At 34.0% G+C, this 62,546-nt stretch overlaps 4 protein-coding genes across 4 annotated transcripts; 1 reads left to right on the top strand and 3 right to left on the bottom strand.

Moving 5' to 3' along the window:
* Positions 1-5,907: 5,907 nt before the first annotated feature.
* LOC134254785 (uncharacterized) lies at positions 5,908-7,605 on the bottom strand. Its single transcript, XM_062737308.1, has one exon. The coding sequence runs from the start codon at positions 7,603-7,605 to the stop codon at positions 5,908-5,910; it is 1,698 nt and encodes a 565-aa protein (XP_062593292.1).
* A 6,823-nt stretch (positions 7,606-14,428) lies between these two features.
* Positions 14,429-14,965, bottom strand: LOC134254783 (uncharacterized). The gene has a single exon (XM_062737307.1). The coding sequence runs from the start codon at positions 14,963-14,965 to the stop codon at positions 14,429-14,431; it is 537 nt and encodes a 178-aa protein (XP_062593291.1).
* Positions 14,966-33,684: 18,719 nt separating this feature from the next.
* LOC134254782 (uncharacterized) lies at positions 33,685-34,386 on the bottom strand. Its single transcript, XM_062737306.1, has one exon. The coding sequence runs from the start codon at positions 34,384-34,386 to the stop codon at positions 33,685-33,687; it is 702 nt and encodes a 233-aa protein (XP_062593290.1).
* An 11,438-nt stretch (positions 34,387-45,824) lies between these two features.
* Positions 45,825-47,528, top strand: LOC134254781 (uncharacterized). Its single transcript, XM_062737305.1, has one exon. The coding sequence runs from the start codon at positions 45,825-45,827 to the stop codon at positions 47,526-47,528; it is 1,704 nt and encodes a 567-aa protein (XP_062593289.1).
* Positions 47,529-62,546: the final 15,018 nt, after the last annotated feature.

The raw sequence follows: 62,546 nt of genomic DNA, 5'->3' as shown, positions 1-62,546 counted from the left end.
CCCGTCAGCCATTTGTATTGAATGGCGTAATATACAGTTTGTATGCAAATGTATGAGGGCATTTTAAATCCGGGCACAATCGATATTTCCACAGGTGCAGATCTTCACGAGAGAAGAATGAGGCTAGATAATTCATATAGAGCACAATAACTAAATACGAGATAAGGGTTGCATGAAAATAAAGTATAATGCTACATAATATTAGTTGGCTCTCTGGATTTTTTTTTCTGTCGAATGTTTACATCTGAACACATATAATAAAATGACGCCTTTCCCGGACCCTACATGTAGAACATCATCTAATTCACTCAAAACGTAATTATTCTTTACCTTACCTTATTTTGTTATCTGCAGTACATTACATGCAATAAAATTATATAAAAATCAAGTAGGGTGTAATATAAATTCGAAGCTGCTATTATTAGTTATTCGTTCCGAAAAAATTAAAAATTCGTTCGGACGATTTAGTTATTTGTTTCTGATACATATGTTGCCGATATATTTGTAGCAACCACTATTGAAATAACGACCACTATTGAAATAATTATATCAATAGTGGTTGAGAGTACATTTCAATAGCAAACATATTAAGTAACCACTATTGAAATACGACCACTATTGAAATAATTATTTCAATAGTGGGTGAGATTCACATTAGTTGCAACCACTATTGAAATAATGTTTACTTTTGAAATTAAGATTTCAATATGGATTAAAATATGATTTTAGTTTTGAAGCATTATCAGCAACTATCAACTTGAAAATAATTATTTAAATCACTTTTGAAATCACTATTTCAATAACTATCTAAATCTTCATTTAAGGACAGATTAAACAAACAAAATATGGATGCCTGGATTGGTATCTATATTTTGGTCTGATTTCATTAAAAATGCTGCAAACAATAAATTTCTACAACATAAATAAATTTTGTCTCACTAAAACAACCCTAATTATTTTATGCACTTAAATTATTAATCTATATATTTTTCACCCCAAATCCAATTTTTGTGAAATTTTGGATAAAAAATAAAAAAAGCGTTGAAACTTTACTTTCTATACTGACCGTATTTCAAAAGTGGTTGAAACCTATGGTCATCATATTGAAATGTACTCTCACCCACCATTGAAGTAATTTTTTTCAATAGCGGTCGTATTTCAATAGTGGTTATTACCTATGTTTGTTATTGATATACACGCTCACCCACTACTGTAATAATTATTTCAATTGTAGTCGTATTTCAATAGTGGTTACACACTACGTTTGCTATTGAAATGCACTCTCAACCACTATTGATATAATTATTTCAATAGAGGTCGTTATTTCAATAGTGGTTGCAACATATATTGCTGAAATATTGCTGACTCGGCGTAAAACATTCAATGAATCAATCTGGTACATATGCGGTGTATAAAATGAAAAAAAAAAGATCCTCATTGACTTTTTGATTAAATATTCCTGTTTGTGAATTGAGAAGACTTACCAAAAACGATCCAGTCTGTATTGATCCCAGGTTGTTTCTATGATTTGCGAGTCGGTAAATTTAGATGTCATCCGAACGAATTTCTAATATGTCCGAACGAATAACTAATTCGTCCAAACCAATAACTAATTTGTCCCAACGAATAACTAATTCGTCCGAACAAATAACTAATTTGTCCAAACAAATTTCTAATACGTCCGGACAGATAGCTAATTTATCCGAACAGCTGTCCGAACAAATATCCTATTTTTCCGAACAAATTCCTAATACGTCAGAACGAATATTTTATTCGTCTGAACGAATTTCTAATTCATCCTTACGAATTTTTAATTTGTCCGAACGAGTATCTAATTCGTCCAAACAAATAACTAATTTGTCCGAACAAATAACTAATTCGTCCGAACAAATAAAAATGTTATTTTTTACCTGGCCCGCCCGCGGTGCCGTACATGTACAATGTAAATATTGCATTGAGAAACTTTATTTCTACGTCGTATAAACAATTTTCTAAAACGAGGTAAAGTATAAACAAACTGATGAAACAGGAATATCTGCAGGCTCTTTTTAAGTCGTTGTTTTACAAGTTCTACAGTCTATACAATGGCCGTGTCAGCAAACACAATTTATCATTGAGTCAAATGCACTGATTTCCGTTATTTACCGATCACAATGTAGACCACAAGGTAGGTGTGACCTGTCAGCAGAGGATGTTCACTCCTCTATGGCACCTGATCTCAAATTCTTAAATTACTAAGAACGTGATATCGACCCGTAACAGCCCCGCAGATCCGTATCAGCGCATGTGTAAAAATATCCTATCATTGCATACAATACCCGGACTCGGGAGTTCTTGAATGGGTTGTGTTTGAATGAAGTGCGATTTATGTTTTAGTCAACATGATAAGTAAAGTGATGTTTCACTGCGCTGAGCTTTCAAAAGAGCTTTCATTCAATAACAATCACAATTTATTTCAAATCAGAATTTATTGATAAACAAAGTAGACTTCTACGTATTATTACTAGATAGTAACAAAAAAGCAGAAAGCTTTAAAGTAAAACAACAAAATGAGAACACTATTCAGATAATTCTTCAGTGCTTCCAAATAAAACAGTTACTGTATTTGTATACTCCATCAAGTAACTCAACTTTAAATGCCATATGTATACTTAATCAATAACTTAGCCATGTTCTGTACATAAAAAAAGATTTGATGAACTCATAATATGTACAATGCATAATTATCACATTAAAGCGGTGATTTTCTTCGATCTTTCTATGGTGATATATTCCATATCACATATGCGATAATACTTTCCACGCCCCTTCATATAGCACTGCAGGAGGCTAGAGAGATATTAGGTAAATATTTATTTTAATCTAATTTTGACACTCACAATAAAATTAACATCATCAGACATACGACAAGTTGCTTTCATAATAGACTGCCTTGTACTAATTAAATGCATAAAACAAACTGCATACATATTATCCTCCCCCAATTTCTAAAGGTCAATTTAATAACAGGTACGGTATGGGTTTTTTTTCCCATTTATTCAAAAATATAAGTTAAATTGCAAAGCAAAAATGCCATTAAAAAGCCTGTGCTATTTATGTCCATCGTCAAGGAAATTGACCAGAGAAGACCTAGCCATATTCTAGACATAGAAAAAGTTAAATGAATTCGACTGTTTTCTCTTTAGTAAACTCCCCATTGAAACCCTGTTGTTATTGTCCCCACGAAAATCACCAAGTATCAGTGCATAGTGGTACTCATATAGCTCAGGTTCTTCACTCAAAATAGTTGGGATTTACTTTGATGAAAGACACTGGTTTCTATGTTGAACGTATTCAGATGAAGCATAATTACATTATATTAAAACAAATTCAAAGAAAAATCACAAAATAAAGTGCATTAATTACCGGTAAACAAATTATCAATTAAAGTAAGGATATGGAAATAACGAACAGTATTCAATCTCAACGTCCATTAAACAAATATACAAAACAAGAGCAGAGCAAACACGGACCTCCGAAACATCAGAGGTGGGATCAGGTGCCATGGAGGAGTGAGCATCCCCTGCTGACCGGTCACACCCGCCGTGTGCTCATTGTCATAATCAGGAAATAACGGAAAAAATCCGTAGTCAATTCAGTGTATAAATAATGGACTAACAATTGGTATGAAAAACGTCAGTCAGCATTTCATTCAATGATAAATTGTATTTGCTGACAAGGTCATTGTATCGACCATAGAATTTACGAAATGATGACTTTAAACGAGACTGTTGATATTCTTGTTTCATCAACTTGCTTGTCAATAATTTACCTCGTTTAAGAAATTGTTCATACGTAGAGCATGCTCTTGCGTATCGAATCAACTGAGATATAAATACTCCGTATGCTGGTGATGAAGGTATATTGCTGCATAAGTAAGGGAAGTTGACGATAGAAAAGTTAAAGTCATCACGTTTATCATATAGCTTGGTTGTTAGATTACCATTTGTGTCTTTTTCAAGTAAAATATCCAAGTATGAAGGTCAAATAATTAACTGTATAGAATTGGTGAAAAAATCTCAAATTCTGACATAAACCATTGGGCTACTGTAAACTGCATGTACGGAGTAAAATCGCCTTTGTAATGAGGTAAGAGAGATAAAAATCTAAAGTATCTTTTATTTAAAAACAGCAATCCAAATAATGTTTATGTAAATATATTATAAATACACACACATGTAACAATTCATGCATATTCAAAATGAATCGCATCTCTTTGTGGACATTTCGACCTGTGTATTTATTATGAATGTTTTTATATAGATCCTGAAATTCATTATGTCGAAATTAAGCTTTATACTTCATCGGATAAGATGAAATCGATGTACATTTAAAGAAAAGCATGAAATATGATATATAAATAAGGAAGTACATATTGATACCTATTGATACATATTGATACCTTGGGTTTTATTAATAATTCTGAAGCAACTCACTAATATGACTTCAAAATCATCTTAATCATCTATTAACTTTTTCCCCTTTAAACAAAAGTGATTGATATGCCAAATAACGTAGTGTATAACAGTCATACTTGCTCTAACAAAAAAATACTATAGTTAACTATAATTTACTATAGTTAACTATATTGATAACTTTGACACTTTGAAAACTTTGATTTACTATAGTGATAACTTTGACACTTTGAAAAACTATGGCGAAAACTTTGACACTTTGAAAAACTTTGGCGAAAACTTTGACACTTTGAAAAACTTTGGCGAAAACTTTGACACTTTGAAAAACTTTGGCGAAAATTTTGACACTTTGAAAAACTTTGGCGAAAACTATGACACTTTGAAAAACTTTGACGAAAACTTTGATATATACTTTGAAAAACTTTGGCGAAAACTTTGACACTTTGAAAAACTTTGGCGAAAACTTGGACACATTGAAAAACTTTTACGAAAACTTTGATACTTTCGAAAACTTTGGCGAAAACTTTGACACTTTGAAAAACTTTGGCGAAACTTTGACACTTTGAAAAACTTTGGCGAAAACTTTGACACTTTGAAAAACTTTGGCGAAAACTATGATACTTCGAAAAACGTAATCGAAATTTTGGATAATTCGAAAAACTTAATCGAACATGGATTCTTCGAAAAATTTTATCAAAATCGTGGATGCTTTAAAACTTTGAAAAAGTTTATTAAAAACTTTGACAATTTAAAAAACTTTATCAAAAACTTTTATTCTTTGCAAAATTTTGTCGAAAACTTTGACTCTTTGAAACACATTATCGCAGTCTCTAATACTTTGTAAAACTTAATCGAAAACTTGGATACTTTGAAAAATTCAGATACAGTACTTTGAAGAACTTTGGCGAAAACTTTGGCGAAAACTTTGACACTTTGAAAAATTTTGGTGAAAACTTTGACACTTTGAAAAACTTTGACGAAAACCTTGACAGTTTGAAAAACTTTGGCGAAAACTTTGAGACTTTGAAAAACTTTGACGAAAATTTTGAAAAACTTTGGCGAACACTTTGATACTTTGAAAAACTTTGACGAAAACTTTGACACTTTGAAAAACTTTGACGAAAACTTTGACACTTTGAAAAACTTTGGCGAAAACTTTGACACTTAGAAAAACTTTGGTGAAAACTATGACACTTTGAAAAACTTTGGCGAAAACTTTGACACTTTGAAAAACTTTGGCAAAAACTTTGACACTTTGATTTACTATAGTTAACTATAGTAAACTATAGTTAACTATAGTTAACCATAGTTAACTATAGTATTTTTTGTTAGGGTGGGTAAACAAATCAGTAACAGAAATACAATCGTTTTATTGCTGTGTTTGAAATGAGTTCAAGCCAGCAAGTGTTGTAACATAAACTGATCAAACATGACCAATTCAATAGATAACATATCATTTTTCCATATTTTGCAAATACTTATACACATAGACAGAAGAACTATCTCTTCCCCCAACCAAGAAATTGTGTTTGTCGTCAATACAAAGAGCGCAGGACAATAAAGGACAATTTTCCGGTTCGAGCAATAGAGTTATGAACTCTCCATTACTATCCAGCAAGTGGACACTTGAGTAACTTTTATCAAGTCTATAATAGCTACTACACACCAAAATATGCCCAAGAACATCTGTACAGACGCCATAGGGACAGAATTCGAACTGAGGGTCGTGACCAGAGTAAGAGAACTTAAAATGACCTGATCTGGTCACCCCTACCACCTTTTTGGCTTTAAAGTCAGATACACAAATGTCGCCATTCATGTTCTCTGTGATGAAGTAAACGCTTTGATAAAGAGTCTGTCTTTTATCATCTCTTTGGTAGAGAGTTTGTACTTTTTTATCCTCTTGAACATGTTGTATTTCCAATAATTTCCTTCCTTCGCTGTTGTACCTGGTTATTTTCCAGTCAGAATTTAGCTCCATCCCAACTAAAAGGTGTCCATTGATGGGAGAAGAGTAGATCGCTCCAGGACCCCAGGTCCATGTGTCAATTAGTTTGTTGATGGTCTTCTCACCAGTTACCCTATAGACGGAGTTTTTACCATAATCAGTGTAAAGAAGCTTTCCCTCTCTTGTGACTGTGTGGTTCCCTATGATATACATGTACCATAAGCTTGTCGAAATCCCCCTTGATAAGATTTTTCCTTTCATGTCAGACTGAGTTAGATTTCCAAAGCCATCGATGACCCAAAATTTATCTGGGGGCGAGGGGGACAAATGGTAAATTCTATATGCCGCGGTTGGTACTTCATGTATCTTTTTGACAGACGAAGGGTCAAACAACTTTTCAGACGAATCTACGTCTTTTTTTCCTATTTCTAGTTGTTTGACTATTTCTTCTTTATTTAGTGTGCATAGTGTGAACAACTGTAGTTTTGGTTCAGTTTCGCTAGGTCTTTTTAGGGTGGCTAGAGAAATATCTTTATGGAGATCCATGAGTTCAGTGGGTTTGATTGAAAACATTTTACTCTCGCAATCTGTAATCAATTTTTCCAGGTAATTTATATATTCCTTTGTTTCCTTCAATTGTTCTACTGTATCAGATATCATAGAGTTCTCTATTTCAGTCAGTTCTTTATTTTTATCAATTAGTGTACTGTCAATAGCACTCTTTAGTTCATCTGCTCTTTCCTTCATGGAAACTCTAAACTTAGCAATTTCTTTCTTAACATTTTCTTTCTTTTTCTCAAGTAAGGCAGCATAATCTCTAGCTCTAGGGATTTCTCTTTCCCAAATATGAGTAACTTCCTTCTGACATTGCTGTAGAATGTCATTGTAAATTGATTCAAGGTCACTGAAATCATGATCACTGTGATGTTGGGCAAAGCACATATAACAAAGGGGATCCTGGCACACGTCACAGTGTACATTAATGTCATTTGTGGGGTGGATCATACATTTTTCTAAAGGAAGTTTTCTTTTTTTCTCATGATAATGGACAATATCGTGTCCATTGTTTTGATCTAAATGAAACTGTTCGCATTGACAGCAGATTTTCTGATAACAGGTATTACAATAAAACGCAGAAAAATCCCTACATGATTCTGTGTCACACTCGATAAAGTGCTGGGCTGTATCCGGTACTTGGTCCATTATTGGTAATCAAAACAAACTTGAAAATAAAGTTTTAACATAAACCATAGTGTAAGGAAGACATTTATAAGCGGAAATACTTTCTAGTATACACTAAAATCAAAATTTAAAAGAAATGCATTGAAGCCATTACCTTCTTCTCCGATTAATAAATCTTATCACAATGCCATTCCAGTCATGATTAGTACCAGCCACAAATAATGTATGTTTCTTCAGGTTTTATGCAGTTTACATCTGCTACCTCTGCCAACAAAACATTTAAATGTTAATTCTTTGTATATTGAACAGAATTTAAAGAGAATAAAAGAACCATAATATTATGGAATAAAGATAAACTGTTTTCAAATAATGGAAAGATAGGCGTACAAAAGGTTCATTATTTACCAAAAACAATAATTTTTGTATTTAAATATGTTTATCTTCTAAAGATCTGTGTTCTATAAGTTATTGTTTCAATGATAAAATACACATCACATACGCATATATATATCTGTCACTTGTAATCTCAGACATCTTAGATATTTTGATAATTAAATACGTTGATTGTTTCTCCTCACCATCGACCTTTGGCCTTTCAGATCATCAATTTTAGTGCAGCGCATCTCATAAGAAACGATCGATCTGGCATTGGCGTTTGTACCGACAAAACACTTTTTGGTTTGGCGCACACCATCAGGATTCAGCGAGACCACAAGAAAATGATAGATTGTGCTATTTCTGGTGAGATAAGGGATAGCAAATATCTCATCTCCCCATCAGTCAATTTTACATGGCATGTCAAGGTAATTATAAATAAAAGATAGGACAAATCCAACAATGCCTTTTTTACAATATAAGGTTTCCAAGAGTACCTATCAGAAGGATATGGAAATAACGAACAGTATTCAATCTCAACGTCCATTAAACAAATATACAAAATAAGTGCAGAGCAAACACGGACCTCCGAAACATCAGAGGTGGGATCAGGTGCCATGGAGGAGTGAGCATCCCCTGCCGACCGGTCACACCCGCCGTGTGCTCGTTGTCATAATCAGGACATAACGGAAAAAATCCGTGGTCAATTCAGTGTATAAATAATGGACTAACAATTGGTATTGGGTTATGGACAATGAATCATAAAACATTAACAAACGACGACTTCCGAAAAACATTTGTTGAATTCTGGGAAAATTACAAGAAAAGCTTAGTTAACTGTCAGGATATTCTATACTGGTGGGACTTAACTAAATATAAGATAAAAACGTTGTGTATTGAGATGTCAAAAAAATTAAATGTTAATAAACAAAAACTAGAGAAATTAGAAAAAGAATTAGAAGAAATTAAAAACAATCCTATGACAAATAAAAAGTATCAAAATGACCTTGAGCAAAAAATAAAAGAAATTTATATAGATAAGACAGAAGCGGCAATAATACGATCAAAATGTAGATGGTTTAAAGAAGGAGAAGCTCCTTCGAAATATTTCTTTCAATTAGAAAAGAGTAATGGAGAGAAAAAATTGTGGAATAGAATAAAAACAGAAAATGGTACCTATAAAACTGACATTGATTCAATCATCGAAGAGCAAATTAATTTTTATTACAAATTACTAAATACGGAAGGTTGGGATAGTGAAAGTGGGGAACTATTATTAGCGGAAGTACAATGTAAATTAGACGATTATGATGTAAACATGCTCGATAGTGATATAAGCGATCAAGAAATATATCTAGCAGTGATGTCATTAAAGCCAAATAAATCTCCCGGTGAAGACGGGATTTTATCAACTTTTTATCAGATATACTGGGATATAATTAAAACTGAATTTTCAAAAGTTATAAAACACATTTTTCATAAGGCTACACTTTGTGACTCGCAAACAAAAGGAGTCATCTCATTAATACATAAAGGGAATGAAAGAGAAGATATAAAAAACTGGAGACCTTTAACAATGCTGAACAATGATTATAAAATTATAGCTAAAATACTCGCCGAGAGATTAAAAAAAGTTCTACCGAAATTAATTCACCCAGACCAAAAAGGATTTGTTAAAGGCAGAAACATAAGTGATGCAAATAGACTGATTCAAGATATTATTGATTATGCTGATAATGAAGATTTAGAAGGAGCAATTATATTTCTAGATCAACAAAAAGCGTTCGATAGAATTGAATGGGGTTGGGTAGAAGCAACATTAAAAAGATTTAACTTTGGTAAAAAATATTGCGATTGGATAAAAATGCTTCTTATTAATAAAAAAACATGCATTAAAACTAATGGATTTGTATCTAAATACTTTCCAATCTCAAGATCGGCAAGACAAGGCTGCCCTATTGCTCCATTGCTATATGTTCTTCAAATAGAGCCTATGGCCTGTGCTATTAGACAAAATCCGCAGATAAAGGGTATTTTAATTCCTAACAAAGATGAAAAAATAGAATGTAAGATAAATATGTTCGCAGACGATACACAACTTTTTAATAAGGACGAAGAATCTATAATACATTCCTTCAATGTGTTAGAAATATATGAAAAAGCCTCTGGGGCAAAAATCAATTTCTCGAAAACAAAGGGCCTGTTTATAGGCAAATCAAAAGGTAAAACACCAAAATTTAAAAAGATACAGTGGATAAAAACTAATATAAAAACTTTGGGTGTAAATCATGGATATGGTATTGATACTAATGCAATATGGTTGGAAAAAATAGAAAAAATAAAGAACAGCTTGCATGTCTGGAAAACTAGAAACCTTACATTCAAAGGGAAAACTTTGATAATAAAAAATTTGATAATTCCAATTATTGGCTATGAAATCGAAATGAGGGGAATACCTGATATATATGCAAAACAAATAAATGATATTGTCTGGTCTTTTATTTGGGATAATAAATTGAATAAAATTGACAGAAATGTGTGCTGCTTAGGCAAGAATGAAGGAGGGATGAACATGATAAATATCTTTAACTTTATAAAAAGTAAACAAATAAAAACAATTTATAAAATCATGCATTCAAAGTTAGAAACATGGAATGCTATTGGTAAATACTGGTTACAGAGTAAAGATATGCATTCAAATCAGGAATATTTTTTATGCACTTGTTCAGATTTATCTCCAATTTCCTTAAATAACATGTCTAGTTTTTATAAAAAAGCACTCATCGCATATAGCGAATTTCAGTCAAAATTCGAACCAGAGAACCGAGAGGAAATACTCAACCTCTCACTATTTGGTAATAAACTTATTCAATTCCGAGGGAAAGGCCTATATGTGGAATCATTTATCAAAAGCGGTTTATTAAAAATTAAAGACATTTGGAATGAAGCGGAAAATTGTTTTAAATATAATGACACCATTTTTAATAAATTATTAGACAAAAGATGTTGGATATTTGAATATAGTAAAATAAAATCAGCCATTCCTAAACTATTTTATTCAATACTGAAAAGAAATAACTCAATACCTAAAAGCGAAACAAAACTCCCTTATAAATTGAATAATAATTTACTCATAAAAAGAGATACGAATAATGTGGTAACATATGAAGATATTAAGTTAAAGGACATAGAAACACTATTAAACAAGACACTAATTCCAAAATGTCAAGAAAAATGGGAAAATATATGTCAAAATAACATACAGTGGAACTTAGTTTGGGACAGTATTTCAAAATTGAAAGTTAAAAATAAAATTCAAGAATTCCAATGGAAATGCGTGCATAATATTTTGTACATCGAAGATAAATTATGTAAAATCGGACTATCCAATGGTTTATGCAACTTGTGTAAAAATCATAGAGAAAATCAACAACACCTCTTTTACCATTGCACAAAAGTGAAACCAACACTCAAATTACTAGAAGATATAATTAAAAATGTGCTACAAATAAATGGAACTTTACAAATTGACCAACAAACAATAATATTAGGATACTTGAAGGAACCGCAAACCCAAAGAACCGTTGTTAACATCTTAATATGTATCTTTAAATGGGTCATATGGAAAACAAGAAATAAAATTAAATATGAGAATATAAAAATAACTGACTTCAGTATTAAAAATGCATTCAAAAATGAAATGAAATCGAATTTTTTACTATTACAATCACATGATTTGACAAATTTCAAAATGAAAATAAATCATATGTTTCAAAATTCCCTCTTATACTAGGTATAGTACTAATGACAGTATTAATTCTGTAAATGGCAGTATCCCATGCCGTGATAAACTATAAACATGTATATAATAGTACATGTATTCACATTTTTTAATCTACTATAAGGCACACAATTTTTTTTTTTTTTTAATTTTTTTTTTTACCATGTCATTTTTCATGTAATTGGAAACTTTATGTTTAAAGTATGTTCAAGATGAATATCATAAAATGAAGATGTAAAGCCAGATCAAACTATATACATGTATGTGAGGAAAAAATATTCATGTCTTTGTACAATACATTCATTGTGATATGTTTTTTTTTTTTACAATCTAATTTTATTATCACAAATCTCTACATATTGTTTATTAGCTGTAAAACATAAAAAGACCCGTATTTGAGGGTGACCTGGCCCTAAATACTAGTTACAGTGAGATTGATATAGACTTTTTTTCTTTTTTTTCTCCACACAATCTCCACTGCAACAAGGGTCATTCTCGGTTTGTGTTAAACGTATAATTTGTTATTATATATAAAAAAAATGCTTAAATATGCTTTGAGATATTTATGTATATGTACGAAAATGAAGTCAATAATCATATAATAGTATAATGGTAGACTTTAATAGCAATATGAAAATGGTTCCAATTTGCTTGAGATGTTTAAGTATATGTACATGTAAGAAAATGAAACGTCAATAATAATATATATAAGTATAATATGAAAAAATTCTGTTTTCAAATATTGGAGATACATTATATAATATTATATCGATCCAGGGAGCTCATGGCACCCCTGGTGTGGTATTACTAGAGGGCTTCTGCGGAAGTTTTGCCTCCTTGTTATATTGTACATTATTGAATAAATGATTTTGAAAAAAAAAAAAAAAAAAAAACAATTGGTATGAAAAACGTCATTCAGCATTCCATTCAATGATAAATTGTATTTGCTGACAAGGTCATTGTATCGACCATAGAATTTACGAAATGATGACTTTAAACGAGACTGTTGATATTCTTGTTTCATCAACTTGCTTGTCAATAATTTACCTCGTTTAAGAAACTGTTCATACGCAGAGCATGCTCTTGCATATCGAATCAACTGAGATATAAATACTCCGTATGCAGGTGATGAAGGTATACTGCTGCATAAGTAATGGAAGTTGACGACAGAAAATATAAAATCATCACGTTTGTCATAAAGCTTAGTTGTTATATTACCATTAGTGTCTTTTTCAAGTAAAATATCCAAGTATGAAGCAGAAGTGTCGGACTCTGTGGTATCTTTTATCTCAAGCTCACCAGGATATATCGTGTCGACGTATGAATGGAAATTATCATTATTAATTGACAATACGTCGTCGATATATCTAAATGTCGAGTTGAAGGCCACAGCAAGTGTTTTCTTCTTTTCACGTAAAAGATTTTGCATAAATTCTGCTTCATATGAATATAAAAATAAGTCTGCTAATAACGGAGCGCAATTTGTACCCATGGGAATTCCAATAGATTGTTGGAATACCTGGTCTCCAAAAACCACATAGATATTGTCGATCAGAAACTCAAGCATCTTCTTGATGTCAACTTCAGAGTACTTATGTGTGCAATCAGAATCTGTTTTAACAAAATAATTTTTCAAATGACCAATGAAGAGGTAAGTAAACTTACGAGTTCCATTTTTGTTGAAGAAGCAGCTGTCAATGATATCAAAAAGCCTGGATTTTAATTTGTCGTGGGGAATTGTTGTGTATAAAGTTGAAAAGTCGTAACTTTTTATGCTGTTGATTTTTGTAAAGTCTTGTGATTTCAAATTGTCCAAAAGTTCTTTAGAATTTTTAAGTATCCACATCTGATTTACACCAGTTCTTGGATATATAGTTGTACAGTACTCTTGAAGTTTTTCCTTCACTAGTGTCAATATTTTAGTGAGAAGTAACGAAAGAGGCTTGGTTGAACATTTACTGGAACCTGCAATGTATATTTGTTTGTAAGGACTCTTATGAAGTTTCGGAATCCAATATATATAAGGTAGTTCAAATTCATTTTGGCTCTGTGGAATATTAAAAGTATTCAAAACTGACAGGTGATTCTGAAGAATTTCTTCCTTAGATAGAGAAGAATATGTATAAGTAGGATTACCACTTGTAGAATTAAATCCAAGTTCTTCTAGAATGCAATTTATATAATGTAAATATCAGGTAGCCCTTAATGATGCACTGTGATGTGTTGATCAGTTTTGCACTTATCATTTATGCCTACCTAAAACAAGACCGAACCTCATTAATATGTCATGCTCAGAATAAACAAAATTAGGATATCTTTTTCCCTTTGCCAAATTACTGTGTTCTTCCCCATTTTTGTGGAGCTCTAATTTTAATACAGGCCCCTATATAGCTAGACCATTATTATTATTGTTTTAAAAAGGAAAGTAGTAAGAAATTTTTTAAGACAACCAATTCAGAACATAAAGATATCTGTTACTAAAACGTAGGTGCTGGAATATGAAATATCTCAATTTATTGACTATGAAGATAAAAAAAACAGTTTATCTTTTCGGTTGATTTAACGTTTATAAAAAATATACTTTTTTGAAATATACATATACAAAAAATATCGCTGAACAAAATAAAACCTGCAAGTGAAACACGATATTATGATTATTGAAGCATTGCAGTACGTAGAATTTTATTCTTATTTGCAGTGTAAATACACTTTAACGGTTGGACTGGCTAAACTCACGATCAGAATTTGATGATGGTTGATACAGAGAGCACTGGGAAATGGCGGACATCCGGTGGTGTGAAGGAAAGATAGAAATTGACCATCCATGTCTAGCAGGTGAACACTAGAGCACTGGTGACTAAAATCTTCATAGCCATTACACACCACAATATGTCCCTGGACATCTGTACAGATTCCACAGGGACGGAATCCGATCTGACCCTGGTGACCAGAGTAAGAGAACCGGTACTCTTCTGTCCCTGTCACCACCACAACCTTACTGGCAAGGTAGTCAGAGGTACAAATGTCACCGTTTATATTCTCTGTGATAAAACATGCAATTAGATAAAAAATTTGTCTTTTATCATTCAAATTGATATTTTGTAGCTTCACCCATCCTTTGCTAAATCTGACTATTTTTTCAGTCACCTCCATGAAATTCTTTTTCTCCATCCCCACCAATACGTATTCATTGATATAAGAGGAGTAAATTGCTCCATTTTCCATTTCCTTGTTCCGATTCCTAGTTTGTTGGGAGACATATATGGCATTAATATTGAAATATGTGTAAAGAAGTTGTCCTTCTGTTGTGACCGAATGACTACCTCGAATACCCGAAATATTAGTTGATTTTTTCCATAAGATGTTTCCTTTCATGTCAGACTGAATAAGGTTTCCCCAGTCATCACTGACCAAGAATTTATCAGGTTCCAAAGCAGATAAATGTGCAATATTTAAGTGGTCGATGGTTATATAATTTACTTTTCTGATTGAGGAGGAAATGTCATCTCTTCTGGCGATTTCATTTCAATGTCATGAAACTGATTGACTGGTTCTTTTTTTTGTATCCCTTGTGTCAATATTGAGAATCTCTAATGACGAACATTGCATAGAATTCGGAGGACACCAAAGAGCGATTATTGAGCAAAATCTGGTATTTGATCCTTGAACGCCTATCTATACTAACAAAAATGTGAGATTAATAAGTGTATCAAAGAAAACGGATCAGATGATATTATAATTGTGAAAATAAAGACTGGCATATTTTTAAGTCTTTTCATGTTTTAAAAAATGTGTCTCTTATTATCTTTGATAATAACGGACAGTCATTTCTTGTGCATGTTTATTGACAGGTGAAGGATAATATATAGATGACAAACAGTATTCAATATCAAAGTACATAAAACAATACAAAATTGGAGAACGAACATGGACCTAAAAATATTGGAAATGGTTTCATGTGCCATGGAGGAGGGAGCATCTCCAGCCGACCGGTCAAAGTAGTCGTGTTCTCGAGCTCCTAAAATAATTTTGTTACAGCATCAATGCTGATTTTGGTGCTTCCTATGCTTGCTGATTTTGATGCTTCCTTTGCTTGCTGATTTTGATGCTAGTTATCCTTATCCTGATCCTGGTTTGATCCTTATCCTGATGTTGGTTTGAAACTAAGAATTAGGTCAATGCTAGTAATGCTACCAGGAGTAGGATTATCTCGCCGGAAGTGAATAATTCAAAAACAGCATCGCTATTTTAAGCCATTAAAATAGTTTTAGGGGTAATTTTATTTGTAACTTGTGTTAAATGACTTTCCTTTATCTGTATTTACTTTGGTCAATGCTAGTTCTTTCCTTTGCATGCTGATGCGGATCCAAGTAATACTGTTTTTTTAAATGCTGATGCTGATGCTAGTTATATCCTGATCCTACTTATGCTGATCCTGATGCTGGTTTATGTAACAAAATTAGTTCCCTGCACTGTATCATGGTCGGGAAATAACTGGAAAATCCGTTGGCAGTTCAGTGTATCAATAGACGTCACCATCATTTGACTCAACGATAAATTGTAATTTCTTACCAGGATATTGTATCGACCATAGAAGTAACTAAATAATGACTTTGAATAAGACTGCTGAATAATCTTATTTAATCAACTTGTTTGTCAATTACTTATCTCATTTTAGAATATATACATATGTAGAGCATGCTTTTAGGTATCTTATCAACTTAGAGAGATCAACTCCGTATGCAGATATATGTAAAAGAGGCATATTGCTGCATATGTAAGTGAAGTTTACGATTGAAAAAGTTAAGAAAAAAGTCTATCATAGATCTAGAGCTTGTTAGACATATCACCATTAACGTCTTTAAGGCATATTAAAACTATACGTTAATTCAATTTTATCTATGTAAACAATAAAGAATTGATGAATACATTAAAATCCTGGGAGTTATTTTGTTTTGTCAAAAAATCTGGACATCTTCGTAGAGCCTATTGTATACTTCTTTACCCACTTTCGTTCGTTCGAATAAAAAAATACCATATATCCTGTAAATATTGTAGATAAAAGGGTGACACACTGCCAGCAATTTAAAGAAGCTACAAAACTTGAGAATACGACAGATATGTAGTTATACATGAAAATGCAAAAGATTTTGAAAACATTCTTCAACTTATTTACCTGAAAATGGATTGGAATGACATAGTACGCAAACCTTTTGTAAAAAAGGAGTATACATCCTTTTCCAAATTTTGTGTTATCAAAAATCCTATCAGTAGTAATCCTCGACTTAAGCAGGGTTCTCCATCATTTGCGATTTTACTGTGTTGCAGAGTTTACGCAAAGCACTTATATTTCGCGGTATTTTCGCTTACAAATTCACAACTGAATCACAATTCATAATAATTACAAAAAATAACAAGCACACACTTATTTAAAAATCGCTTAATCGTTACACAAATGGCCGTACATTCTTATAAAAGGGAAAAAAAAACAATCTGAAAAGCAGAGGAAATTCTAGCCGACAGTAGAGATACTTAACATTTTTTAAAGTAGATTTACCGTCTTTATTTATCAGGTTTCTTCATCGAGTTACCGCATTACAAACAAAAAGAACTTTAGGACAGTAAAATATTTTAAAGAGTTCCTTGAACACGCTGAAATTTCAAAATTGTCGGCAATTTATTTGCATCATTTAAATGACTTCGGTGCGATGTTATATTTGACTTGAAGTCTTTACATAATTCTAGAGCCGTGACTCGCGATCTATAGAAAAGACTTTTAAAATATTTTTCATAAATAATACAGTGTGTTTTATTTCAACTACCAACAAACTGAAACTGCAACCACAAATAAACCAGTACATTGAATTGTGAAAAGAATTTAATTGTCTTTGTTCCGTCATGCATAAAGTCCGGCGAGGGTGAAGGAGATAATTGATTAATTATTCAAGTTGAAGCCCTAGTAATGAGTGTTATAACTTTTCAAAATGAAAGACGGTAGAGTTGTTTGATTTAAAGACATATATGGCGTAACTGATCAAACAATACAATTTTAAATAATACAGAATTAAGTAAAGAAATATAGTTAATACATTTAAATTAAAACTATTCATACAATTCTGGACACGGAGAACACCTCGTTTCAACTAATCATACGATTTTATCTTCTATGCAATGTGTTATTAAATCTTTTGTATTTTCTTCCGAGCCGGAGAAAATTCCGAGAATCCAAATGAAAATGTGCTATCTTTATAATGCAATTGACTTATATTTAGTAATTTTCGGAAAAGTTCTATCTTTATATAAAGTAATGATACAAACAAAAAGTTCTTATGATATTAGTCTTAATAATTTTCATTGTACATACGCCATATATGGCTTTAAGTTTCAGTAAGAGAGAATTTGTGTGTTTAGATTTTCTAATAATCGCAACTCTTACTGTGTCGGCAAAATTTTTACTGTGTCGCATGCATGAAATCTGAATCGTTACTGTGTCGGAAAAAGTTTTACTGTGTCGGGAGCAACATATTAAAACAGCTCATGGAGAACCCTGCTTAAGTAAAACTGCGCCTTTTCATTTTATGTCTATCTTAAACAGATAACAAGCATTATTTTCATAAAAGCTCCTAACTAATGATTATCGACTTAAATACTGATCCTGTGCCTAGCTACCAATAAATAGAGAGGAAAGTTTCTCTTCCATTAAATGTTAGAAACATTGCAATATTTTCACAAGCATTAAAAACATTATTAAGAAAATAAAACTCGAATAAATGGAAATGGTTTTTTTCATATGTAACAGGATAACCCCTTCATCAAGATACAATACTTCTGCAATCATTCATGATCCATGACTTAGTATTATTTTGGGCTGTTCCACGTTAGATAGTATATCTAATTATGCAATATTATAAGATATAACATATATATTGGAGCCAAGACTTTGGTTAAAAAAATGTAATATTGTATAGACTTTGAGACGTATATTGTACATGAACCAATATAATAAGTATACTCTTCAAAAAAAAAAAAAGAAATGCATAGTAGGAACAATGCCCTGAAAAATGTATGATAGTTTTGTCATACCTTTTATTTTTTTTTGGATATGATGAATGAAATGCATGATTTTTAATGCAATTGTTAACTTTACATCTATAATAAAATTCTCACAGACAAAGAAGACCTGATTTTGCAAATTTTACCCTAAAATTTTGATCTCAATTTTCAATTGATGAATTCTGATGCAATTCCTTCAGGTACAAAAGAGTCTGTCAAAAGCAGGGGTTCTCGATATTTTGAATCTGATTTTAATTGGACAAGGACGCTTCCTAAAAATGCTGCATCTGAATGCTTCATGGCACAAAAAGGAAAATGGGTGATTGCAAGCAGGGGTACTACAATCTACAATTGCAAGAGCTTTAAATGTTACGCACAGCGCCGTATCTAATCTATAAAACATAAATAATTAACATTGAACACCCAATGTTCGCAAAAAATATGGTAGACTACATGTGACATCAGCAGCACAGCATCACTTCAGAGGATTGTATAAATTACATGAATGTAATTCAATGACGTCATCTAAAGGATTCGCTATCCTTGAACTTACAGATCATCTTACAAGACCGTTTTCAGTTGACTACGAATTATTGTAAGAGGATTATTCATGCCATTGCTCTGACCAAACAACAACCCAAATATCGACTTCAAAGATCTCAGATCAATAGTGTATGACCACAGAATCACTGCTTAACATCATTACTTCTCTACTTGTCTGTAATTTCTTTTGTCAAAAAGTAATATATTTGAGTCGGAATCTTTTTAATTTTTGGCAATTTGAATTCATGAATATTACTATTTAAACATTAAAAATTCAATTGTCAAAATAAAAAAAAATGCTTTTTATGATTTTAATATGAAGTGATTTAAGAATTATTTTATTTTTTATTTCTGAAATTTTTGAAAAGACCATTCTGTGCCACAAAAAGTTGTTCCGGAAGAGGAGAACTGGTGGTTTTGCATTTTTGGTACAGTGCAAAGGGATTCTCAAAAATGGTCAGATCAGAGGGAGGACAAATGAAAACATTGAAAGATACAGAAAGAAAAAGAACAGGGAAATACATGAAATGGAATCGTTATGGAATGTAAAGGATTGATTGATTGATTATATATTGTTTAATGTCCCTCTCGAGAATTTTTCACTCATATGGAGACGTCACCGTATGCCGGTTAAGGGCTTCAAATTTTGACCTGTACTCGGCACTCAGTGCTATTGAGCAGTAGGTATCTTTATCGTGCCAACGCCTGCCGCTGACACGGGACCTCGGTATTTAAGGTCTCATCCGAAAGACCCGCAACTTTCACTTCAAAGTGCTGAGAGCATGCCGAAGGAACAGTTGCTACCCACTTTAACGACTAGGTCAGTCGTGGCCGAGATACGAACTCACGACCTCCCGATCACGGAGAGAGCGCTCTACCGACTAAGCTACCGCGAACGGAGAAATATGAAGGATGTATACAATCTTTTCTGAATTTGACCTTTAGAGATATTCCATTCTTATTTGTATGCTGGAATATCAAATAACTTGATTTTTCTTGAATTTACAATAGAGAATACATTCATGACAAATGTTATTGCTGATATTTCAATTTTGTTGTGGATACTCTCGTGTCATATTATATATTTTTTCAAGGACATGACCTAATTATGTTATTTATAAGTACATGTATACATGTTTAACTACTTAATCATTTTGCTGAGATCTTATAAGTTGTACTCATTTTAAAATATCGACAAATGCTACTGATTTGTTTGTATATTTTCTTGTTTAGAATGTACACTGTAAAAAATAATTTATTTCTCTTTATGACAATACTTTTATCAAAAAAGTTGTTTAAGCATTCGAAGATATTTTAAAATATTTAAATATTGAAGATAGATCATTGTAATGTAATGGATTTTCATCTAAAACAGAAATATCAGATTTTAACAAGTGTACAAGAATGTGAAAAATAATGAAAGAGAACACACATTAGTGTTGCATATGATTTACATATGATGCCCTTTTCATATGATTCTCATATGTGAATGGCTTGAAACACACTTAATCATTCATTTGAAAATCATATGTAGTTTTTTTTGTATGATTCACATTTGTGGATCATATGTAAATCATATGATTTGCTTCATATGATTCACATATGATGCCCTTTTTCTATGATCATTATCTGAAATCAATCATATGGGAATCATTTAATACTCATATAAGAATCATATGTGGCTTAGTTGCCTGTGAATAAAGTTCCAATGATTGATTGTATATTGCTTAAGGTAAGTCACTCCTCAAGTTTGTTATATCAAGGATTTTTTGAGAAGTATATTTTTGATAAGTACTCATAAAGTGTAACTCAAAATTGCAAAGAAAATAGGGGGTCAGTGTGCATCCTACTGATCTACGGTACATTTAAGTTGACCTTTTTGCACTTAAATTTCATCTCTTAGGTTTATTACTTTAACCCTTATTATATTTGATTAGATGTAAGCAAGGCAATAAATATAATCTTATTTTTGGCAAAATAGTTTGAATAATATATAACATTGAAAAAATCTTGCAAATTAATGCGCGTAAATTATTGTTTGACCTTTTTGCACTAAAAAATAACATATTTGGGGTATTAAAAAACTTAATAGGCAATAAAAAAATTTTCTTATATCAAACTTTTTACGACTTGAGTGCTGATCAGTCACAAGTATCGAGTACTTTAAAATAAAGAAAGAAAGGTGGGGTCAGTGATGTTAATTTTGAAATATTTGTCAAAATATGTGATTTTCAGGCTAAAAATGGTGTAAATTTGACCCTGACTTCTTTCATATATTTTCATTTTTTGGGAAAGTTTGTCGATGGAAGGTGTAAAACCTAGTCTAAAAATACAAATTAAGACCTATATTAAATACTTTTAGGAATATCAAAATGGGAAATATTCTCCAAGTAAAAGTATGTGGGGCTAAATTTCCATTACATTAAATTTTATAAATGTGCAGATTTGCAGAATTTCTGCTAAATATCCTTCCACCAAAAGAAATAGTCCCTCATAAATCTTGCTTCTTTGTTGATTTTTGAGCAGTTTTTTCATTGAATGATAAAAAATTTACATTGTTGAAAATAAATATGTCATAAAAATTGAATTTTGACTAGTAGTTTTGAAGTAAAAGCTTCTGCGTGAACTTTTCTAAAAACCTGAGGAGTGAATTACCTTAACGACCCTTTTGTATGCCGGTAAAAATCTTGATCTTTACTAGGCATAAACATCGGAAAAACAATTAGTAAGAAAAACGTCATTCAGCATCTAGGATGTTCATAGAAAGGTAATTTACACTGAGAAAAATTATGAGAGAAACTCTGGAAAGTCTTTGATAAAGAAAAATGATATCAAAATGAACAAAAATTCAAGAACAATAATTTTTTTTATTTACAGAAGGCGTGGATAATATAATGTTTCATTCAAAAGTAGACTTTTGGAAGTTGTATGAAGGATACAGGAAGTTGGATTGATATTGGTCAGTTTATTTTCTTTTTTTATTTTTGGTAAACGACAAAAAAAACTTGGAGGTACTATGAGCAATGACCTAATTAAATGATACCCCGCCTCACATATAAATATAGTGGTAGGGTCCATGTTTTTGCTAAGGCAACTTAAATATGTGTCCGATCAAAAGGTAAAATAGGATATCCAAAAAAGCAATATGTCATAAAGATTCTGCGAAAGATTCATCACGCAGATCATACTTCACCGTGAGAGGTGAGTCTTAAAAGACCCCCCCCCCCAAAAACACACACACACACACACCATTGGTTCCTGAGAAATGAAAATAATCCAATTAGCTATCTCCTGTTGCTAATATTTATGCTCCTTAACATGCAAAAATACCACACTCGCACATGTACTAGCTGCAGATCTGTAGAGTTATGGTTTTTATGTATTTGCCTATAACTAATACATAAATCTATTACGCTAGAGATCTGCAGCAAGCGCATCTACCAACAATAATTTTATCTCCAGCCCGTGCACATACATGTATTCTTTAAGGAAACTTTACTTTTTTGAGGGAATGTGATACATGACTGACGTTTTTCATACCAAATGTTAGTCCATTATTTATACACTGAATTGACCACGGATTTTTTCCGTTATTTCCTGATTATGACAACGAGCACACGGCGGGTGTGACCGGTCGGCAGGGGATGCTCACTCCTCCATGGCACCTGATCCCACCTCTGATGTTTCGGAGGTCCGTGTTTGCTCTGCTCTTGTTTTGTATATTTGTTTAATGGACGTTGAGATTGAATACTGTTCGTTATTTCCATATCCTTCATGATACAAAATGCCTTGGGAGAAGGAAGCCTCCCCTCAATTTTCTTAATTTTTGCTTATGGGTTGCTCCTTCAGGTACATGAACATTTTTTTAGTGTACAGACTGTACGTTTATACATGTATAATTTACAGGTATTTGAATTGATTGCAGAGTTTTATTCCAAACTTGCTTTTCAGTATGCATGATAATAAATTAAAATTGGCATGAACAATAACAACCTTTTTTATCTTTATGTATTCCTTTACAGATAATTATCTGAATTTGCATAGTGAATATGTTTTCATCCATATTTCAGGATATGAAGGAATTAGAACTACTTTGGGTGAATACAATTTTGGAGAATGGAAAACTAAAGATCATCATCCGTTGTAGAAGAGCCTGAATTTTACCTGCAACCAGAGGAGCTAGACTGTTTAACTCAGTTAGAATATGATATGGATATTGAGCGAGTGATACCCCAGCATCTTGTTAAGTTGCAAGAATTGGTCCTTTACAATTCAAAAATGGAAAAAAAATATTTTTTTATTTGGTTAAAATTCTGAATATTTGTGAAAGTATAAACTTGTACCATTTACAACTAGATTTATAAGTGTAATACAAGTACATATTATACATGCTGTACCCAAACAACAAATATTATTTTCAGTTTTTTGTATCATATTTATTCATCATTTTGCTTGTTTTATTTATCAAATTATTCAAAAGATGTAAAAGATGATCTAGCCTATTAAAAAAAGTTTTAAATTTTATTGATGAAAAGCATTTCATTTTTTTAAGCGATAATGTATTTCTTTTTTTCATATTTCAAAGAACCCCCTTCCGACACCAATTTATTGGAGTTTAGTTTAAAGAGGCAGGTTTTACATGTTAATGCTAGTTTATTTTGAGAATTCTATTTTTTTCAACTAAAATTGAATAATGTATCCATGTGTTGGTATGTTATTTAATGTTTCAGCTGTTTATAAAGTTTGAACCCTCAATCAACAAAAAATCAATTATTATAAATTTTAAAAAGCTTAATGTAAAACAAATAATTTATTCCTTATTAACCAAAGTGTATTTTGTACTGATTTATATTTGTTTCAAATAAAAATGTTGAACACTTTTAAACAATTTTAAGTACTAATCTATTTTGTAAAATAAACACCTTAAAGTGTTTAAAAATTGACCTTTAAACATGTTTAAGAGATTATTATCTGTTGCCTCGAATAAGCATGTTTTAGTGTTTAATGGGTTTAGGTTGAACACGTTTATTTATGAAACATAAAATGTTTAAATTTTAAACACTTAAGGTGTTTATGTAGTAAACTCTTTGTGTTTATTCAGTGTTGAATATTTAAACATTTTGTGTTTTGAAGTGTTGAATATTAAACATCATATGTTCACAATTTAAACATTTTAACGTGTTTATTTCTTAAACTTGTCTTGAGATGTTTAAATTCTAAACACGTTGAAGTGTTTATTATCTGTTGCAATATGGTGTTTATTTATAAAACACTTATTTTTTACAGTGTGGTCTTTGAGCTCAGGTAAACGTAGCTAAAGTACAGTGATCGATTTCTTGTAGACTTTACACATTTTAAATCATTACAAACTATAACCACGTATCCTTGAAATCCAAGAATTTGGATCATATGCCTAGAGGAAGTTTTTTCTTCTGTTGACCAGTCACAGTAAACTAGCTGTAAACAATCTTCATGTTGCAATAAAACACATGATAATAATGACTATTAGTTTAGATATAAATAGCTTTACCATCCCTTCCTCCCCTACAAACATCGGCGCATCTATTTTTAAATATTCAGAGGAAATGGAAATTTAAACTTTGCAATGACCAGGTAGGTTAAAGTTACAACCTAATATATTACTTGCCTATATGCTATGACGTGATAATAGGCTATATGACGTGAGATTTAGAGATAACAATTTCTTAAAATTGATATATAAGATTGATTTAATTCTGTCATTCCTGGGCCTCTGTAGTTATCACAGAGGTTACATACCAGATCCGTGACGTTATAACTGTTGATCTTGTAGTAGTAGAGTGAAAGTGAAAAGTAACAAAAATTAATGTTAACAAACACAAGAATTTAGAGTTTAAAAGCATTTAGAATGAATATCATCTGTGATTCTTGTTGGAATAAAGCGCATGAATATGGAATAGTGATATAATTCTGCAATTTCTTCGTAAAATTAAAGCAGGGAGGGTGTTTACTTGCCGATCAGCCTTTCCTCTGTCGTTCATAACAAAAAAAAGATGCAAAAGTTCAACACTACGCTGCATACATCGAAACTTAATTTTTTTTTCTATCAAAAGTTCTTATCATTTTGTGGTTGGAAAGTGCTGCTAGAATCGCATGGTTTACGGGAATTGATGCATTTTTTTTTTTCGATGCTATGAACAAAATGTAAAACTTTTGGAAGGTTTCGTCTGAAATATTTAAATTATTATTTCTATAAGAGGACAATAGGATTCTAGCAGCACTTTTCATGGTACACAGACGTTTTAACATAACTATTATTATAAATTGGAAATGATTATTGCCGGGGCAGTGGTAAACTTTTCACTTTTTCATTAAGGCATATTTTCTAATTATAGACGTCACGTGGTGACGTCTTGGTGAAGTGCCTCCTGTAGTATACGTTCCATTGAAGTCTATAGAATTCAAAATTATAGTACAAGGATATGGAAATAACGAACAGTATTCAATCTCAACGTCAATTAAACAGATATACAAAATAAGAGCAGAGCAAACACGGACCTCCGAAACATCAGAGGTGGGATCAGGTGCCATGGAGGAGTGAGCATCCCCTGCCGACCGGTCACACCCGCCGTGTGCTCTTTGTCATAATCAGGAAATAACGGAAAAAATCCGTGGTCAGTTCTGTGTATAAATAATGGACTAACAATTGGTATGAAAAACGTCAGTCAGCATTTCATTCAATGATAAATTTTATTTGCTGACAAGGTCATTGTATCGAATATACAACTTACGAAATGAACTTTAAACGAGACTGTTGATATTTTTGTTTCACCAACTTGCTTGTCAATAATTTACCTCGTTTAAGAAATTGTTCATACGTAGAGCATGCTCTTGTGTATCGAATCAACTGAGATATAAATACTCCGTATGCAGGTGATGAAGGTATATTGCTGCATAATTAAGGGAAGTTGACGATAGAAAAGTTAAACTTAAGTCATCACGTTTATTATATAGCTTGGTTGTTAGATTACCATTAGTGTCTTTCTCAAGTAAAATATCCGAGTATGAAGCAGAGGTGTCAGACTCTGTGGTATCTTATATCTCAAACTCACCAGGATATATCGTGTCGACGTAGGAATGGAAATTATCATTATTAGTCGACAATACGTCGTCGATACATCAAAATGTCGAGTTGAAGGCCACGGCAAGTGTTTTCTTCTTTTCACGTAAAGGATTTTGCATAAATTCTGCTTCATATGAATATAAAAATAAGTCTGCTAATAACGGAGCGCAATTTGTACCCATGGGAATTCCAATAGATTGTTGGAAGACCTGGTCTCCAAAAACCACATAGATATTGTTGATCAGAAACTCAAGCATTTTCTTGATGTCAACTTCAGAGTACTTATGTGTGCAATCAGAATCTGTTTTAACAACATATTTTTTCAAATGACCAATGAAGAGGTAAGTAAACTTACGAGTTCCATTTTTGTTGAAGAAGCAGCTGTCAATGATATCAAAAAGCCTGGATTGTAATTTGTCGTGGGGAATTGTTGTGTATAAAGTTGAAAAGTCGTAAGTTTTATGCTGTTGATTTTTGTAAAGTCTTGTGATTTCAAATTGTCCAAAAGTTCTTTAGAATTTTTAAGTATTCACATCTGATTTACACCACTTCTTGAATATATAGTTGTACAGTACTCTTGAAGTTTTTCCTTCACTACTCTCAATATTTTAGTGAGAAGTAACGAAAGAGGCTTGGTTGAACATTTAATGGAACCTGCAATGTATCTTTGTTTGTAAGGATTCTTATGAAGTTTCGGAATCCAGTATATATAAGGTAGTTCAAATTCATTTTGGCTCTGTGGAATATTAAAAGTATTCAAAACTGACAGGTGATTTTGAAGAATTTCTTCCTTAGAAAGAGAAGTATATGTATAAGTAGGATTACCACTTGTAGAATTAAATCCAAGTTCTTCTAGAATGCAATTTATATACAGACCCTGAGACGTACTACTACCCCAAAAAAGCGTGTGGCTTTCGTGCGCTTTCCGTTTCGTGCAAACCGTGTAGCGTTTCGTGTAAACCGTGCAGCGTTTCATGCAAACCGTGTAGCGGTTAGTGTAAACCGTGCAGCGTTTCGTGTAAGCTCCAAAGCGTTTCGTGCAAACCGTGTAGCGAGCGTGCGAAAAGCGTGTGAGAAACGTGCGACTTTCGTGTAAGAACCGTGTGAGAAACGTGCGACTTTCGTGCAAGAATCGTGTAAGATTCATTCGGAAATCATTTCATTTCATTTTAAATATGGTTATCGATGGGTCAGGATGTAAAATTCTATTAGTATTTTATAATTGAATTAGTTATGCTTGTGATATTACATGTATAGGAGTAAAAATAAAAAAAAAATGGAACAACAAAATTAAATTAAACGGTAATGTATGATTTATATTTGTTTGATTTCTTTTACTTCTAAAGAAAATGTGTTCAAATAAATTTAAATCAGCTATGTTCAACAATTTTAAGGGCATTGTATTCAATATACTACATGTATCAACCCGATCGTGGCCTCTTAAACATTTTTTTCTCAAAGAAAGAAAGAAATACTGGTAATATTCTTTTTTTGAAAAATTAAATCAAAAATATATCAGGACTCCGCTCTTGTCTTTACATTTGAAAAGATGTGTCATTTAATATCTTTTAATACATAAAACTTGTTGCTCATTATTGTCAAAAATGGATTTTATAATTTTAATTCACGTGCACTGACGACCATATCTTTATAAACGAGGGGGGGGGGTGGTGTTAAATTAAATTACTAGACAGTTCAGTCTTTAATTTTTTGATGTAGCTTTCAATCTAATGTTAGTTTAATTAAATGCTTTATTTTCTATTCTTGTTTAAATTCGTTGTTAAATGTTTGCACAGATACACCCCTTATAAATGTATTGGAATCTTCTTTCCGCCTTTCAACTGTGATCAAGGTCATTTACAATAGCGATCACGGGCTCCGAGGGCATTGCAAAATGCAAATGAATTAATTGCTATATATACATGTTGAGTTCACGACTTAATGACACCTGGAAATTACGACTGGATTTTTTAAAAAATAAAATGGTTCTATAACTATTTGATGGGTACAACTTATAAATCAGCGGATTTCATCTTTTATTTGTAAATCTGAATTTCTAGCCGTAAACAGTAAAACAAACAGAACTGATATGGTACTCTTTATTTGAATTGCATGTAAGAAAAGCTTGGGAGTAAATCACGAATAAATGTGTATTATTTGTTTAATATATCACATACTTTTTATTTTATGTAAGATATTTCAGTTTTCTTGTAATATACCTGAATGCCGGTATAAAGATCGATCTATATTGTATGTACAATTTATGGTCAAATGCCGCGACTATAAAAAATGTACACATACAAACATACTTTTAGTCTTGTTTTGAAATGAAGAATTTAACAATATGATGGGTATACTGATGTAATTTGATAAGCTTCATGTAAAAAGAGAAAAAGAATAGAATAGATTAATAGATCACATTAACCCACCCCCCCCCCATTTACGCCCTTTACCGGTTTCCCTCCTATTGATAATGCTTGCGTAAAAAATCTTTAAAATGTTTCATTAATTGTTAGTAGAGTATATAGGCAAATTTAATTTATAATTTAAAATCAAAATAAAAAAATAATAATCCGCATACGGAAATCAAACACATGCAATATAATCAATATTATTAAAACTCAATGAGTTTATATTCCTGAGGTGAGAAATAGAATTTGTGTTCAACTTATTAAATCAATTTATCAAATTATACTCGTTAAAATATTACATCGAAATGAATGATTAATACCTGTATATGAAAATTGTATTTTTTAAACGGTCATTTACGATATCGGCATTTCGTTTTTAAACAGTTGGATAAATAAATAAATAAATTCGAACTGACAATTATTCATCAATTAATTACAACCGTCAGAGTATTGAATATTTCTATCGGTTTTTATAATACAAGTGTACTAAATTTAATTTAAACAGCTGCTTAATGTGGTTTTTGAGCTATTTTCATAGAATTAATGATAAAGAGGTAAAAATGCCCGAGATATTCCGAGTAGAAAAATCCAAACCGAGGCCAAACCGTGCGAGAATCGTGCACAAAGCGTGTGAGAAACGTGTACAAAGCGTTTCGTGCAGCCTTTCGTGTAAACCGTGCAGCCTTTCGTGCAAAGCGTTTCGTGTAAACCGTGTAGCGTTTCGTGCAAACCGTGTAGCGTTTCGTGTAAACCGTGCAGCGTTTCGTGCAAACCGTGTAGCGTTCGTGTACCGTTCGTGCAGCGAGCGTGTGGGGTAGTAGCACGTCTCAGGGTCTGTAATGAGCCTTACAAAAGAAGACAATGTTGTTACCTGCTTTGTCGGCAGGAACCAGTACGTACTGATCGTGTAAGCTAATTCTTTTTTCACTTCTGGTTTATTGAACACAGAAGGATAGATGGTTTTCATTTTGCCCCTCAATCTTTTAATACGTGACTTTAACATGGATCTGATACATTTAATCCATTCTGACAAGGTGTCGATGTCTTCTTTTTCATATCTTGCCTATCGTCTGGCGTAATTTTCAAAATAATCCATAATATTTATGAAATTCCGACGCCAGTTGAAGGATTGGGGTTCCCTATCTTTAGGACCTTTTAAAATAAGTGATCTAAGGTCCTCATTACGAACTATTTTTACGTCACCTGTAAAAACGTGTCCAGCAGGACTATAGTTATAGGGCGAAGAAGAACATGAACACGAAAGGGATTATTTTTCAGATATTAGATATCCAGGCCATGTAAAGTGTTTTTGTAATTGAAAAGTTTGGAAGCAATGGTTGAGGTATATTTGTAGGAAATATAAGGCGTAGTCTTTAACTTGAAATATGGTGGAATACAATACTGGACCCTTTTGTGATTAAGAATATTACTTATATTAACCGCGTCAATTCCTTTATTGGCATATTGAAGTTTAAGGACAAGACGGATTGTTTTAGCTGCATTTTCTTCCGTGAAACGTGCGGGTTTAAAAAGCTTATGATGTGCAATATACATAATCACAGAACCGAGCCTATATTCAGGTGTCGAGGAATCTAAATTTGGATGTTCCTTGGTCTTTTCAAGAAGACTATTTAAAAGTTTCAAAGGGACAGAGTAAAGTTTGTTTCGAATATGATGTTGACCTAACTGTTGATTTACATAAGGTAGTAATGAATCAAAAGAGACGTCGTGTATTGCAGGTTTATTGTACGAACGGTGTCCATGACTACGCTTACGTCTCTGAGTATTGTTAAAAAGTCCCATCACATTTACATTATTACACTGAGGGCTTGTAAGATTTCCAACACTATCGACAATGTCATTACATCCATAGGGAAAGGCTGTCCCTAGTTTCCTAATCCAAAATTCTTCACGTTGTCTACGGAAAGGTGTACTCAACGACGGACTATTTGTGTGGTGATAAATCTTTTCCAGAATTCTAACTTTCATTGATAAAATAGAATGATCAGGTGAATTAAAATGTTGATATAAAAGTTGCTGACCACCATGATTTGTTTGAAATCGATGACCTGATATTGTTTAGTTAAGCGATCCCTTGGTTTCACCGACTTTAATAAGTCCACACAGATTACATTCTATTCCATAGACAACATTAGCAGATTTGCAGTTCAGATTTTCCCAAGTTTTGGTATAGAAGCTCTGTCCAGTAAGATTACTAGTGAAAGAAGTGTCAGTTATCAAAATGTCACAGGTTTTACAGTTAGTAAAAATTTTATCCTTGACTTTTCCGATTCATTACTAGTTTTTTGTGACAATAGTTGTTACTTTAGTGTTAGACGAATATTGTCATGGAGGATTTGATTTGGAGATGCTTTTATCTGATCTGCAGAGAGGTATTTCATTTCTATATTGAAAATAAATCATATGAGATGTGTACATGGCAGAGTCTGTCTGTATGTTGTATGTGAACCTCTCTACACCAGACACACCCTCTCTACACCAGACACACCCTCTCTGCACTCCCTGCTTAGAATTGACCACGGATTTTTTCCGTTATTTCCAGATTATGACAACGAGCACACGGCGGGTGTGACCGGTCGGCAGGGGATGCTCACTCCTCCATGGCACCTGATCACACCGCTGATGTTTTGGAGGTCTGTGTTTGCTCTTCTCTTATTTTGTATATTTGTTTAATGGACGTTGAGTTTGAATACTGTTCGTTATTTCCATATCCTTCTTCTTCCACAACAGATGTAGGAGAGTTACAGGGAAGTACTGTGTAGGTAAAAGTCAAACCCCCCTGTGCTTGACGACACAATAGGTCACCTTGACCTGGTACAGGTTGTCATGGGACAGGAGGTCAACAATGTAAAGAGTCAATTGCTGAAGAAATAAGAAAAGGTGATAACGGTAAGTTTCAGGTGTTATCAAATGCGTATCTTTTCTAACTTTTCTCAGCAATTATAAGGAAATGTAGGACAAATGGAAAAACATCATTCAAAGTTCAGAAAGAAATTATATATGGCTGTTGAATAAGTTCCGAGTACACTAATGTTAATCAGCTAATGTCGGTCAGCACTACATAGACCCCTATCTTTGCCCAAGGTTTTGAAATCTGTCTGTTGGGGAGAGAGTTATGTTTTGACTGTCAACCTCAACATCCCGGTGTCTCAGGTCAGCAGGATACTAGCAATAGGGGCTCCAGATGGGGACATACTGAAAAAAGTTCTTAGAGGGTAATTCAGTATCCACCAGGAAATAAAATCAGTTTGCTTCAATGATTTTGGTTAAATGTTACATGTACATAGCTCTGTACATATATTTGTGGTGTCCTTTGTCTCAATTTTGGAAGAACAAATTTTAAAGAGTAATTTCGATCATGGATTTGTAGAAGGGAGCAAGGAACATTTTGATGTGGATTATGGGATCCTTGAGATTTTGATGATTTATGTTATACAGACAGATAAAATCCTACAGCAATTCAGCCATTGTGGTCAGGATAAGGATTTCCAAGGAATAATTACGGTTAAAGTCATTTATTTACTTCACAATTTTCAAAACATTCAAGTTTAAGTTTATTTGTATATGGATAGCTGGATGATCATTAAAATAAATGAATAATAGTTGCTAGGTGATTGACAGGGTCTGTTGGGTTGATATGATGTCCTTGGTCACCTACACACAGGATCATGACCTTAACAAGTGAATGTACTGCTTCTTCAGAGATAGGGGCATCAGTTAACCATGAAAGCCATTTTACACCTGTCACCGATGGTTTTAACAAAACTAAAAACAAAATCTGAAGACAAAAGTCAAGTCATAGTTGAACATAATGAAACAGAGTCCATCTTAAATGTGTAAATGAAAAGTAAATACACAGGAAAAGCAAAGATCAAAGTAAAACGATACTTTTGAAGAACTTAATAGTGGAAAATAGATATTAAATATATAATGATATTCAAATGTCATGGCATTTACTTTTAGGAAGCTGTCAGTAAGACTTGTGTGAGATACTCTGTGATTTTACCAACAACTATCGACCAACATATCCGCTACAGAACTAAACTGGCTTAACTGGTCCCCTATCCTCACACCACGATATCAAGCATTGAAAGGACCAAAGAAAATTTGGAAAGATTGGAATTATGACCCAGTTTTATTAAGCTACTTTTATGTACGTGACAATAAATCATACAAATTGGACATATTTGAACGAGGAAAATATTCTAATATGCAAAAAATATTAAAAATGGAATAATAAAATTTATTATCTTATCAATTATTATCATACCATCAAAACTTTCCCCGTTATCAATGCAGAAAGCGTGAAAGTGCGTAATTGCAGGGAAAAGATTTATTCGTTAAAATGCGTGATTGCAGGGCAACGGTATCTGCGTTAAAATGCGTAATTATGGGAATGGGGTTAATATTTGACAGTTGTAGAGCAATTCTGAATGTTCAAATTCTCATTGTCAGTTATTCGTATTCTAAGCAAGCCAGAACAAAATCGCAAACTTTATAAAAGTATAAAGAGAACAAAAAAAAAAAAATAACATGTGTATTGAAAAAATTAAACCTAAATGATTATTTGGGAAAAACACTGTAATACATGTATATATAACTAATTCTGGAATTTCATTGCAAACATTATTAATGACAATCAAATGCTGGATGAAGTTAATTGTGTGTCACAACGTAGTATATGGCTTGTATTATCACCTGTTGTCTGAAATGTATATATATATATAAGCAATCACAACAAGGTTTCTAAAACAATTATCACAAATTGATAAACTAATTAAACTTAGACATAATACAGTAAATGATTTTATATATCATTTTTCTGTTTCCTGCAAATATTTGTACACTATGACAGTAGAACTATGTAATCCCCCGACCCAGAGATTGTGTTTTTCATCAATACAGAGAGCACGGGGAAGTGGGGGACATTGTTCTGGTGTGAGTAGGAAAGACAGGAACTGGCCATCCATGTCCATCAGGTGGACACTAGAGCATTTCTTATTGTAGCCATTACACACCAAAATGTGTCCCATAACATCCGTACAGATTCCAAAGGGCCAGAATCCATCCTGGGTCTCCTGGCCATAGGAAGAGAAACGATAATCTCCTGATGCGGTCACCACCACTACCTCCTTACGGGTTACATTGTCTGATGTACAGATGTCACCATTAATGTTTTCTGTGATGTATGTGACACTATTGTAGAGTTCTTGTCCTTTACCATCCCACTGTATGTCCTGTAGCTTTCTTCCTTCTTTGTTGTATCTGGTTATTTTATCTTCTGTATTTCTCTTCATCCCGACCAATATGTGTTCATTGATAGGAGAGGAGAAGATGGCTCCAGGTTGCCAACTCCCTGTCTGGATAACCTTGTTGATAGTCATGTCACTACTTAATCTATATACAATGTTTTTACTGCCGTTCGTGTAAAGAAGTTCTTCATCTCTTGTTACTGTGTGGCTACCTTGGATGTACCCTATACTGGTGGATATTTTCTGTAAAACGTTTCCTTTCATATCATACTGAATGAGATTTCGTAAGTCAGCGCTAGCCCAAAATTTATTGGGGGGCAGGGGAGACACATGTATAGTTCCACGTTTTTGTAAAGTTATTTCGCTTACTTTTGTGAACAAAGAAAGCTCAAACCTTTCTGATGTATCTACCTCAATTTTACCTAAAAGTTTGGCTATGTTTTGTTTATTTAAGGTATTGTTTATTTGAGGTTTCTAGATGATTTACAATGAATGTGACCTAATGCACTATACATATTTTTAAAATGTAGACAATTCCCCGGTTCTAACACAGATAAAAATATAATATTTCATTATGGTAAGACGGCAGCAGTAACTAAATATTAAGTTAACAAATAGGGTAGTTTTCAAAATTTGAAATTAGTTATGTTTATTCTTTTGATGGCGATATTGCTGCAGGGAGAAATATATTTTCATTTTTTTTTTAATTCTAATACTCAAGTAAACTTATTAAAACTTAGCAATTCTTCAAACAACAACAGAATTTAATCCACTCAAAAAATTATGAAGATAGGTTAATTTCAGTAAAAGTTATGATCTTGGATTCAAGACAATAGTTATATGAAATGCGCATATGTTTATTATTCCATATCAATGAGATTAAAATATCTTTGTCTTTTTGCGGATGCCTTAATGCTGACATGAATTCTTAAGGTAACTCCACCCTCCTATGATGTCATAGGTTTTTTGCAAAAACTGTAATTAGTTTAAATTCGTGCCTTATAGAGAAATATCTCTTGGAAGAATCCTTTACAATAGGTGTAATGATAATATTATTTAGTTAAAAAATTCAAAAAATGCATATTTTCTATATTTAATCAATTATTCAATCTTTAAATAATGTTAACAAGGGCAATAACTCCTTCAAAGGTCTCATCATTCAGGTATTTGCTTTTCTGTAAAATAGTTTACCTGATATTCACAATTCACAATTCAAAAATATCTTTAAAGTAGGAAGTATTTAGGAACATTCAGCATCAGAATTATGCATATTAACCAGTTTTTACATGTTTTTCTCAATACTTTTTACAAAAAATGTACAAAAAATGTACAATTTTTTTTATGTTGACATACATTTCTGTTTATTTATGTTTTGCATCTTAAATAATATGGTGACCTATACATTTTTTGCAATAAATGGAAAGTTTAAAGTATATTAAATGAAAATATATGCAGTATTTGTACTTTGAACCTATAAAATTGTGAGGATTTAAATTCCTTAAGAATGCAACATTTTAAACTATGTACGACTTGTTTCATACCAACTAAAGCCGTATTCCGCAATATTTCTATAGATACTTAGTCTTATTGTAACGATATATACCCGAATGCGCTCGTTTTACTTGTAAGATTTTTCGACTTGTGCACATCTCCGATGGTCAAGAATTTGAGAATTCATGAGATGATCAAGACACTCAAAACCACAACAATAAACATTATAATCATACTTCTGAATTATTATTGATTTGAATCAATTGCAAAAAAGAAAAAGAAAGAAAATGCAAGTTTCGATGAAAAATTTACTTGCACGAGTACGTATTTTTACAGTGCGCATTTATGCAAAAAAAACTTGAAATAAAAAGCAGTTAAACCCGTTAAAACAATTTGAAATTATTATCATGTGAATGGAACAAAACAAGCGACAACTTAGATTTGCAGGTATTATGCAGTTTATGCATGTCGAGATAACACGTCAAACGCTGTAAACATGCCCATACCTGATAAAAAGATAAATGCATCGTTTCGAAGATGTGCACAAGTCACATTGAGTTCCATTTATTGAAATATGCATCACAAAAAAAAATTCATTGAAACTCATTAGAAAACACACTGTCACTTCTCAGTACAGTCTAGTACGTGTGTACTTAGTCCGTGCTGATCAGTTTTTGGTCAGGGAAAAATATCACAAGTGGAAAGAGAAGTTTTTTGGTATTTGAGCGGCTGAAGGGGGAAGGGTACTTAATATTTTAACTGCTGTTCATAAGGTTTAAATGAAAATTGTCTATCTAGCTCTAATAAGCATTTTATATGTAGCTTGCGGTTGTTTTGCATCTCAAAATTCATATGTCAATTTAAACTGATTATTTTTGCATTGATCTAAAATCTAAACCAAGTAACATTTGATATAAGGTATTTATTTAGATCTAGACTTAAAAACATTTAACCATAATACAAATTTTATTTAAATTAACACGCACGCAGAGAAAGGGCATCCCCTGTATAGATTGACATTATTTATACACTGAATACGCAAGTTTCGAGATTATCTCCATTGGATGCCCTCTTTCGTTGAGGAGGGGAGTATGGTTGCCGCGTAAACAAACAGATGGGACAGATATTTATTATTGGATATATCGCATCATCGATATACTGGTTTATCGTTAGTATATAATTGTAAGGATGCACTGTTCAACTCAAGAACAACCGAATTATAGTAAAGTTGTCATTTTTTAAAGCAAAAAAAGTCGGAACAAAAAAGAAAATTCAGTGAATGTGAGACTTTTAAGACGAGGAAAGAGATATATGGACCTCTAATAATACGGTAAACATGAAGCTGATCATTACATGTCGGCAATCTAAATGACACATTGATTTTTTACCTTTTTATAACTTCAAAAACCCACTTACTTTTTAGGGAATGTTTGTACAATCAAGAAAATCTTTTACTTTTATGAAGACCACGACGTTTATTTCGTTTTTAAGTATCCTATAATTGAAAGTAGATTTATAAATATACACAATTGAGCTTCACCAAATCATCAAATGCATCACTGATCAACATCTTTATCTTTCTATAACATTAAATAAATTTTAAAAGCCATAGAGATCTTTCATTTATTTATGCACGTTTGTATACATAAGCAAAGTGTCCCACCTCAATGCTGAAATGGATACTTTTTGCGCCTTTATTGCAGGGGAGGTACAATCTTGAAACTGGCGTATTGACCACGGATTTTTTTCCCGTTATTTCCTGATTATGACAACGAGCACACGGCGGGTGTGACCGGTCAGCAGGGGATGCTCTCTCCTCCATGGCACCTGATCCCACCTCTGATGTTTCAGAGGTCCGTGTTTGCTCTTCTCTTATTTTGTATATTTGTTTAATGGACGTTGAGATTGAATACTGTTCGTTATTTCCATATCCTTCATTCAGGCATTTACCTGGCCGTTATCTAAATATTCATGCAAGTAAATTTCTCCTAAATCCATTTTTGATAGTATTTTTCATTTTGATGTCTCACTCCGACCACAAAGTATATCCATTTTGAGGAAAATGACTCTTTTATGATTACGTATAGCTACAGAGGTCGATATTTCAGTATCCCTGCCTGACAGTCTAGTTATCTTTTTATAAAAATACTTTCTGTAGGAATATTTCGGAGATAATTTAAAATAACAGGATTTTTTATTGAATCATTGTTACCCATACGGCTTATCAATATAATAAAATCAAATATGAAGAATGAATGGCGAGAGTATGTGGGGCGTGGAACCCCTGGTGTCCTTCTTTCAGACTCCCTTACAACACCAAAAGATGCACATTTGCATTCACATTCTCTATTATTATTGAAAAATAACTGTAGCACATAATACATATATGCATATGAATAAAATTACTCATTATTTCTCAGTTCCATTGCTATGGAGAATAATTTTTCCGAAACCAGTAACATGTTAAACACTGACATCATGAGAGTTGAGTAACAGAGTAAGCTTGTACATTTTTGGATATCTGAAATAAAATGGTTTGATATATTTTTCCTTAAAGTTTCATTAACAGAACATTCGAGCAATCAATGATATTTATCTTCTAGCACATGTCTGACTAGGAGAGGTTGCTTGTTACACAAACTGATTGAGCATAGACATAATGCAGTAAATAAAATACCCTTTTTTGTTTTCATCAAATACTTATACGCTATGGCAGTAGAACTGCCTCATCCCCCAATCCACATATTTTGCTGATCATCAATACAGATAGCACAGGGATTTCCAGGACATTGATCTTGTGTGAGTAGACAAGACAGGAACTGGCCATTGATGTCCAGCAAGTGGACACTCACAATATAGCAATTACACACCAAATTGTTTCACAGAACCTCTGTACATATTCCAGAGGGACGAAAACCAGGCTGAGACTCCTGACAAGAGTAAGAAAAACGGTACTCTCCTGATGCATTCACCACCACAACCTTACAGGCTTCCCAGTCAGATGTTCAAATATCACCATTTTTATTCTCCTTTACAAAGTGAACATTTTGTACTTTACTATCCCACTGTATGTCCTGTATCTTCTTACCTTCTCTGTTGTATCTGGTTACTTTGTTGTCTTTATTACCCTCTATCCCAACAAAAATGTGTTTATTGATAGAAAAGGAATAGATGGCCCCAGGTCTCCAGTTCCCTGTCTCGATATGTACGGTAGTAGACATGTCACTGGTTACTCTGTGTACAGCTTTTTTTCTGTAATCTGTGTAAAAAAGATCTCCGTCGCTGGTGACTGGTGGTTACCTCCGATATACAACATACTGTTTAATATTTCCTGTAGGACATTTCCTTTCATGTCAGACTGAAGGAGATTTCCGAAATTATTACTGGCCCAATATTTGTTTGGGGGTAAGAGAGACACGTAACAAATTCCTTTGTCCTGGATATTTTTTCACCTACTTTTGTGACAGAGGAAAGCTCAAACGTTTCAGATAAATCTAGATCAATTTTACCAAACTGTTTTGCAATTTCCTCTTCCTTTAGTGTTCCTAGTGTACAAGTTGGCAGTTTGGGTTCAGATATGCCGGGCATTTTCAGGTAAGCTAATTGATTTGACATGAGTTCAGTGTGTGTTATGGATGACATTCTACTCTCATAGTCTACAATCATTTCTTCCTAGTGATTTATGTAGCTCTCTGTTTTCTTTATTTGTTACCCATATCATTCAGTACAGAGTTCTCTATTTCAATCAGCTTTTTATTATTATCAGTCAGTATACTGTCAACAACCATCGTCAGCTCATCTGTTCTCTTCTTCATGGAAACTCTTATCGTGGCAATTTATTTCATGACATTTTTTTCTTTTTCCTCCAATGGATTGAAAATTTCGTTAGCTTCTGGAATAACTGCTTTGCCATTGTATAGGGTTTCAAGGTCCCTATTTTTATGGGCATTGTGATATTTGGCAAAGCATGTAAGACAGACAGGAACCTGGCAATCATCACAGTAAACATATATATCTTTGGTGGGATGGATCCTGCATTTTCCGAAGGAAGTTTTCTTTTTTTCTCATGGACAATGTCAATTGTTCTGATCTATATGGCGCTGTTTGCATTGTAGACAGTTTCGCTTATGACAAGTATTACAGTATAGCTCAGAGAAGTTCCTAGAGGATTCTGTGTCACACTCGATAGAGTGCTGGGCTGTATCTAGTTCTAGGTTAATTATTATTAAATAAAAATTCTAAAATATATTTAATATTCTTATTTGAGTGCAGGTAAGGCACTTTTTACATGGACAATAACAACCCATATATTCTCTTTACTTAAATGAGACGATTTACGTAACTTGTTACATTTTCTGTGGTCTGCTAAATTTATACCTTTCACAATGACCGTCTGTCAGTTGAATAATGTTGGCCATTCGCAATTATGTTCATTAAGAATAACACAGTATACAACCTGCTTTTTAATAATGAATTGACCTCATCTCATTTGTTGCGAAAGTATCTCTTTCTCTGTCACAAAACATATATTTTGTTAAGGAAATTCCCCACTAGAAACAACTGAAATTTACATACTGGTAAACGTCATGTGATCAGGATCAAGACCAGAAAAAAACAATAATGACAAAGACTTTGATGCTCCCATAGGATATTTTATGACAAAGATTAATAAAAGACCAAAGTAAATAATTCTCAAATGCAAGCCGTATTCCAAGGTTAAAAGATAAAACATTAAATTTGTAAAATACAAAAGTCAGTTCACCAACTTCTCAAAAGTTACACAGTCTGTGTTTGTCTCACTGTCAGCTATTCACTGCTGATAAAAGCTATAATTTAATGTTTAAATCAAATGTGAAAAGAATTAAGACCAGGAAAAGCTAAAAGATGTACACCCACAGAACTATTACAAGGTATATTGTATGACAGCACGATTCTCAGTAACAAAGAAATCATAGTTTGATACTGTTACATTATTGCTTGTGTGCTCTTGAACGATTAGTATGAAGTAATTCTATGTTTATAATTGCCATATAGAAGTCAAAAGTATGGATTAAGTTGTTTGTTACATAAACATAAATATGTTTTAGGGTCCAAAAAGTCTTCACAAGTCTATACTAAGTCAAACAGCTTACAACCTAATGTTTAGAGAAAGAAAAAGGAAGCACAGAATTCATCAGAGGACAGACCTTGTACACAGAAGTCATCACAGGACAGACATCTTACTGTTGATGTACCTCTGAGAGATTTAAAAACAAGGCTACACAAATTACAGATCCTGTCAAAGCATATCTGCTCTCAAGCTTCAGTACTGTATATAGGGAATATGAAGACTATGTCAATTTTAGATGTTATTTGATGTCTTATGTCATTGGTTGATCCTGTAAAAGCAGTGGATGATTATTCCTGTGTAGATGGGTGTGTTGTGGTTTGAGATGGAACGTGTGAGGACATACATTGTATACAATACAAGAAAGAAATGAAAATTTCGAACAGTATTCAATCTCAACGTCCATTAAACAATATACAAAATAATAGCAGAGCAAACACGGACCTCCCATACTTCAGAGGTGGGATCAGGTGCCATGGAGGAGTGAGCATCCCCTGCCGACCGGTCAAACCCGCCGTGTGACAGTTGTCATACTCATGAAATAACGGAAAAAATCCGAATGATAAAACAATGTGTGTGCAATACATGACAGTGGTTGATCTTGTAAAAGTTGTGGATGATTATTCCTGTGTAGATGTTATTTGATGTCGTATGACAATGGTTGATCTTGTAAAAGCTGTAGATGAATATTCCTGTGTAGATGTTATTTAATGCTGTATGACAATGGTTGATCTTGTAAAAGCTGTAGATGATTATTCCTGTGTAGATGTTATTTAATGCTGTATGACAATGGTTGATCTTGTAAAAGCTGTAGATGATTATTCCTGTGTAGATGTTATTTGATGTCGTATGACAATGGTTCATCTTGAAAAGCTGTTGATGATTTATTCTGTGTGGATGTTATTTGATGCTGTATGGCAGTGGTTCATCTTGTGAAAGCTGTTGATGATTTATTCTGTGTAGATGTTATTTGATGTCGTATGACAGTGGTTGATCTTGTAAAAGCTGTGGATTTTTATTTCTGTTAAGATATTATTTGATGCCGTAATGACCGTGGTTGATCTTGTAAAAGCTGTGGACAATTATACCTATTTAGATGGGTGTGCTGTGGTTTGAGAAGGAACTTGCGAGGACATACAATGTATACAATACAAACCACGCATACAATTTATTGAATTGATCTATTATAACAATGCTTACTATCTTTTTAAATATTTTGTTTCTCGTGACATATTATACCATGTTATACACTAGATAGATATTCTTCAAAGCTCGATGATGATGTTAATGCATGCTCCAAAGTGATCAGAGAGCTGAAAAATTAGTTAATAACTTTTAGACAAGAACTGTTTTATGTGTCTTTTTGTTATAAACAATAAATCATTGTATTGTTGTTAACCCAGCATTTTGATTGAACTTTTTACGAGACCAGTAAGACGCTTGTAAAATTTACACTAAAATGGTCTGACAAAGAAACAGTTGATAAAAATGTCGTATATGTGAAAAGGGGAAGATTAAGCAGAATCATTTTACTGTCGATGTGTTATTTTTAGTTTATCAATTGAAACGCGCCATGAAGCACATTATTCAAATTGAACTCTGTTTGAGGGATGTTAATGTTTCTTTGGTTGATGTTGAAATTAAGTTGTTAAGCCTATAAATACTGGAAAATAGAGTATTCGAAAAATTTATTTTATCTTTATATATCATTTTATAAAATTTAATATGATACAGTTATAGACTGAGTTCAAGGGCAACATGCATTTTGTTTGACCAAAGAACCAAGTTGTTTGGTTCGATGTGTTGACAAAACAGTTCGCCAGAGAACGGAGAGTATAATGACTTACATTAAAAGTTTTATTAAGTTTGAAGAGCAGTTTCCTGAGCAGTTTGGAACAGAGGGGTGAAAATTTATTTAGATGAGAGGTAAATGCTACTTAAACTAATTTTAACTGCAAATGTCGAATGGAAATTGATTTACAGAATTATTATCAGAAAAACATACAAAATCAAGTTTTGTATTTGATTTAGTCAATAAATTTTGGACAGTTTTATGTTCTTTTGACTTGCAACATTTCCTATTATTTGAGGGGAGGGGTTGAAGTATTTTGCAAACATGTCTTGTTACCAAAGGTTTACTCTGGCATTTATGACCTCGTCTGCTTCTTTTTACATTGAATCTGAATAATATGTTGACAGCGAGAGAGTTTTTGTTAACAATTGGCTTTTTTTCATTTTGAATATAAAACAAAACAAAACAAAAGTTAATATGTATGTTGCCGTTTTTCCTAAAACAAAGTCTGTCATTTACCCTTTTGATCCGACCTTTTGTGATTCGACATGTACATTTGGAGGGCAGCCCTTCTTGCAATGTAATATTGAATGACTTTAACGTTTTACGTATAACCATATCTTTGCGACAACATGTTATGTCAGTTTTGCATGGAGGAATATTGCAGAACTGTGATTTGGAGATGCTTTAATCTTGTCTGCTGAAAGGAATCCACATCAAGGAGTAACTATCTAACATACTCCCCAAAAATTGCCCTGAGAAATTATTTTACTACAGGACATGGTAAACATCTAAGACGAAATTTAAAATTAAATATTATATGGGTATATTATAAGGCGTTCTTAATGCTTAAAAAATTGTGTGAGTAAACAAACATTGTTTGAGGAGGTTTAAATGAATATCATTTTATTTCAAATCTCTATTTGGAAACTTAAATTAACTACATTGCATAAAGAATTCCACTATTCTTGGATAAGTTAAAGGTTTGATCTTTTTGCTATTTGATTTTGTCAGGTCTCTTCACAGGTTTGTTAAATTAAAAATTTATTTTGATGTAGACCGTCCTTTTGTTAGTAAACAGGCATTGTAGGAGGAGCTTGAACTTAAGCTCATCCAACATTTTATTACTTTACTAGTATTTGGAAACTTAAGCTGCATTGCATAAAAAATTTCTCACTTGTTTAGTACTAGTAAATGAGGTGTGATGATCGTTTTGATATTGAATTTTTTCTTCAGGTTGAATATGAAAAATGTTATATTGTAGACTGTGTTCGGTAGATGTAGACAATAAATCAACTGACCTGTGTACTTGGCAGAGTCTGTTGACTGTCTGTATGATGTATGTGGATCTTCTACACCAGACACACTCACTGTCTGTTTCCTGCTTCTTCAACAGCTGTTAGAGAGTTACAGGGAAACACTCAGTAGGTCAAGGTCAAGAACTCCTCTGTTTGACGACACAAAAGTTCACCTTGAGATGGTACAGGGTGTCATGAGACAGGTGGTCAACAATGTAAAAACTCTAGTGCTGGAGAAGTACAGAAATATTGATAACGGTAAGTTGCACGTGTTATCAAATGCATACATTTTCTGACTTTTATCAATAATTGTTGTGAAATGTAGGACCAATAGAAAAATAGCAATCAAAGTTTAGAAAAAAATGAGTTGCGTCAAGCGAAAAGGGACCTTCGTGACATAAACATAATTACGTCACAAAAGCGCTTCAAAGACATGACGTCTTGTCTGCGCGTTTGCCGATGAAAAAAAAATTATACGATAAAGCAAAACAAAAATGTATTTGCGTAATACATATATTTTTTTTTAAATAGACACGCCTATAATTGTCTTGAAAAAAAAAACTGTTCAATATCGTTAATTTAACAGTTTACTAGTAAGTTCTTCAAAAAATTAAATAAACTAACTAAAATTTTTTGATTGTTTATGAATGGTTTAATTTATTCGTGAGCTGTAAAAAATGTTCATCAACAAATCAATGTACGTGCATAGGCTCTGAAAACACTCGCTTCTTTTGCCTTTCCGATTGAGCTCCAGTCTCTGCAAATAAACAAGTGGTCCCTAGAATTTATTTCAATGTTTTGTTTTCCTCTTTTGGATCATTTTTTTGGGGGTGAGAGGTATATGTAACACATTCTAGATTGTTTCTACGTTAGACAGAAAGACCGAATATCGGCGACTCAATGCCTAAAGTTTGACATCAGAGATTAAATATTTGCATCAAGTTCACTGATTCTAGCATAGTTGAAATGGCATTTTGTAAATTTATACTGAGAACAAAAATATGAATGCAGCAGCAAAGAAGCTGCCACGTCATAAAGGATGAAGTGGCAAAAGCCATATGGACTTCCGAATTATTCAAAAGTAACACGTCATATTTGGTGGAACAAAGGTTTGAAAATTTAACTGTATGACGCAATAAAATGTGAGGATAATAAAAAGTGGTCATTTTCAAAACTAATTTGTAGTCTTTTTTCATTGCCTATACTTTAATTGCAATAAATTAAAACTAAAAAGGTAACTAAAGGTAAGCTTAAGCTGATGTTGTTGAATGTCTAAAAACTTCAAGATCAGATACCTGGCCAAACTATTTTTAGTCATAAATTGAATGTCTATTCGAAAGGAGATTTATTGGCATTTTTGAACAAATATTGGGTTTTTTGAAAATTGAAAAAAATCTGTTTAAACAAATGTTTTTTTCTAGAGTTTTGATATATCAAGAGGCACATTATAAATAATAAAATTCCACCGGAAAATTTTCTGTTGCAATTTGTTCGAGGTTTGTGTGTTTTTGAGCTAAATTGACTGAACTAGTTTGTATTTAACTCTTTTGCAATTTAAAAACCTTATAAATCAATAATGTAAAATTTCACATTTTTCCTGATAAATATTTCTCTCTATTTGCACCAATCCCATTTTGGTCTCATCTAGTTCTCGTGAGGTAAGCTGTTAGGCGTTTACAAAGTTTGTATATATTTTATTACGTTTATCGATTGTTTCGATTGACTCTTATAATGTTAAGAGGTGTGCAAAGATTGAAGGGAGATTTATATGTTTAAAACAAATAGTTCTGTGTATTACATTCTATCTGGGTACATGTCATACTTTACATATGGTCGACACTTATCAAGACTGGTAACATCGGAATTTCAAAGAAAAGGTAAAATGTTTCCATGAATCTCATCTTTTCAATATAAATTATATATGCGTTGTTAGCTCTACCCATACATTAATGTTTTGTTTATCTACACATTGATTAAATGAAATTTCTTCTTTGTACAGTTTTGATCAATATTTATGGATCAAGTACCAGATTCAGCCCAACATTATATCGAGTGTGACACGGAATCCTGTAGGAACTTATCCAAATTTTATTGCAATAGCTGTCACCAGCGAATCTGTGTCCAATGCAAACAGACCCATGTTGAGAAAAACAATGAACATGAAATAGTCCTCTATCAAGAGAGAAAAAGAAAACTACCTTCAGAAAAATGCAAGATCCACCCCACACAAGATGTAGACGTTTACTGTAAAGTTTGCCAGGATCCTCTTTGTTCTACATGCGTTTTCAAAAATCACAGAGATCATGACATCAGTGACCTTGAAACCATATACAATGACATTTTACAACAATGTCAGATGGAAATAACTGAGATCTGGAACACAGTCATTCCCAAAGCTAAAAATAATATTGGATCAATTGGAGAAAAGAAAGATAATGTCAAGAGGGAAATTAGCAAATTAAGAGTTTCCATGAAGAATAGAGCAGATGAACTGAAGATTGTTATTGACAGTGTACTTACTGATTATAATAAAAAAATAGATGAGATCGAGAATTCCATTCAAAATGTTATGGAGGAACAACAGAAGAGAACAGAGGACTACATAAATTACCTTTACAAAATTATTTCAGACTATGAGAGTAAGCTTTTCTCAGTAAAACCAACTGAACTCATGAAAATCCATATTGATATTTCATTAGCTTCCCTAAAGAGGCCTAACAAAGCTAAACTCAAAGTGCCAATTTTCACACCACCTACATTGCACAAAGAGGAAATATGCAAACAGTTTGGTAAAATTGAACTAGATTCATCTGAAATGTTTGAGCTTTCTTCTATCAAAAAAGTTAGTGAAATTACTATCAAGGAACATGTTTACCATTTGTTTCCTTTACCTCCCGATAATTTTTGGGCTAGTGGTGTTTTTGGGAATCTCATGCAGTATAATATGGAAAGAAAGATTTTAAAGAAAATAACCAACAGCATGACCATTGAAAGGAAAATTTACGGTGATCATACTGTAACAATAAAGAAAGCACTTCTATATACAGATTACAGTAAAAACACTGTCTACAGAGTAGCTAATGACATGTCTATCAACAATTTGATTCAAACAGGGAACTGGAAACCTGGAGCTATCTACTCCTCTCCTATCAATGAGCACATATTTGTCGGGATGGAGAGAAATCTAGACAATAAAATAACCAGATACAACAAAGAAGGAAGAAAGCTACAGGAAATACAGTGGGATGTTAAAAGACGAAAACTTTACCAAAGTGTTAACTATATCACTGAGAATATCAACGGTGACATCTGTACATCAGATACCAAAGCCAGACAGGTTGTGGTGGTGACTGCATCAGGAGAATACCGGTTCTCTTACTCTGGTCACCGCTCTCAGTCTGGGTTCCTGCCCTGTGGAATTTGTACGGATGTTTTGGGACACATTTTGGTGTGCAATGGCTTTATAACATTTAAAGAGAATTGCTCCAGTATCCACCTTCTGGACAAAGACGGTCACATTTTGTCTTTCTTACTCACACCAGAACAATGTCCTCCACATCCCCGTGCTCTTTGTATTGATGATAAACACAATCTCTGGGTTGGCGGATGGGATAGTTCTGCTGTCTATGTGTACAGATATTTGCTGATGACAAAAACATATTTTATGTACTACTTTGGAAATGCAAAGATTCCTGTCAGCAGCGTGAACCTGGTATAAACAAAATAGTTTACAAATGGACACTTATTTTGAAATTATGTTTTTCAAGTGTTCTAAACATATGTAAAGAGCTAAAGTGCGATGGTGACACCAAGGTGTGATGGTCTCACCGAACCCCGATGGTCTGCGCCAAATCCCAATGGGTCTGTATCTTTACAAACGCACAACTCCGATGATCACGCCAAAATCCAATGGTTCGTCTCCTATGAAACACTTTGCGCTAACATGAGATGATCTGATATCGATACGCCAAGGTACGATGGTGAGGAGGAATAATCACTGTTTATGACGTGATAATAGTCTGCCGTCATGACGTTGTCCTGCATTCAACATCTTTGGTTCAGTATTCGTTTTGCATACAATTTTATTGATTTTGCTCATTTTCCCCACCCACCAGAGGTATTAGCGTTAGTTAGTACTCGACTGATAAGAGGTTAATCCTTGAATACTGACGTGTTTCTTTGAACCCACCCGAGAGATTTTAAGATTTAGTTTTTGCACACGTTGAACTGGTTTGGGTTAGTCCTGCTGCCACCCAAGATATTTAAATTAAATACTAAGTATGTTAAAATATATATTTTTCAACTGACAAGTGTTAGTATCGCTTTCATATAAAAAAAAAGGGTAAGTCTTGTAAACATGCATTTTAATTGCTTTTTAAAACAATTTGTCATTGGCATGGATTGGCATTGCAGTTTGGCACAGGAGCACCATGATGTCACAAATGTTAAAATTCTTTTTACCACAATCAGAACTCGGCGTATCAAATCAATTGGGTTTAGAGCAGTCTATCGGACTTTGGAGAGAACGTTGACTTTAGATTCTCATTGCACTTTGGAGTCCTACGCATTTTATAATTAATTTTATAAAAAAAAAATTTGTTTCAAGCAAAACAAAGTTAACGAGATAATTTTCTACATGTATTATTAACATATATTCAAAAAATTCTCTACCCTTTAATTACCGTCAAGTACATAATACTCTGATCTCTGAATAAAAGCATTTTATGGTAGCAAAGGATTGCCCGCGAGAAAGTCTAAAACAATTCATCAACTAAACACAAATTAATTAACAAAGATTACATTAATGTCTATGGGGGGGGAAGGATTTTTTGAAACTAATAATTCAAGGAATAAGAATATTACTAAATGCGGCGATGGAAAGATAAATTGAATCATTAAAAATAAAAATGTCAATTTAAAATAATTTTTGTCCGTAAAAGTTTTTTTTTTAATTGGTTGTTTTTTACTTAAAATTTTGAAGTCATAAATTAGGACACATCCCACCCTTAGAGCTTATAGTACATTATTGGATTTGTGTCAAAATATACAGAGTATGTATGTTATGTATTCAATTTCATTGAATCTGTTGCTATTAAGGATTGAATACCTTAGGCTTCCTCAGCTGCATTTCTTGAGTTTGACGAGATCCCTCAATTTAGGAATCAAATTTGTAAATCCTTTTATTTGTAAAAATTCTTACATTTTAAAATAAATGATAATGAATTCTTAATTTAAGTTTCCCATTTTTCCATTCACTAGCCGTTCGATCGATCACCGTGTGTTCACCATTCGTTCAGCGTCCATTCAGAGTTCGCTCTCCGTTCACAGTTTTGCAGTCACCCTTCACCATGGGCTCGTGTTCGCTGTTCACAAAACGTTCAATGTTCATTTCTTTAATTCTAAGTGTTGCAAGAAAACAAATGAATATTAGAAATCTCCGTGCGATTGTTCTTTTTGGGAGCGGGGGGGGGGGGGGGGTGGTGGTGGTGGTGAAAAGTCTACTTTTATTTTTTTAAGACATAGAACTTACGAAATGATGATTTTAAACTTTAATTTTTCAAGGGGTAAAGGACTTAATGTAGTATCTGAACAACTGTCCCGGGGTACGGCTTCCTGTCTGTATTACGTCAAATGACGGGATAATCACACTCCCTCACTTCTACACGCGGGTGCCGAGCAGACCGGACGTGTCTGGAACAGCATTGGAGGGGGGGGGGGGTCGACCAGGGCCAGACTCCACTGTGTATGTGTTTGTTTATATGTTGAATATTTATAAAAACTTGTAAAGAATATCCCAGGTACGGTTACTTTACGGGCATCCAATTTGCGTGACCAGACATTCCTGTACTGCTGTCATTTAGGTATTTTTAGGCATAGCTTTGAGCCGCCATTTTTGATGCTGCTAGGTACGTGATAGCACGTGTTGATTTTATGCATATTTCTCTGAATCGACTCTCTGAATTGATTTGCAAATATTGTCTGTGATTTTACTTGATTTTTTGTCGGCTTTAGGCCTGGACACGCGCCCGACTATTAATAGTGTCAGACAAATTTAACCCTCATATTCCGTGTAGTTTGTATGGTTATCTCGGAAGAAAGGGTTATTCACCATATGCCGTTTATAGCGAGAGGGTAGTGCGTTATACATTATGTCAACGAGAGAGTTCAGGTTTTCCCAACCCCAATTTAGCTCAACAGGGATATCCTAGAGTCCTCTTTAGGTAGCCTGTGTAGGTATGGCTCAATTGGCAGCACTTTAGGTTTTAGCCCACTTAGGTACGAATACAATGAGGTTTCCTTGAGTAAGGTTTAGAATATCGGTATTCTGGGGGTCATGTGCTCTCAGCAGGTAGCCAACCTTTCCTTGTGGGAGACAAAGCTAACCTGGGGGTCTAACCTGGGAGTTAGACCAAGCTTTTCTAGGGTATACTCCACTCGTCTGATCCCGCCCCACCACCAAAACATTCACTATTTGCCAATCAACACCCTGTGAGGCCTGCACATTTCACTTCTGAGTATGATCCGAGACTTGTTGACCCTTTAGGGTTCACCTGGAACCATTTGTCTGTACAAACTCAGCTCCTAGACCCGCAGACTTTAGTGTGTCCTCTCCTCTTGGCGATGATTTGAATCCCGGAGCTCAATGCCACACACTACTAAGTCCGGGACTTGATGAATACTGAGGGGTGACATGCCCAACCCCCACTGCCTGACCACACCCAATCTGTAGGGCATGGAGTTACATGTAAGGATATTCAAACAGTGCACCTAAGAATGGCTATGTCTTGTGTATTACTGCAGCAAAGAGTCCCTGTGTCAGCGTCTAGTAGTCCTGTCTATTTCGATACCGTTGCCTGCCATTCTGGAAGGGAGGGGGAGATGATAGCACATATGCAGTCAAACATATGTTGACCTGCCAAGCTGGACACTATGCTAGTCAGCCAGTACCGGCCTACCGGCTTTAGTTCACCTTTACAGAACACCGGTAGTGCAGCTGTCGGGAGTAGGTCCAGGTACAAGGATCTCAGGTATGATAGTAAGGATAGCTGGAAGGCATTTTTGCATACGTTTGTCAGTTTGTCTCGCAGTCAGCTGTGGACTGAGGTGGAGAAGCATTACCAGTTCTGTTTTTCCCTTGAAGGGGCAGCGATGAAGTATTAAACCTTGCTGTTAGAAACCAGTAACCATCTCTACCTTGGTAAGATCTTGCAAAGATTTGAGAAGCGTTTTGGCTCCTCTGCTCCCGATCTCACATATCAACTGAACTTAAAATCTGCCATCTGCCATCTAGAACCCTGGAAAGTGACTTCATCAATGGGTCTATAGACTCCTGACCCTGGCAACTTGAACCTTCCCCAGTGTGCCTGATGTGCACACTCATGCTACACCTCGGTTATTCTTTGGAGCTGAGGACAGGGATGCTGTTTTTTACGCACTTAATTGGCATCCAAGGACAGTTGAGGAAGCCGTTTAGCGCATGCAATTCTATCATCCTCCAGGTGTTACTAGCCTAAGCCGTCAAGGGAAGTGAGAAATCTGGATTCTGCTCATGACACGAAGCATCCCGGAAGAGTAAATGTTATTGCTGTGGAGGAGCTCGCAGGATACAGAAATTCGAGGAGTTGATGAGGCAGAAGGAAGCTGCCTCCCTTCAGAAACATCAGAGGAGTGTTACCCCATCACCTAAATGGACAGAGCGGGACCGGAAGTCTGCTGCATGTTTCAAGTGTGGAGAGGTGAGGCACTAGAGATTGACCCATCCGAGCTGTAGGAAAAACGGTGGTTACTGACAGGAAAAAGGGCGGGACAAGGATGGGAGATTCCTTGTGAAGACGTACCCAAGGTCGGAATCAAAGGAGCTTGGGATGGGTGTTCCCATCTCCTGTGTGCGGCGCCAGCGCAAGCGCTGCAGGCTCAAGGCTGATTTTTGGACATCACCATCATCGGAACCTTGTCTGACTGAGAAGTTAGTGGTCACTAAGGAAGAGGAGTTGGTGAATTTAACTCCATACTCCATTCTGGAACCGCTTGGACCAACCGTTTGGTTGTCGAGGAACCCCAAGAACTGTGGCGGATGGACCCATGTTGTGTTGATCTGATGCTGCCTGCGGGGATGGGTAATTCCTGGGCACCGGTGAGAATGGGTAAGGCGCCCTTTATTACAAACGATCGTTTAAGCCGATCTAAAGGATTTACTGTTGACCTCTGCTTGCAAGGCATTAGGGTTACAGCAGTGGTGGATACAGGGGCTGAGGTCAGTGTGTTGTCGACCAGGGTGTATGACCAGATGGAGCTCAAGCCCCCAATCCTGGAACATGTTACCATGAGACATGCAGGAAAAACACTGAGTTGGAAGGATTTATAGTGGGGCCTGTATCGCTGTGTATTGGTCAGCAAGAGGATGAAATGGATCTTCATATTGCTCTACTACAGGACTCTATGTTGCTTGGCATGGGTTTTCTCCATGCCCGGAAAGCCCAGATGGACTTGGGGCAAGGCACCATTACTTTTGGGATCGAGACCATAGAGACGGGGTTTAGAAGGTCTGCAGGTATACCAGAAGGAAGAATGATCTTGACGAGAGGCACATTAGTGGAGGCAGACCGGTGTACGAGGGTCATTCAATAAATAATGCAACATGTCATCTAAAAGTAAGAAAGGTGCGTAATACATATTCTAAATAGTTTCAATCCCTAAAGGCATTCCCTGTTACCAGTTACATGTGTCTCAAGTCTCTGAATCTATGAACAGAAATCCTCAGCATACTCATCTTTAGGGGTGCCCCAAAGACACTGAGGAATATCATTTCACATGACATATCTAACATTGTACAATCTTCCTTTGATTGTTTTCATGTGTTTTGGGGACAAAAAGATCTCACAGTGGCTGCGATTAAACTAATATGGGTAATTGAACAGTCATGTATACTTTCTTTTCTTCAAAATTTAATTTTTTCTCTAAGAGTATATCAAGCTACGTTGTTAAGCACAGGAAAAATACCATGGTCACCAAATTTATGACTTTCTTTGCAAAAAAATCTATTCAACTTTCCTTTATGCGATTTGAAGATAAAACTTACTATTGCTTGTACTTTATTTGGATGCATGTTCATGTTTTAATTGACCTCTTTAAATACATAAAACTAATAAAATATGTTTGCAGCCTTTACTTCTCTTCATCCTTATTAAATGACACCCTTTTCTTGGATTCCTCATATTTTATCATTAATTATATTTTACGACTATAATAAGAGCATCAATGTTTCGTCATACATTAAGCAAATTTATCAATTCTTCAATTTTGTTTAAAAATGTGTTTATAAGTAAACCGTGTGCACATTTAACGAATGTTCTCTCTTGGAAATTTGTGAGAAAATAGGGCATCTGTCTGATTGAAATATTGTAATCTGTTGTTCCTTTGTCCGAATTCTACAAAATGCTGTGAAGATTTAATGATAAGTATTTTAACAATGACTTTCCATGTAAATATAGTATTTTCAAATTACATGTGGCACATAAAGTCGATATTTTGTGATGTCCCCACAAATTTCAATTGACCATATTGACAGTTATGTTTGAGCCCTTGTTTTTTTTTCCTGAATAATTGAATCCATCTGAAAAGTATACAGCCTTAAAGATTATTTTTTTCCACTTATAAAAAATTTCATTTTAAATATGAGGTTTGTGGCGATTTATGTAAAAAGCGCAGTTTTCAAATACGCACTTATTTTCATCTTCTTGGCAGAGATCATTTTAAACAGTTTTCAGCTCAGTGTAGTGACCATGCTTACTTTAAAAATGAATTTCTTTGCAAAGACACTATGAAAATTCTTGGGGTTCTCTGTGTTGAGAAGATCTTAAATAGAACTTTTCAAATATGAAAAAATAAAATCAAATGCCTCAATATTTATTATGATATACTGAGTATTGCATTACTTATTGAACGACCCTCGTAAATTTGTTCCCCGTTTATTGAGGGATTTTGACAGTGTGGCTCCTCTGGCCGATCCATGAAGTACATTGAGTTGACCAAGTCCGGAAGTAGAGATGGCGGAGAAGTTCCAATTAGAGTCAGTTATTGAGGATATCGGTGTTGAACCTCTATCCCCAGGACCAGCCCAGCTTCTGGCAATGAGGCAGCCTATGATTATTGGGGATTGTCGACTCGTGTGGGCAGGGACTATACCCCAGAGGTAGAGGGCCCCAAGGACCATGTTGCAGAAATTGGGACAGCCCGGTATGATTCAAGCAGTCCAAGGTCGTCTGGTGATTCGACACAAGAGGAGAAAAGTGCTTTTCGCTAGTACAGATCCAAGCGGAGGCGTGGGCGACGATGGGGAACCAATTTGGCCTCGAGAGCCTGATGTAGTAAATGGTGTCAGTTTCTGAGTTGTCAATGGGCATGGCTACCTTGGTCCATTCGGTGTATATTAAACAGGAGTTGTCGGAGGTCGTCTGGGAAATATCACGGACATACAACCTGTTAAATTTGTGTTAATCTTTGAGGCTGTTTTGTCTGGAGCTTGCTCCATACTCCTTATTCTTGGGCAGTTATCCCGGGAGGATGTTTACAGCGACCCAACGATGGGAATGGATCGGGACCCTCTTTTGTATGGTAGACTCCAGCCTTTCAGAGAAAACAGGGGCTGTAGTATCTGTGCAACTGTCTTGACGTACGACGTACTGTCTGTATTAATTCAGATGGCGGGATAGTTGCACTTCTTCTCTTCTACAAGCGGATGCCGAGCAGACCAGACGTGTCTGGGACATCAGCGGAGCGGGGAGTCGACCTGGGTCAGAACCTATTGTATCTATATATATGTTGAATGTTAATGAATACTTGTACAGAACTTCCCATGTATGGTTACTTTTTATATGTTAGTTCATGGGGCATTGATTTCGTAGTTGAAGTATGGTTATGCATCAAAGTGCAAAAATGTCCATTTCATATTGGACATAAATTCCCGAGTCTCTACATACCTAAAATAGACATGAGTGCTATAATGCTAAATTTGAAATCTTTCCCTGGCATACATTGACGTCTCTATAGGAGTAAACAAATTTAGAATGTGACATTCTAATGCAATTGTTTTGTAAAACACTCTTTGATTGGCTAATGCACTGATGTTTGAAGCAGTAAAACGAGCATTAACGAGCTGAAAGCTTTTTCACTATGACGTCATAATAGAGCGACGCAAAAATACAATGCTCCGTGACGTATTCATGTAACAAAATTCAACAAAATAAGACGTAAACAACAAACAAAATGCATGGATTGCATTAGAATGGGAATAACTGATCTTCTAATTTGGCATTTGCGACCATTAATGCTGATTTAACGGTCGCAAACATCCGTTTTACCGGCTCCGCTTACGCGTCGCCGGTAAAACTCAGTTTGCGACCGTTAAATAAGCATTAACGGTCGCAAATGCCAAATTAGAAGATAGTTATTCCCTAATTTAACAACGTTAAATCAATCATTTGTAAAACCTTGACCCTTATTGCATCCATATCAAAAACCTTTGTGATGCAAACTAAAGCACCTTATTATTTTCATTTATTTCTAGTGAAACAGCCCCATGGGGATCGGGGTTAAAATAGGTCCTCAGTACCCTTTTGCTTGTCGTAAAAGGCGACTATATGGGGCGGTCCTTCTGATAAGACCGTATAAACCGAGGCCCCGTGTCACAGCAGGTGTGGCACGATCAAAACCTCAATGGCCCTGAGTGCCGAGCATAGGCCTAAATTTACAGCCCTTCACCGGCTATGGTGACGTCTTCAAAACAGTGAAATATTCTGGAGAGGGACGTTAAAATGTATACAATCAATCAGTCAATCTAGTGAAACGGTAAAAAGAAGGTACGTTAGGCACCAAAATCCGCCTAGTCCCAAAATCTTGTGATAAATATTTAAATAATGTGTCTTGGATACCCCCGTTCTTAATCATTTTATTTTTTGAAAATATCTCAAATCATTTTCCCTACACAACTCACTAAAAATGCAATGTTTTCTTAACAAAATAACACTGACGACGTCATGACGTTATAACGTTCACATGGCATTATCAAATTTCAACGTAATGATTCCTGTACAGCGTAAAGAATTGTACATTTCCCAACCGAAAAAATAAATTCATATTTAAGTCTATTACTTATCTTTTTTTATTTAATCTGTTCTAAATAAAACGTTTCAGTTTTTTTTTCCTTTATATGAATTGATATTTACAATAACTGTGGGTCATTTAAGGAGATAATTTTCCGAGAAAAACTATTTCATCAAGAATGCGCATTTATTGTCAGAATTTTTCCCCTCTCCCATTCTCTAAAATTCATGATAATACATGTACTACTAAATAATTAAGATACTACATTAAATTTTAAAATACCAGTATACGATACAATCATGCTTGCCTTTTATTTACTTATTTAGGTATATACATGTACGGGAATACATAGATAATTCTATGTACGTTATGGTGCCTTTAATTGAAAATTAAGTTCACATTAGATTTTTCAACTTGAAATCCGGAATAACAAAGAAGGCATATAAACTCAATTTCAACATTGGCAGCAGCAAACGCGATTCACAAGATATTGTTAAATCGAAACATTTTTGCGTTATAAAAAATATATGTAAGTTTTATGAATCGCGTTCATTGCGGCCAAAGTGAATTTTGCGATCAAAGATTTAAAAACGGCCATTTTTTGAGAAAATATTGAAACATGGTATGGTTTTGAGATTTACGTAGCGTTTGTGTGACGTTTTGGCGCCATTTCACATTCGTCATCAGATAGACCTGACCGTGTAAAATTATATCAACACTTTATTTCTGAAGATATCATTGTTTATTTTTGACGAATTTACTAGGCCGATAGTGGTAACAACCGTATTTTCTTCTTTAAAGGTCCTAAAGTTTTTCCTCTTTCTTTCGTAGAATATGGACCAAAAAGTAGATCACAGTGACTAATTACAGATAATAGGGGGCTTAGGATCATTTCACTTTGTCCGTTGAATATTCTGGACTCTGGATGACTTACTTTTGTAATATCAAGGCTTAAAGTTTGTACATGATATAAGAGGCTTCGTAAAGACACAATTTCAAAATAGTGAAATTTAGTGTAGCGGCTTAGACCAAAATTTCAGCAAAATAGTTCACTTGTGGATACAAGCATGAAATTTGGCACAAATGTCTATCTGATACTACTAAATCTAAAAACATCGTTGGCCACCGCAATTTCCGCCATTTTTAAGATGGCCGCCATTAAAACAAAATGGCGACATCTCCATGCAGTGTGGCCTCACATACATTCTTTTACAACCAAAATAATGATACTTTGACCGCTTAAAGATATCTTAAAAGTTTAAAAAGACTTTAAAAATCCTATTCCAAATTGAATGCTATAAATATAAAGACAAAATGATTTTTTTATAAAGCATTATATTGTTCCCTATAGTAAAATTGAAATATATTATCACTAGAAGCCATAAAAAAAAACTTGTAGAAGATGCTTTACAAAAGCCTCGCAGGCGTTCCCTTACTATCCAGGGGCCTGAATAGCAAGTGAAATTTTGTATTTGAATGGCCTCAATAAGTTAAATAATCCCTCAAGGAGTAAAGTCTCATAGAGTGAAACACTCCTCCAAAGCACGTAAAAACTCAATAAATGAAATAATCCTTCAGAGAATGTAAAATTTCATTGAGTGAAATATTCTTTCAAGCAACGTTTTATTTTAATGAGTGAAATAATCAATCAAGGAACGTTAAATAAAATGTAATGAATCAATTTTGTATTTATGACATAAAACAACAGGTAATCATTTGCTATCCACAATGAAGAATGTCATGGACTGTGAAGACAGCATCATCCTTTTTAAATCCAAAACAAACAACCTGTTGGCTCGTAACCAATCTTTATTTGTTCTTGCCAAAAGATACAATGAGTATTATGACTGATAATTTATGGTGAAGATAGATCTGTTGTTAATATGTTTGATTGGTTGCATATTGAAACGGTAGCTTTCAAATTGCTTGGTGATTTATTGAAAGGAAACCGCTGGATAACAGCATTAATTCAAACAGACAGAAGTTGCATATGCTGGAACTGCTGAGTCTTTCCTAACAGTTTCTAATCTTGCTAGAACAAGGCAAGATTATTTTATAACTGCCTGCTGTCTGTATAACGTGATAAAAAGGCAGACCAAAATGCAAGGGTACTCGATAATTGCAATGAAATTGAAATAGATGACATATTTTTCACAATTTAAATTTTGGACAAGAATTCTTTTGGAACTCGTTGTCTTCTCTTTTGTAAAGTCTTGCAGAGAATCAGGCTTTACAAAGAATCTTTATCAAATCTGATTCCAAATTTCTTGCCCTTGGTCACATCAAATAAACTCGATGACTACCATTTCACCATTGGGGGCAAACAAAGCACCTGGACATATACTAGTACTTAGAATTTGAAAAAGGAATCTTATTTGGTAAAAATAATAGTTTTCAAACATTGGCATTCGTCAAATCCATGAGCAGAATGCTATTGTAAAAGGTGATGGTTAACGGAAGATCCAGCTGCATTAAGGGTGGTAGCTGGTCCAGAAATCAGCATACTTACTAAGAGTTCACGTGAATATGTGGAAATGTTCACGAGAAGAAGGGTAACTTCACGAAGAAACTCATGCCGCCCAAGAAAGTTTTTTTTTCAAAAGTAAATCGGGCTATGCCTATGGTTTTGGAAATGAGAAATCCATTTGAGGAAGAGTTGTTTGATCTTTATAGTTGTTGTCGAAACCAGAACTGCAGAACTGCTATTTAAAAATGGAGACATTGGGAAAAAACAATATAGAGAAATTCCTTTTAAAAGATGTGAAGGTGATAATCCAGGTTTTATGAATTTGTTCAGAAAATAAATTTCGCCTATTTAATCCCAAACATGAATATGATTCTTCAAAGTCAAAGTTGCAAATTTTGAAGATGACTGTCCCGTTTTTCTAGGTTATTCATTTTCTGTCAGATTAGACAGTGCGATGTACAAAAATTTTTTTGAACATGAAAACCAGGACCCCCCTCTCTCTCTTTCACAAAATGGTTTCTTAATACACATGTACGGTGTTAAATCTCAATTGATGCCTATTTGGAAGCAGGTCAAGAGTTGCCAAATAATGTACTTGCAGTTGATTCACTGGTAATTGACAGCACGTCATTAGTCAATTTAAAACAACCTGAAATTTTTACTAATATGCCAATGTCATTATCCTTTTGCACATTAATTCTCTTGTAAAAGGTAATTTGAGGGTATAAACTATTTTTGGTGTTCAGAAAGACTATAGTTTTAAAGGAGAAACCGAAAACAAGTTTGGCATTGGGTCTAAACGAAAAGTAACTGGAAACACTAGACCACCAAAGTCATGGAACACTATTCATTCGCAATTACAGAGGCAACTATCATAGTAAAGGAAGAAAATGTTGTCAGTTTTAACAAAGCTATAGATACCAACTTTATACCACTTTGCAACTATGAAGATGCTGAAACCCGCATGTTCCTTCAAGCAAAACATGCAGCACCGGGTGGTAGCTCGGATACAGATGTTTTTGGTATTAGTGTAACTCTTTTTGATGAATTAAATGTGGATCAGTTATGGATGACACTTTGAAAGGCAAGGATTTGCGATGGATACCAATTTATGATGTTGTTAGATCACTGGAACCATATCGAAGGCATAACCATTCTTTCATGCTTTCACGGGTTGTGTAACAGCGTCGGCCTTTGTTTGGAAAAGTAAAAAGACAGCATGGCAGGCCATGAATATGTTTGAAAAGGCCACAGAAATATTCCAATTTTAGAGCATTCCTTGCGACAATTTGAAAGAATTTATAATCAATGCAATGGAAGAATTTGTTGTGATCAAGTACGATCAGCAATGGCAATATCGTAAATGACGCTCGCCTTGACACCCTCCCTAAACAGCTGCTCGTGTAGAGGATAAAAGGAGAACTGAATTCCAAGTTGGTCATTTATAGGGTCAGTCATTATGCAAGTGGCAAAATTTACCCCATCCTCCAGTTGGGGCTGAGTAAAAAATGCTTATTTTGGATCCCACAATGGACAATTTTGCCTGCAATGCTGCATCATGTCAAGAACTACGAAAATATGGGTGTAATATAACTTCAACTGCTTCAGGTCCTGATTACCTTTTATTGCTTTATGCAGGTATACATGGTTCAGAAGATTAAGTAAGTTATGTCATTAAAGCAGTTTTGTTTGTATTTAAGCGCATGCGCAGTGTGTGTAGATATAAAATGAAGCTCAAATTATATCATATACCAAGTTACCTTTTATTATTTCAGAAAAAAATAAAGTATTACCGAGAAACGTTCAAAATATTAGGAAAAATATATGAAAACAGACGCCATTTTGAAATAAGTGGCGGCCATCTTGAAAATGGCCGAAACTTGAGTGGCCAACGATATTTCTTATTCAAGTAATAGTCAAAGAACCTTCATGCAAAATTTCGTGCTTGTATCCGCAAGTGAAATATTTTCCCCACTATCCGCTCCGCTAATTCATGGCCCTAGGGCGGGGATAAATAATTAGGTGGTGAAAATGTATTATTTCTTTGAAATCTTCTTGTCTGCTCCTGGGAATTAGAAAAACAAACTCATTAAATAATTATCATGAGCAGGAGTGCCTCTATCAAAATTGTGAATTTTAAGTCCCCAGGGTCAGGGGTTCTGGTGTAAGGGCGGGGCTCTATTGATTAAAAAATTAAAATACATGGATCTTTGTAAATCTTCTTCTCCGCTCCTTTATATTAAATAAACTAACTAAGTGCATAGTTATGATGAGCAAGAATGCCTCTACCAAAATTGTGAATTTTATGTCCTCAGGATCAGGAGTTCTGATGTAGGGAGGGGGGTCTATTGATTATATAGTGAAAACACATGCATTCTTTGAAAATCTTCTTTTCCACTCCTGGGTATTAAATAAACTAACTAAGTGCATACTTATGCTAAGCAAGAGTGCCTCAACCAAAATTATTAATTTTATGGCCCCAGGATTAAGGTTCTGGGTTTTGGACGGTGCTCTATTGATTATAGTGAAAATACTCGAATTCTTTAAAAATCTTCTTTTCCGCTCTTTTGTATTCAATAAACTAACTAAGTGCATAGCTATGATGAGCAAGAGTGCCTCTTCCAAAATTGTGAATTTTATGTTCCCAGGAACAGGGGTTCTGGTGTTAGGGTGGGGGCTCTATTGATTGTATAGTGAAAATACATGGATCCTTTGAAAATCTTCTCCGCTCCAGGGTATAAAATAAACTTACTAAGTACATAGTTATAATAAGCGGGAGTGCCTCTATCAAAATTGTGAATATATGGCGCCAAGGTCAGGGTTTCTGGTGTTAGGTGTTGTATAGATTATATGGTGAAAATGCATTATTTCTTTGAAAATCTTCTTCTTTGCTCCTGAGTATTAAATAAACAAACTAAGTACATAGTTATGATGAGCAAGAGTGCCTGTACCAAAATTGTGATATTTTTGGCTCCAAAGTCACGGGTTCTGGTGTTAGGACGGGGATCTATTGATTATATAGAGAAAATACACGAATTTTTTTGAAAATCTCCTTCTCTGCTCTTAGGAATTAAATAAACTAACTAAGTACATAGTTATGATGAGCAGGAATGCCTCTTTCGATATTGTATAATTTATAGCCCCACGGTCAGGGGTTCGATGTCAGGACGGGGCTCTATTGATTATATAGTCTTTGAAAATTTCTTCTCTGCTCCAGGGTATTAAGCAGATGAAATACCTATATTGTTATGATAGACAAGGACCCTAACCTTCCAGAATTAAATTGTGAATTTGTGAATGGTACCATAGAAGGGGGGGGGGGGCTCTACTTATATACTGAAAATGAATGAATTGTTTGAAATATGCTCCATGGTATTAATCAAATATCAAGGCCTAAGGGTAAGAGGTTCATGTGTGGTAGGGCCACTATTGATTATTGCTGAATATAACTGATAAGTTGAAATGCTTTTTTGCTCCCCTACTCTGGGTATGGGCATTAAGTAAACAAACGAAGCAATTGTTGTATTGTTATGATGATCAATGGTGTTTCTTTCAAAATTGTGAATGCCATAGCATCTGGCTCAAAACATGAATCAAATTTAATCACTGGAAAGTTGTTGCATAATGCTCAGGTGATCCATAAGGCCCATGGGCCTCTTGATTGATTTCTTTCCTTTATATAGCAAAGAGTAAGTTTAATGGTATCATATATATATTATAAGATAATAATAATAAAAAAAGAAAGAATATGTGTACATCGGTGCACAAATTCAAGCGTAAATTACGTCACTCATAAGGTCATGATCTCATTGTCTGCTTCATTCTGCTTAAGATTCAATATTTTTTTTAAGTGATAGAGTACTCTTGAATAACGGATATATTTTTAAATTCACTACTGTCTGTTTGTTTTTACTTGTTTTTTTAAGTAGATTCAAATTTCAGTCGAAATTTAGTCGAAAGATTGCCTTACATTGTAGGCAGCAGAGATAACAAATTGTTTGACGTTGTTCGCGGTCCAGATATTTCCAAATTGTCTGCGTTTATCAAAAAGTACTCCACTTCTTACATGCCGTAATCAACTATTTTCGGTACTGAAGAAAAACTTTCATTTCTTGCAATTTATAAATTACTTTTTTTATTAATATCTTTTGTGTAATGTCACTTCTG

This window comes from Saccostrea cucullata, unplaced genomic scaffold (genome assembly GCF_032062105.1).
Source record: "Saccostrea cucullata isolate Sc308-1 unplaced genomic scaffold, CSIRO_AGI_Scuc_v1 ctg1401, whole genome shotgun sequence".
Taxonomy (NCBI): Eukaryota; Metazoa; Mollusca; class Bivalvia; order Ostreida; family Ostreidae; genus Saccostrea; species Saccostrea cuccullata.
Note: the sequence above shows the minus strand (reverse complement) of the source record. Positions and strands in the feature narration are given on the sequence as shown.

Bases quoted from the DNA above. Each gene is read 5' to 3' on its own strand.
- LOC134254785 (XM_062737308.1), bottom strand. From the start codon at position 7,605: ATGGACCAAGTACCGGATACAGCCCAGCACTTTATCGAGTGTGACACA.
- LOC134254783 (XM_062737307.1), bottom strand. From the start codon at position 14,965: ATGGAAAATGGAGCAATTTACTCCTCTTATATCAATGAATACGTATTG.
- LOC134254782 (XM_062737306.1), bottom strand. From the start codon at position 34,386: ATGAAAGGAAACGTTTTACAGAAAATATCCACCAGTATAGGGTACATC.
- LOC134254781 (XM_062737305.1), top strand. From the start codon at position 45,825: ATGGATCAAGTACCAGATTCAGCCCAACATTATATCGAGTGTGACACG.